Source organism: Thamnophis sirtalis, unplaced genomic scaffold (genome assembly GCF_051295495.1).
Source record: "Thamnophis sirtalis isolate CommonGarterSnake01/CBP01778 unplaced genomic scaffold, rThaSir2_p1.2 scaffold_5, whole genome shotgun sequence".
Lineage (NCBI taxonomy): Eukaryota > Metazoa > Chordata > Lepidosauria > Squamata > Natricidae > Thamnophis > Thamnophis sirtalis.
Window position 1 is genome coordinate 54488957 of NW_028261385.1, and position 72089 is coordinate 54561045.

Below are 72089 nucleotides of genomic sequence, written 5' to 3' on the forward strand. Positions count from 1 at the left end.
TTAAGAGCATAAATTGCTACTAAAAGTATTTTCTTATTATTGCCCATAATTTCCACCATCAAAATTCTTCCATCATCATCTGTGTAGATTTGTTCTGCTGGGATTGTATCTTTGATATACAAAACCACTCCTCTTTTCTTACATCTTGGCAACGCAGTAAATATTTTCCCTAATTTTGGCTGCACCAGTATTTATTGCTTTTTAATATGTACTTCTTGTAGGCAGATTTTGTCCAATTTTAATTTCTCTATGGAATGTTTTCCTTCTTTTAATAGCCAAATTAAGTCCATTTATATTAATTGTAATCAATTTTTTTCTCTTCCATATTTATACTTTATAAGAAGGATTTACTGCTCTAGTAGATCTCGGTTCTTGTTGTTCTCTATGGTCAATGCTGCCTACCGTACCTTCTTCTTTCTGTACTCCTCTTGGAGTACAATTAGTGGTTTTTCTTTTCCTGTCTCCTCATCTTTCCCTCTCAAATGTTCTGCATAGAATAGTTCTGCTTTCACAGTTGAATCTATTCTATATCTTTGTCCTTGCCATACAAACATGAGACCTTCTGATATCAGCCATCTATAATTAACAACTTTTTAAAGTAAAATTTTAGTAACAAATTGGTATTCTATTCTCTTTCACTCTTCTTGGTACTTGTTTCAAAACCGCAATCTCCTTATTTTTTATTCCAGTCTTTTGTCTCTTGCCTTCTCTAATATTTGTGTCTTAATTGCTTTCTTAGTAAATCTTATATGAACTTCTCTTGGGAGATTGTTTCTCACTGCATATCTTATATAGACTCAAAACAACTTGTCTATACCATCCATCATCTTCTCTTTGGTTATCTTCAAGATGTCTGCCAGAATTTCTATCATTATTTCTGCCAGATTTTCTCCCTTTTCTTCTAAATCTGAAATAAAATCTGAAATCTGAGATAAAATTCTGATCCATTGATCTCCCATCCCAGTATTCCACTGTTATCTTTTTCAACCACACTGAATCTGGTATCAATATTTCCAATTTTCTTATCTCTTTGCTCATCTTTTTCTTCAGTTTTTTGAAGTCTGTCCTCATATTTCATCATCATTTGGTGAATATTCTCAATTTTCCCATCTCCATTCCCTGCTTTTTGTTTGATGTTTTCTCTTCTTTGTTCTATATTTTCTATTCTCTTTTCAATGTTAAAAAAATATTCATGTTCTTCTTTGTCTTAATTAAGTTCAGTGAAATAAAATAACAAAATCCAGCAGGAAAAGGGGAAAATATATGTCTATATATGCATCCCCAAAAATAGACAAGAAAAACAGAAAAGAAGCACACACCTTCTTTAAGAAAAAAGGGGGGGAAGCCAAACTTCTTCTGCAGAAGGCCTCAGACCAGCTGACAGTGGTTAAATGAGAAGGAGAGTAGGGGAGTAAAAAGACAGAGGAAAAAAAAAGGGAGAGAGAAACACTGCCACTGTAAAATCCAAGGCTCTTATATTAAGTTCCAAACAAAATTAGCAATTGTCTTTTCAAGTTCACTACAGTCTTCTTTCTTTGAATTCCAAATTTTCTTTCATGCCCAAACTCCATACACTGATAGTATCCAAGAAGAGTACCTGTATAAACAATCCCCCATGCTCATCCCACTATCATTTCATAAACAGGCTTAAAGTTCTTGAAATATAACATCAGGTCTTAACTTTTTTTAACTTTTCTCTAAACACTCATACAAGAAAAAGAAAACAATGTTTCCAGGCCTCTAGATGGCAGTGTTATTTATTCTCTTCCACTTCCCTTATTTTCCTTATACTCAAAAAAGAAAAACAGATTCAAAAAGGAAATACATTTAGAGCCTTGGAAAGAGAAAAAAAGTAGGGAGGAAAAAGTCTTAGACAGCAAAAATTATTATGCAAATATTTAGGAAAGAAAAGACAAAAAAACCCTGTCCAGTTTAAAAAGTAAAAGACATTTGTAAAAACCCAGCCAAATTCCAACAATAAAAAGGAAGGAAAAAAATCACTCAACTTGACTCTGACTTAATCTCGGCGCTTAGCCTCTTCAGTCTTCAATTTTAAATTAACTTTTAGTCTTTTAGAGTGTTCTCCCGAATAATAATGATGAAAAGTCCTCTCACCAGATCAACAAACTTTCTCTTTTTTCTGTACTGGAGCTGTCCCTGAGTTCAGCACCTTTGATGGCTGCCTCACAGCTTCTGGAAAAAAGGCTCCTCCTGGATCAACCAGGGACTTTGAAATGTCCCTGGGATCAGTAGGATATGCCTTTCCCTGTCACCATCTCTACAGGACGGTTTAGGTCAGAGATATCTTTGGAGCTGCAAGATCACCCGTCGTATCGCCGCAACATCATCCCCCTCTCCCATTCTATTTCCATTTCCATTTTATTCTTATTCTATTCTATTATTTCTATTTCTGTCTCTATTATTTCTATTTCTATTTCTATCTCTATTATTACTATTTCTATCTCTATTTCTATTTCTGTTCTGTTCTATTCTATATTTTTTCTATTCTATTGTATTCTATTTTCTTCTATTCTATTCTATTTTTCTATTCTATTTTTCTATTCTATTTCTATGCTATGCTATGCTATGCTAATTCTATTCTATTCTATTCTATTCTATTCTATTCCTTTTCTGTTTCTATTCTTATTCTTATTCTATTTCTATTTCCGTTCATTCTGTTCCATTCCATTCTATTCTTTGTTTCTTGTCCTGCCTTCAGATGCTTTGAAGAATAGCATGACTTCCTCTTCTTTGTGGCAACCCCTGAGATATTGGACCACTATTATCATGTCTCCCCTAGTTCTTCATTAGACTAGAAATACCCAGTTCTTGCAACCGTTCTTCATATGTTTTAGCCTCCAGTCCCCTAATCCTCTTGGTTGCTCTTCCCTGAACTCTTTCTAGAGTCTCCACATCTTTTCTACATCGTGGCAACCAAAACTAGAACTGTGGTGGCTTTTTTGGCTGCTGCATCACATGCTACCTCATATTTAAGTGGCTGTCCAATAATGTCCCTAGATACTTTGAATGTCCTAATTGAACATAATTAACAAAATAACAGAATATCTGCTGTTACCACCATCCACATCTTAATTTGAAATTGAGCATCTCAAAAGCCACATTCGGTGTTAAGGTTGTGGTTAAATAGAAACCAATCAACATTTTCCAAACTCATTGGTAGCCTCACATTGCAATGAAGAACATGCATTCAATTTTGCAGCTACTAAGATTGTTGGCCGAGCATGTACAAAAACAGCCAGGGAAATGTTTGAAGCCTAGAAAACGGGCCCCTTGTCAGTCAACAGCCAATCAGGTACCTATGAGTTACTAATCTCTCTGCCAGGTCCTGTTTCCATGATGTTCCTTTGTGGTCTTTCACAACATAGGAATTATCTTCACGCTTCCTCCCTTTTCCCAAAGACCAGCTGAAAGGGAGATGCCCAGAGAGTCCTTGGTTGCCCCCTCCCCTCTTTGGAAGAGCTTTATAGCTCCTGTTGCCTTAAGAAAGTTCCAAACATCCTTAAAAATCCATCTCCTCCTGGGCACCCATTTTTTGGAACTATTACCATCTGGCAGACGGTACAGGACAATAAAAATAAGGGCAAGTAGACTGAAAAAGAGCTTCCATCCCAGAGCAGTAACTATCTTAAATTCTACTGTAGAGGGCAACACAAATGCAATATTAGGAGTTTCCAATTTCATTGTATAGAATGTACAGTTGTATACAATTGCATAGTGTTATTTTTCATATATAATATACACTGCAGAAGGCACACCTTTGTGGTATGGGGTGCCGAGACAATAAAGTAAAGGATTAAACTATTTAACTATGACAGTTTGGTCACGGAGGTGTTCCGGATGGCATTGGAGAGGAAATGGGTAATAATGTGATCTGGCTTCATCCGATGGCCGCACTGCCAGACGAGTACTTTCATGGACTCAGCTGCAGCCTGAGCCACGGAGGCTTCACAATCCTCTTGCAGATCCTGGAGACCTGGAAGGAATCCAGAAAAGAAATGATTTCCAGGATCCACCTTGAGAACCAACTCTGATCAGCGACAGAGCTTCTGGAGAGAAAGTCTCCGCTTCAAGTGAGGGAACTTTGAAACTCACCCAGGAAAACTTCTTCGATTTGTTTGGAAGTCACCACATTCTGTTTCATGTATTCTGCACAGCAGCCTAGACATATGCAAAGAAAAGGTTGGTGGAGTTGGCAGAAATGGCTAAATCAACTGATTCAAGAAAGAAAATGCAGAATTCTTTTGTTTATATTTGGAAGAGTTGCTTTGGGACTTTATGGGATGGTCCCAGGAATTGGGTCTATCTAGAGATCAGATGGAAAGAATTTCATATGACTCATATTTATGATGGTTGCAGAGTTTTTTTGGGGGGGGGGTTGTCACCTGATCACTTTTTGCAACCTTCGGGCGAGCAAACTCCGGAAGGAAGCCCAATTCACTTAACAACCACGTGACTCACTTAACAACCACAATGATACCCTTAAGAAACGGGGCCGTGTGTGTGTGTGTGTGTGAGAGAGAGAGAGAGAGAGAGAGAGAATGGTCAGCATGTCTGGCCTTAGGAAGCCCGCCTGCCCTGGTTTTTCCTCCCCTCATTCCAGAGTTTGCATTCGGAGTTACCAATTAAGAGGGCAGCTGCCTCTCGGGATGAAGAATTCCGGCTCTTCAGGAATTTCAGCATCTGCTTCAACATTACCGGCAATTTTTCCTTGCATCGATTGATCTGAGGAACACATGGCCACAAACAAGGCAATGAACTCTGTAGCTTCCTCTTTTTTTCTTTCTATAGTTTCTAGTCCTCATGTCCTCAACAACAATGTCTTCCATAACATATTAAATTTTATTATACTGTATCGTATTGTATTGTATTTTAAACTATAAGATTGTTATACTATACTATATTTTATTATACTAAATAATATTATTATACTATATTGGATTTTGTTAGGCATATAATCTAACGGTTGGGTTGTTAATATATGAATCATGTAACAATGCTGTACCTGTTTCTTTAAATAATGGTGTAAATGTGATTGGTTGCTGTTTCCTCAAGCGGCCATAAGATGGAGCCAGAATCACTGTTAGATGCTGATCTGATCTGAGTGTTTGGAAGCTGGCTGTTAGAAGTGTCGTATAGTGATCAGCGTGAGCTATTGTAAGTTTTGCAACTGGGGAGCTTACCTAACAGACTTGACTGGACTGGACTAGACTGGACTATTATACAATGCAATACAATATAATATATATTACATTATATAGTATAGTATATCGTAAGTATTAGTATAATACAGTTTTATATTGTATTATATTATACACACACACAAACACACACACACACACACACACATACACACACAAACACATTTATGTTATTAAAGACAGTTTTATCCAAGTAAAAACCATAAAGGAAAATAAAGAAAAATAGTAGATAGTGAAAAAAGAATAGAAAAAGAAAAGGGAAAGGAAGATGATAAGGAAATGGCTTCTGGTCTTATTAATGCATTTATGTTTTGCCCTCTTTACATCGTAATTTCCCTTTTCCACAAACTACCATTTCTGATCCTCAAACACACAAATCAGTAAGGTTTATAGTCCTCATGGTGGCATGGAACCTCTGGTGTTCCCAAGGGAGAAACAGCCCAAGAAGAATCCCTCTAGCCAGTTTAGTCTAGTGGTTGAGGCATCAGGCAAACAAATCAGGAGCCTGTGAGTTCTAGTCCCACCTTTCTCATGAAAGCCTCCTGGATGACTTGGGGAGTTCTAGTCCTGCCCTTAGGCATGAAAGCTGGCTGGGTGACTTTGGTCCAGTCCCTCTCCCTCAGGGCAGCCCACCTCCCAGGGTTGTTGGGAAGGAAATTAGAGGATGGGGAGAGGGAGGAGAAGCATTAGGGACGTCCACCATCTTGAATGATTTATCTAAAGAAGAAAGGCAGGAGAAAAAGAAAATATATTATACTCTAATCCGGAAGAAAAGGAACCAGCTAGGCTCCTACTTACCACCTCCGAGCAGATGCTGGAATACATGCTCTGGAGACTGGTGTAAATCTCGTAGTCAAACAAAGTCTCTGGAACCTCCTCCCACTTCATAAAGGAGATGCAGGAGATCAGGGTGTTCCTGGAGATCTGGGCCAAGGGAGGAAAGGAGGCATCAGAGGAGCCGGTTCTGAGGTTGTCCATCTTCTGCAGAGAAAGCCCAGCCTCCTCCTTGCTCAGGGGTGGGAAAGGGGATGAGCCACCCCAGGAGGAAGCTATGGCAGGGCAAGGGGGCCCCCGAAGACCAGAGTTCCCCACAATTCAACCCTGATCATATTATATTGGTACCAGGGAAACCATCAAGAAGAAAACAACCCCCTAATCCAAGAATGACCCAACAGAAAACCTACACCCACATCAAAATGATCCAGCATTAAGCAGAGATCAAACCCTCCCCTCCAACCTACTGATGCTGTCACCTAGTTGGGTCCGGAACGGCCTGCTAGAAAACAACCAGGTTCAGAGAGCACCAAGGACCTCACAACTTCAGGTTTGCAGAATTTCTTTGCCTTTTCCAGAGGGTCCACATGATGCAACCACATTGCTCTGAGTGAAGATGGGGGTACAGCGTGGTCTCATGGAGAAGGGAGCATGAAGAGAGCAGGAACTTAGTTGACCCCGCCCTTCAACTCACCTCTCGGGTCCAACTATTAGCCAACTGGATTATGAGAGGAATCAGGTTGTGCAGGATGGATTTGGTCAGATTCCCCTCTGCCCTCTTGACCCCTTTTAAGACCAGGCCAAAAAGGGTGATGGAGGTGTTGCGCAACTCGGTGTCCTCCTACAAGGAAGAGAAATGTGTCAGTCCCTCCAATAGCATTTAGGAAGTGGGAGGTGTTGTGAGAACCTAGAAGAACAAACTGCAGCACACACTTGAGAGACCGCCTCCTGCCAATTACCTCCTCGAGACCTATTAGATCTCATAGATTAGGCCTCCTCCGAGTGCCATCTGCCAGCCAGTGCCGGCTGGCCACTACGCGGAGGAGAGCCTTTTCTGTAGCAGCTCTGACCCTTTGGAACGATCTCCCTGTGGAGATTCGTACCCTCACCACCCTTCAGACCTTCCGCGCAGCCCTCAAGAGCTGGCTATCCCGTCAGGCCTGGGGGTAAAGATTATAATTCGCCCCCACCCGAATGCTGAATGAATGTTGTTTATTCTTTTAATTATGTGTTATGTTATATGTTATTGTATGTATCCCTCCCATATAAGTTGTTAGCCGCCCTGAGTCCCCTCAGGGAAAAGGGCGGCCTATAAATAAACTTATTCTAATTCTAATTCTAACAGTCAGCTGAGCAAAATCTGAGAGCAGAAATTTCAGGCGAGAAAACGTCTCACATTTGATTCTCCTTTGTTTCCTTAAAGAGAAAGGCAGGGAGGGATCCACTAAACCTACAATAAAAGCCTTCGTAACTCCCATCCTCTTCATCTGATCTGCCTCAGTTTCCCACTCACGAGACAAAGCAAGGGGAGTCTGGCAACTGTTTCTCTAGACAAGGCCATGCCAATGGTTGGCCATGGGTGTAAAAGGCTTGCAGGCCAACCTCTATGGTGTGATCGAGGGGTTGTTTTCCCATCTTTGCAGCTTTCAGATGTGAGGACTCCAACTCCAGTATGCTGGCTGGAGAATTCTGGGAATTGAAGTCCTCACCTCTCCAAGTTGCCAAGAGGGAGAAATACTGATGGAGACCAGAGTTTCCCAATCTGAGCAGCTTTCAGATGTGGGGACTTCAACCTTCTCAGGCCAGCAGAGATGAAATCCACACACCTTAAAGTGTCTGAGATCAAGCAACACCAATCGGGATTTTTAATAAATATGGAGGGTGATTGATGGTGGTTTGGTGAAGCTGAAGAGAGTGGCAACCTTCATTCTCTTCCACCTCATCTGGCACTTCTCCAGCTCTCTGGAAGGGCTCAATGATCATCTGCAAGCTCACACACTCTTTTAGATGAGAACAACACAGTTGTTGCTGAACTATTTCTAAGACTTTTTGATAAAATTAGAATTCTTCAGATGGTACCCAGGCGATCTTTGTGGAAGAAAAAGAGAGAAGGGAGGGAGGGTGGGAGAGGAAGAGAGAGAGGGGGTGGTGGATTAGTTTGTTGTGATTTGGTTGACGTACATCAGCAAAATAATTCCCCAGGACCGGAATAAGGTTGACAGCTTTCCATCCATAGGTTTGAGCATTCAGATGCCGGAAAAGGAACTGAAGCGTCCGGAGTGATTCTTTTGCTACAGACTTGTCTGGGTGACAAGCACAGTTGACCACAGGGACTAGCACCGGCTCTAACATCGTATTCTGCAGGAAGGAGGGAAAAGAGGGAACGATTAAACATGGTCACTGGAGTTCTCTGAGTCTAGGAATGACAAACACAGAGAAGCCCACAGAACATAGAATAACAGGGTTGAAAAGGAACTTGGAGGTCATCTAGTCCAACCCCCTGCTCAAGCAGGAGACCCTACACTATTCTGGACAAATGGTTGTCCAGTCTCTTCTTGAAAGCCTCCAGTATTGGAGCACCCACAACTTCTGGAGGCAAGTCGTTCCACTGGTTAATTGTCCTTATTGTCAGGAAATTTCTCCTTAGTTCTAGGTTGCTTCTCTCCTTCATTGGTTTCCATCCATTGCTTCTTGTTCTGCTTTGGATGTCCTCCAAGAGGATCTGTCTCCAAATTGATCCTTCAGATCTTCCAGGGATGCCTCCATCTTTGTAGAAGAGAGGCCACTGTAGCTGAGGGCATCCTCTTTCTGGTGGTTGACTTCTTCTCCTCCTTCTACCCTTCCTAACCTTGTAGAATTCCTAGAGAGTGAGGTCACACCTGCTGCTCCCTTGAAAGTCCCTCCCTTCCTACCCCCCATCTCTTACCTCAAAGGGGTGCTGGAGAAGATACCCCAGACCACGAACAGCAAATATTTGGATGAGGGGATATGGCTCAGCCATCCATTTTTGGAGGACCCTGAGGATGTCCTTCATGATGAACAAGTGTCCAAGCTCCGGGTGAGAGAGAAGCTGGGGAAGAAGAGTGGAGTGATGGATTATTAACCAAGCAAAGGAAGAGAACTTTCCTCAGAGCCTCTATGAAGAGATGCCACATTCAGCCATTATGGGGAGAGGAAAAGAAAAGACAGTCCTCATATAGTGATGGCGGAAAGTCACCATGGCACTGATAAAAGGGACAACTCCATTTTTCAGACTCATGACCATTGATCACAGTCACCTGATCAAAAATTGGGTACTTGACGGTCCGTATTTATGACGGTCACAGTGTTTCTTTTTTTTTCTTTTTTTCTTTTTTTTAATTTTTAAACAAACAAAATAAACATATAACATAAAACCACCCTCCAGTCACATACAGTATGTCAATTGGTCACAAAACTCCTGTGCCTCCTCACCATAGTCTTCACTTACAATTTATATAGAATCTCATATTATCAATCTAATATATATGTATACAATTATTATAATTATTTAACATTTATTTGGCTATAGTTATTATTACTTCTTTATGTGAGATATTCTAAATTTAGAATAGATTTATATTATGACATTTCATTACATCATCCTAAAACCATCCAGTAATATTACATCTTTACATTGTATTCTATATAAAATTATTGATCTGTGGTTACAAAACTTTCATGCATCCTCTCCATAGTCCTCACTTACAATTTATATAGAATTTCATTATTAATCATTTATTTGACTATAACTATTATTCATTTTATGCGTAATATTCTAACTAAATTAGTTTTTATTATAGCACTTCATTACATCATCCTGTATCCTTCCAATAGTTGTGAAATCTTATATCTCTTGCCATTTGTAGTATTTGTGTTCTAATTGCTTTCTTGGTAGATCTTATATGGACTTCTCTTGGCAACTTGTTTTTCATTGCATATCTTGTAAAGACTTGAAACCCCTCGTCTGTTCCTTGCATCAACTTCACTTTGGTTATTACCGATGCTTCTGCCAAAATTTCTAACATTAGAGCTGCCCAATTTTTTTCCTTTTTTTCTTCTATATTTTGGAAATCTGATCTATCAATCTCCCATAACAATATTCCACTCTTGTCTTTTCCAACCTCAATCTCCTGTCAATATCACCAATTTTCTTATCTCTTTGTTCATCTTTTTCTTCAATTCTTCTGTTCTTTGTTCAATATTCTGCATTCTCTTTCTTTTCTTTTTCATGTTGCAACATTCCTCCAGATAGTATACACTGCCACTATATAGAATCCAAGGCTTTTTGATTAAGTTCCAAACAAGTTCACTGCAATTCTTCTATCTTTCAAGGCTTTCTTTTTACTGATAGTACCCCGGAGGAGCACCTGTATAAACAATCCATGCTCATCTGCAGTGACGTGCGGTGAAGGATACCGTTGGTGAGGCAAGAGCGGTGAGTCCCTCCCCAGCCAGCCAGCACTCACCCCCACCCGACCTGTTTCCTGCTTGGCCGGCCGGCTGGCCGGCACAAAGACAAACCGCTCTTCTCATCCCAGCCAGCCAGCCACCCGACCTGCTCCCAAGAATGTCAGCGGGGACGGAGGAGGTGAGGGGCGAGGCGGCAGAGCGCGGTAGCGTCGAGAAGCAAAAATATTTAAAACTCTTTCCTTTCTCTCAGGAGACTGGGGAGGCTCTGCCTCCCTTGCCTCTAGTGACTGCACGTCCCTGCTCATCTGTCTATCATTTTCAATAAACAAGCTCAGAGACCTTGAAATGTAAATCAAATGTGCAAAGAAAAAAAAAGAAAAACAATGTTTCCAAGCCTCCAAGCCTCTAAGTGGCAGTGTAACTTCTTTTCTTCTACTTTTACTCCCCTCTTTATATTCCAAACTTCAGGAGAAAAAGAAAAGTTTTTAAAAAGAATATGCACTAGAGAATTGAAAAAAGAAAAAGAAAGAAAGTAGTAGAAGAAGAAAAAATCCAGTCCAGTTTAAAAAGTAAGAAGCGTTTGAAAAAAATTCCATCAATAAAAAGATTAAAAAACAGAGGGTGTGGGGCTAGCTGCCAGGACGAATGGCTGCTTGAATGGAGAGCTCCATGAAGAGCAGCTGGATCTGGCATCCGGAGGGGTTTCTGGAAAGACTTTTGTAAACCAAAGATTTCCTGTAGGGAAGACTGAAGAGAAGGTTGGTTTGGCACGACCATAGCAGTGGTGGGTTTCAAAAATTGTTCGAACCTACTCTGTGGGTGTGGCCTCCTTTGTGGGAGTGGCTTGCCGCCCATGTGACCAGATGGGAGTGGCTTGCTGCCCATGCGACCGAATATGAAGATGCCGACGACACTTGTCAGAACCACCTTAAATTACCTCACACACAGAACTGGCATGCATAAGAATGTGATGTAAACCTGTTTTTTAAAAGGCATCTTTGGTTTGGGTTAAAAGAACTTCAACACATGCAATAAGCGAGAAGCTGCAGGAGTCGCGAGTGGCTTAACAGATTCCTGATCTTGGAGGAAGGTATTTTTATTCCAAAACAGCTCAAGAGATTAAGATTAAGGAGTAGGGTGGTTGTTTTTTTAAACCCCCCCCTTTATTGTTTTCTTATAATATATGAATCTGTTGATATATAGACTATATCACCCCTTAATACTCCTTAAAATTGATTATTGAGTAGAGGAAGAGGGAAAAGGAGAGGGAAAGTGAGGAGAGGGAGAGGAAGGAAGGAAGGAAGGAAGGAAGGAAGGAAGGAAGGAAGGAAGGAAGGAAGGACTGGAGAAAGTTACGAGGGAGAGAAGAAATCGTATCTTTGTGATGTCAGCTTCACATGCTAACGGTCGCAGTGTTTTGAGGTTACGTGATCCGTTTTGTGACCGCCTGATAAGCCAAGTCAATGGGGAAACCAGATTCACTTAACCGTGTGACTAACTTAACAACGGCAGCAATTCACTTAACAACTGTGGCAAAGGAAGTGGTAAAATGGGACAAAACCTGCTTAGGGACCGAGCAACAGAAATTTGTGGCTCAGTTGTGGTCATAAGTCGCTCAGTTGTGGCTCAGTTGTGGTCATAAGTCAAGGACAACCTGTAGAAGAAAATCACTGAAATATCTGGTTTATCCTAAGTTTATGACTATGGCATTGGCTTGAGGGTTTCTGCGATCACTTAGTGACCAGTGGAGGTTCTATGACGGTCTTATGTCGAAGACTACAGAATGGCAATACAAAACTGTCTATAATGCAAAGAGGAAACGGAATTTGGGGTCATTGAATCTTCCTTCCTCCCTCCCTCCTTCTCTCCAATTCCATCGATTAACAGAGTAAGAGGAGACCTTGGAAGTCTTCTAGTCCAACCCCTTGACCAAGCAGGAGACCATCTACTATGTCAGACAAACAGCTGTCCAGTCTCTTCTTCAAAGCCTCCAGTGATGGAGCCCCCACAACTTCAACTTCCTAATCATAAAGTCCCCCTGAATCCTGCACAACTTTCCTGGAGTTCCACAATGTTGTGGTGCATCCTCACCTCCGAGAAGAACACCATGCCAATTGTCTTCTCCCTTAAGTCGGGATGGTGCAGGTAGGTGTTGGCATGTCTGAACATCATCTTCATCTCCACTTTATTGTATGCAAAGAGTTTCCTAAAGATCAAATAGGGAGAAATCAGATAAGATCTGCTGGTGAGTGAGGAGAAAATCACCAAGCTAGAGAAATGATTATCTGAATTATGGATAAATGAATTACTCAATGAATTAGTCCATTTACAGAATTTCTCACCCTCCCTCTCTTTTTCTGTCTTTCTCTCCCTCCTCCTCCCTCTCCTTCCGTCCCTCCCTCTACATCTCATTCTCTCTCTCCTTTTGTCTCCCTCTGACACTCCCTCTCTTTCTTGGTCTTTTTCTTCTTCCCTCCTCTTCCTCTCTCCCTCTCCTTTCTTTGTCTCCCTCTCTCTCCCCCTCCGCCTCCCTCTCTTTCGCTCTCTCCCTTCCCTTCCTCTCCTCTATCTCCCCTTCCCTCTCTCTATATTTCCTCCCACTCAACCACCCTTTCTTTCTCTTTCTCTCTGTGCCTCTTCTTCGTCCTCTCCTTCTGACCACCCTTCCTCTCTCTTTCACTCTCTTTCTCCCTTCCTCTCTCCTTTTCCTCTATCTAACCCTCCCTCTTCCTCTCTTTCTCTCTCCCTCCCCCTTCCCTCCCTCTTCCCCCTCTCCCTCACTTTCTCTCTCTCTGCCTCTTCTTCCTCTTCTCCCTCAGCCCTCCCCTCCCTCTCTCACCCACTGCCACTCAAGGCCAAGTTCTTTGGACTCTGAAGTTCTTACCGGACCAGGTGGAAAATGGCCTCAAACAGACTATCTGGGCTCAAGAGCATCTTCCAGCATCCCAGCGTCGTCAAATCTTCATACTCCTCATTGTATCCGGCAGACAGGATGAGGTTTTTGATCGCCTCCACTGCCGTGCTAAATCAAAGGAAGGGAGAAGAGTCGGTGCCAATGCTTCAGCTGATGCCCCCTGCAAAGGCCATGCTTCCCCTGACCCCAACCGGCCTCCCGCTGCCCTCAGGAGAGCTCCAGCTTTCACTTGGCGGCTTGTGCAACAACCACAAAACACAATAGCAAATCAGCCTCCCTTTATTTCTTCCCCTTTCAGTTATATCCAGTTGGATCCAGATTGGTCCCAGGAGATTTCCTTACTTCAAGAGGTTGATCTGTTCTGAACGGTCCATGACTCTGCTGGACCTCCCGGATCCACTCTTGCTGGCTCCCAGGAGGAAGTACAGCTGCGTGACCAGGGCGAGGAGCAGGTTGGAGAATTTGTTGGGGAGGAGCTCAGCAGCGTTCGGGAGGGACAGGAGGAAAGAGAGGGCATTGGTGGCCTAGAAATGGAATGAAGGGAGAGTCACCTTGGGCTCCCCAGTTTACTTAGATTCATCACCTTCTTCCTCTTCCCCAGAATCCCTTGCAGGGTGGACTCTGGCCAACTGAACGGAGCTGAGGGTTTACTGGCCAGATGCCCTTTCTGTTGCCAATGAGGAGTTTTGTTTGACAGATACATTCTCATTGAGCCCAGGAAGAGAAACATCTGCCTCCACCTAAAAAGGAGGAGGGGCTTATGCCAAATGACGCTCCAATTTTAGCCCCAGCAGTTTTCCCACTGCCTCCCTCTCCCCTTCCCTTAGGTGTTCCCCACCTCTAGATCCAAGGGAAAGAGAGCCACCAGTGGAGGGCTTACAGCAATGGGCATGAAGGACTTGCTATTCCTCCTTGAGAGGGCATCGGTGCTGGGGTCTTGGTCTTCCAGCCTTTTCATGAGGGGCTTCATGATCTTCAGATTGGCATAAGGGTCTTCAGCCAGCGCCTCCCAAATCTCCCTGGCATTTCTGCGGAGGGGGAGAAACCGATTGGGAGGGAATCAGATCCTTTCCCCATTTCGGAAGAGACGGCCAGCCAGAGAGATGACCCCCCACCCCCAAACAGAAGGAAGGATTGGAAAACCGAAGTCCAAATGAATGGCTCTCATGCCAGAAAAATATATATACACAGGTAGTTCTCGACTTACAACCATTTCTCCAGGAGCCATTCAAAGAAACAACGTCATTGAAAAAAGTGACTTATTCCCAGTTTTCACACTTTCCAGCATCCTTAGGATCATCTGACCAAAATTCAGACTCCTGGACAACTGGTTCAAATTTATGACCATCCCAAAGTCAAGTGATCACATTTTGTGACCTTCTAATAAGCACATTGAATAGTCAGATTCACTTAACGACCATGTTTCCCTCTTGACAACTGCAGTGATTCATTTAACGAATGTGACAAGAAAAGTCATAAAATATCTTTCAAAGTTCATTCCCATCTCGACCCTCATCTGATGTGACCTCCCACAAGAAGACTTCATCTGTGACACACCCATGGCCCATCAAAACATCCATCAAGACCCTTACCTGACACGACCTTTACTGACCTCCCCATCACAAGACCCATTACAAGATCCCCACCTGACACGACCCTCAATCTGAGGTGACCTCCCCATCACAAGACCCTCACTTGATATGATCCACACCTGACATGACCTCTCCATCACAAGACCTTCCCTTGATATGACCCTCACCTGGTCCATCAGAAGACCCATCAGAAGATCCTCACCTGACATGACCCTCAATCTGAGGTGATCTCCCCATCACAAGGCCCTCACTTGATATGACTCTCACCTGACATGACTTCCACATCACAAGACCCATCACAAGATCCCCACCTGACATAACCCTCAATCTCCACATCACAAGACCCTCACTTGATATGACTCTCACCTGGTCCATCAGAAGACCCATCACAAGATCCTCACTTGATATGGTCCACACCTGACATGACCTCCACATCACAAGACCCATCACAAGATCCCCACCTGCATAACCCTCAATTTGTGGTGACCTCCCCATCACAAGACCCTCACTTGATATGACTCTCGCCTGGTCCATCAGAAGACCCATTACAAGTTCCTCACCTGACATAACCCTCAATATGAGGTGATCTCCCCATCACAAGACCCTCACTTGATATGACTCTCACCTGGTCCATCAGAAGACCCATCAGAAGACCCTCACTTGATATGACCCTGACCTGAGACAACCCACACCTGATGTGACCTTTCCATCACAAGACCTACTGACCACACCAAGCCCTTACAGGCAGAAGATCATCAGCACTAGCGTTCCTTAAACTCCATTGAAGATGTTACCTTGCCTGGTAACAAAACATTTGGAAACCAACGCAGAAGCTTAGAGAACCAACTTCCACCCTCTTCCGCCACCTGAGCTCATTTCATTTCATTTCATTTATTAAATTTCTATGCCGCCCAATCCCGAAGGACTCCGGGCGGCTTACAGAAATGAAAAAAATTAAAAAGAATTATTAAAAACAATTGGGCACAACAAGGTTAAAAAGGGAAACTCAACAAACACCCAATCAGGAGGGGGCTGGACCTCAATCATGGGGTCAACAGCCCCAAGCCTGCCGGAAAAGCCAGGTTTTAATGGCTTTGCGAAAGGCCATGAGAGTGGGCAGGGCCCAGATCTCAGGGAGCAGCTCATGCCATAGGGCCGGAGCGGCAACAGAAAAGGCCCTACTCCTAGGCGCCACCAGCTGGCATTGTCCCGCTGACGGCACCCAGAGAAGGTTCACTTGTGCGATCTTATTGGTCTGAGGGAGGTATGTGGCAGAAGACAGTCTCGCAGATACCCGGGTCGTAGGACATATAGGGCTTCAAAGGCAACAGGGATTCACCCCATTGTAAAGGATTGAGAGACTCTGAGGAATCCAAGACAACAGGATGCCCATCTCCTTGAAGTTCTTCTTACCCATCACAGCCAACGGAGGATTCCAGCAATATGTCCACAACTTGGTTGACCCTCTTGGAGGCCAAGTGACATACGGCCTTGAGGGCGAGGGCTTTGGTTGCTGGGTGGGTAATATTCGGGAGACGCTGGTAGATCTCCTTCAAGATCATGGGTAGCTATGGCAAAAGAGAGATTGGAGGATGAGATTCAGTGTTGGTCTCCATTGGAGATGCAGTAGGGATGATAACTTCCACTCATTGGGGAAAATAAATTGGCCCCCACAATGTCAAAGTTTGCCCTACGTTTTTTTAAAAAAAACTCCTGATTTGTCCAGCTGCCTGTGATATTTTATTTATTGGTATATTTTAGGAGATTTATATTGCCGCCTATTCGCACATGACGACTCAAGGCGGCTGACAAAGCCATAAAAACATCTGGCGCCTTCACCACTGCCACATTGGCTCACCAAATGTTATTTTTCATGAAAAAAATGGCTCCTTTGTTTTGCCCTTACCTTCTTCTGGGAGGTTTGGACAACTTTCTCAACAGCCCTAGGATCGCTCAGTGGCCTCCTATCCAGCCTTAGCCTTCTTAAAACCAGAAGAAGTGTCATCACTGAGCCAAAAAGGTCTCAGCCATTCTCATCTTTGTTTTCTACAAAATCTCCTACATCCCTTTTTGCTCCAAACCCTGCAATGTCCTTACTTCCTTCATTTCCTCCTCATCACCAAACTCCAATAGGATGGCGTTGAGGAGCAGCCCCGCAGAGTGTGAGATGTCCACGTGTGTCAAAGCCCCCAGGGTTTCCAAGAGCAGCTGCGTTAGCTGCAATGGGCTGAGATGCTTCCCAAAAGCCTATCGGAGAGAAGGAAAGGAGACCATGCAGAGATGCCTTAGAGCTTTGATGCCCTTCTCTTGAGACTTTGACCCAGATTGGGGGACAGCACATCGTGTAGAGATGCAGCCTTATTCCATGTCCTCCATCAGGTGGGATTCGGATGGAGTCAAAGAAGCCAACATGGCAGCTACCCTTTCTTCCTCCTAGGCATTGGGGGGAGGGGTACCCAAAGCCCAATCTTGGGAGAATGCCATCCCCACTGTGAGATTGACTCCTTTGAGGCTCTCCGGGTCAGGAGGAGGAGGAAAAGGAAGCCAGGCCAAAGGCTGATCCAAAACATACCTTCGCCATTTTGGAGATGTTGTTGTGGAAGATCCCAGAGCCCGAAACAAAGAATTCCTCCCTCTGCAAATGTACAATGTTCTTCTGTTTCTTGTCCATTTCTTTTGCTTGGGAGGGAGGGGAAGAAACCGCAAGGTCAGATTTTGGCCTTCGGAACCTGGGAACTTCCTTCATCTGATGGCCATTTTAATCATAGCAAGAGAAGAGAAGATCTGGAGCTCAGGGTCGACCTGAGGGGTCCCTGGTGCTCTCTGACCTGGGGGGTTTCCTTGCAGGTGTTTCATTGCCCAACTAGGGAACGTCATCAGGGGGGATGACCATCAATACTTATGGAAGCACAGAGAAAAGATCCCTCCCTTCAAGTACTGATGACGTTACCTAGTTGGGTCATGAAATGTCAAGAAGAAAACCACCAAGCTCAGAGAGCACCAAGGACCCCGCTGTCCTTCTCCTCCTCTTCCTCCTCCTCTAACTCTTTTCCCTCTCTCTTCGCTACTTTCTCATTACCTCCTCTTCCCTTCCCTCTTGATTTCCTCCCCCACTCCCTCCTCCTCCTCCCCTTCCTCATCTTCCTCTCCCTCTCTTCCTCTCTCTTCCCTCCCTTCTCATCTCCTCCTCCACTTGCTGCTCCTCTTCCTCCTCCTTCTCCTCCCTGTCTTCCTTTCTCCCTCTCCTCCCCCTCCTTGCTCCCTGCCCCTCTCTTCATCGTTCCTTCTCTCTCCCCCCTCCTCTTCCTCCTCCCTAGCTGACTCACAACGTGAGAATCGCCTTCTTAAAAGGACCCCTGGCCCTGAAAAATGCCAATATCAACTGCCAATTCCAGGCATCTCTGCCAAGCCCAATGACCCAACGTTTCTTGGCTAAGCCACAGACTGTGCCACCCAACGCTCTCCTGGGCAGGGAGCATCCCTGGTCTTCTTGCAGCAAGTCAACCGTTGGAGTCCAAAGTTCTCACCCATTTTGCTCATGAGGAGGTGGTGCAGGTGGTAGGCAACCTCTGCGGATATCCGGCCAATTTCTGGTCTGCTGTCGCCAATGTGCAGGGCCAGCAAAGCCACCAGTTGTCCCAGCAAAGAAAAGTCACCTGTGGTCTAAAGAAAGGAAGGGGAAAGGAGGGGAAAGAGGAGAGAGAAGGGGAGGGGGCTCATGAAGCTTTCAGCTGGCTGAAATCAGGGAATAAGAACCACAGAACCACAGAATCTTAGAGACACAGAATGATAGAATCATAGAATTATCAAATATTTGAATATAAGAATCTTTGAATCACAGAACCTGAGAATTACAGAATCTCAGAATCTTTGAATCACAGAACCTGAGAATTTTAGAATCTCAGAATCTTTGAATCACAGAACCTGAGAATTTCAGAATTTCAGAATCTTTGAATCACAGAACCTGAGAATTACAGAATCTCAGTATCACAGCATGACAGAACCGCAGTGGCTGGAAGGAACCGTGGAGGTCTTCTCCTCCAATCCTCTGCTCAAGCAGGACTCCTTGTATCCTCCTGGTCACATCCCAAAGGTGCTTTTCCCAAAAGGCAGCTGGACTTTCTTGGGGGGTTTCCTTTCTTTGAAAACATTTTGCTTCTCATCCCAAAGGGAGACTTACATCGAAATTGACATTTTCTAAAACGAACTTGAAGAGGTGCTTGATGGTCTTGAGGGCCCTCCATCTCTCGTGGCTCTTGGGAGAATCGATCCAGGGATTTGTGTGCTGCCAGGGGAAACGAAGGAGAGGGAGGAAAGGAGGAATGGGTCATTCCCAGTTGGAAGAGCCACAGACTCCACAGGGGGACAGAAGGGCCAAATCCAGCCTGAACATCTGGCTGACCGGGCGACCCACCCCAAGAAAGATCTCTCTTTACCATCAGGATCTCCTGCAGGGCATCCAAATTGGGAGCTTCAGACAGCAATCCGGTCAGCATGTTGTTGCAGGCAGTGGCTATTTGATGATAGAAATCCTATAAAAAAGGAGAAAATGTCAGAAGGAAGGAGGGGCGTTAAGGAAGGAACGGCTCCTGAAAGAGGCAGAAATCCAGAGGTGATGTCCCCTTTATGACTGGGGCACTGCAGCTCCCAACCTTCCTGAGCCAGCCATGGAATTCTGGGAGTTGAAGTCCAGAGGTCTGCAGTAAATGGAGTGGCTGACCTTGCAGGGCCGTTTTTTCTTCCTTAACAGTTCTGGGAGATTCAAATACAAGCAGTCCTCATCTTACGACCACAATTGAGACCAAAATTTCCATTGCTAAGTGAGACATTAGTGAATTTTGCCCCCATTTTATGAACTTTCTTGCCACAGGGGTTAAATGTATCACTTTGGTTGTTAAGTTGGTCACACAGTTGTTAAGTGAATCCAACTTCCCTATTTACTAGTCAGAAGGTCACAGTAGGGGTGTCATGTGACCCTATAATACTCCGACTATCATAAATCTGATTCGGTTGCTAAGCATGTGAATTCTGAGGGTTATCTGAGACTACCTAGGAATCAGTGGTGGGTTTCAAAAAATTTTCGAACCTACTCTGTGGGTGTGGCCGCCTTTGTGGGAGTGGCTTGCTGGCCATGTGACCTGGTGGAAGTAGCTTGCTGACCAGGTGTTTTCTCTCTCTCTCTCTCTCTCTCTCTCTCTTTCTCTCTCTCCTTCCTTTTGTCTCTCTGTCCCCTTTTCCTTTTTTCTTTCATCTCTCTCACTTTTTCTTTCTTTTTTTTCTTTATTTATTTCTTCCTTTCTTTCTCTTTCTGTGTGTGTGTGTGTGTGTGTGTGTGTGTGTGTGTGTGTGTGTCAGTGTTGGGTTTCAAAATTTTTTGGAACCTCTTCTGTAGGTGTGGCCTGCTTTCTGGGTCCACTGGTGGAACCTCTTCTAAACGTTTCAGTGGATTTGACGAACCAGTTCTACCGAACTGGTGCAAACTGGTAGGAACCCACCTCTGCTAGGAATCATAGCTAGTGCCTGCAGACCATGGTTGCTCTGCCCCACCATGGCCCTTCTTTTGTTGTGGGGCAAAGGGAGGAGATGGGAATTGATCTTGAGAAGATCCTTCAACCAGAAGATAAAAGAGAAGTGGAGGAAGAGAGAAATGATGGGGAGGAAAAACCCCTGGAAATGTTTAGGGCTTCAAAATAGGGACTCCTGGGATCCAGAAACGTAGAACGAGAAGGGGAAGCAGACTTTCAAGACCAAAGAGGAAGGGACAAGCCAAGGGGACCTTTGGCTCGAGGGATGGATCCAGGGCTGTTGAGGAGATCAGGAATCCTGTTCACTGCATCCTTGTTTCCAGGTGGATCCCCTATTGCTTTGCTCCATCTGGACTGCTCACCTGAGAGTGAGATGATGGGGGTTGGCTATCTGTTTTCATTGTGGCTACTTTGAGAGCTGGCAATGAAAACACCTTCCGGATGCTTTGGTTGACCACTTCAGACCTCACCTCAGAGTTCAAGGAGGGCTTCATACGGCTGATTAAAGACAAGAAAAGAGGAGGGAGGTGTGAGGAGATCCTAGACTCAGGGTGCTAAAAGGGACCTTGGATGTCTTCTACTCCAACTCTTGCTTAATGGTCCTTAAACCATCCCAGTCAGATGCTTGTCCTCTCTTTTTCTGAAAACCTCGAGTGATGGAGAGCACACAACATCTGGAAGCAAACCCTTCCACTGATTGATTGTTCTCAGTGTAAAGAATCTTCTATCTATCTATCTATCTATCTATCTATCTATCTATCTATCTATCTATCTATCTATCTATCCATCCATCCATCCATCCATCCATCCATCCATCCATCCATCCCTCTCCATCCATCCATCCATCCATCCATCCTTCCACCCACCCACCCACCACAGCCCTGATGTGTCCTCCTATGGAAAGTTATCACCCCGCCCTCTCCCAGAAAAATGAAATATCCTAGGAAATATTGAAAAGTCAGAATATTTCCCTGGATGTGAAAAGGAAGAGAGAATAGCTCCCTGCAGCTTCCTGCCCCCACCCCCTTTATCAATGGGCCATTAAGATGACCAAGCTACTCCCTTTACATAATAAAGAATCCTCCCCTTCAGCTCCAAGTGATGGGATTAAGGCATGATGATACTGGCCCTTTACCCAATTCACCCAATGGCATCTGAGAACTCAACCAAATCTGGATTCAAAACACAGCCTAGAGAGGTGCCCCTGCATGGCCCCATGGGAGTCTGACAACCAATCAGAATACATTTGTTACACAGGAACAGGAAACAGAGGTGGGACTGAACAGGTTATAAAAAGCCTAGCAAGCCCCTCCCTCAGCCCTTCTCTTCTTCTCCACCAACATTGAAGCACGTGATCACCTTTTCTGTTGAGGACTCAAGCCATGTGCTCCTGTCCACCATTAAAACCATCTTTCCAAGCAGCCTCCATGTCTCCAATGTCTTATTCCTCACTTGGAGCCGAAACCAGAAGGACATTTCTTCCAGCAAATCAATGAAATGGAGTTTGAACTCCTGCTCTCCTGGATCTATCTATCTATCTATCCTTCCCTCCCCCTCCCTCCCTCTCTCTCTCCATCCATCGAACCATCAATCCACCCACCCACCAGAACCCTGATGTGTTCCTCAATGAAATGGAGTTTGACCCACCCCCCATGCTCTAGAGCACGGGGACTTTCCACGGAAATCCCATCACTTGGTGCAACTCCAAGTTCCTCCTCAGCTGGGGGAAAGATGAGGGTGGTGCAGGTACATACCTCATGCAGGTGATGGTGACGATGGCTTGATGGAGAATTGTGACAGACAAGGGTATCAGGGGCTCATCTTCAATGACTTCCTGAAAGGAGAAGGAAAGACGTGTAAGAAAGCTCCTGAGATGTGGCCACCATCCAGCTGGCACTATTCCCATCTCTACGCCTTTCCTGGTTGACATGGGAAGTCCTCAACTTACAACTGGTCACTTAGCCACCATTTAAAATTATGACGGATCTCTGCAGGATCCCTCTTAGAACTAAGGGGAAATTTTCATTTCCAAATAGCCATTTGTCTGAAGTGGTATAGGGTTTCCTGGCTGGACTAGAGGACCTCCAAGGTCTCTTCCAACTTTGTTCTTCTAATTCTAACACCCAAGGACTACTTATGACCCAGATTTGAAGTTCTGAGAGGCTCTTCTTCCTCAGGGATCATAGGATCATATTTTGGTCGCTTGGGAACCAGCCTGCATTGATGGCAGTTTGCAGTGTCTCCTGACCATGGTTTAAGTCAGGGATGTGTAACTAGGGCTTCACTACGACCTGTGAACTTCAACTCTCAGGACCCCTAAAGGCCAGAGAATTCTGGGAATTAAATCCACCGCTCTTAATGTTATACACTTCCACCCTCTGCTATTCTGGACATTGGCTGTGTAGTTTCTTCTAGAAAGTTTCAATGCATTTTTTTTCTTCCCCTAATTTCCCATTTCTATTTTTCATTCTACTTTATATATTAAATATTTGTCTATCTGTCTGTCTCTCTCTCTTTCTCTCTCGCTCACCATCCATATCTATCTATCTATCTATCTATCTATCTATCTATCTATCTATCTATCTATCTATCTATCTATCTATCTATCTATCTGTTGTGACCCAGCAGGAGCCGTTGGAGCTGCCACCAGACTCTGACAGCGAGGGGCCCGATAAGTCGGCTCTGGAGGATGTGGAGGACCCTGGACAGGGTTCCAACTCCAAGCAGGGCATAGAGAAGCTGATTGGCCACCAGGCGCCTGAGCCTTGGACCAGTGAGGAGGAAACAAGGGAGAGTGAGCCTGAGGTCAGCAGTGAGTTGTTCCTGGATGCTTGGCACTGAAGAGCTACTAGGCGCCAGGAACAGTTGCGCAGTTACAGGAGGTAATTGCACTCCTCTCCAGACTATAGGCTCCTCTCCAGACTATAAAAAGGACTGCTTGTACACACGACCCTCTTGCAGAAGTTAACGCATTGATTAAAAGTTGGAGAACTTTTGTAACTAGATTGGCAGGCTGGATTGCTGCCGAGGCTTGTCTGAGTCTGAGTCCTTATCTGTTGTTATGCTTGGCTTTCAGCCACCGAGGTTTTGGTGTCTTGCTAATAAAGTACATTCCATTTAAATTTGTCTTGGCATTCGTTACTGGATGGAGGAGGGGGTCAGAACTCTATCTATCTATCTATCTATCTATCTATCTATCTATCTATCTATCTATCTATCTATCTATCATCATCATCATCATCATCATCATCATCATCATCATCATCATCATCTATTTTTCTGTCAGTCAGTCAGTCAGTCAGTCAGTCTGTCTGTCTGTCTGTCTGTCTATGGATATAAAAATAAATACTAATAATAAAAACAAAGGAGTTGCCAAATTCACTTAACAACCGTGTGACTAATTTAACGGCAGTGATTCAGCTAACAACGGTGGAAAGAGAAGTCATACAATGGGGCAGAATTCACTTAACAGCTGTCCCACTTAGCAACAGAATCGTTTGGGGCCCAATTGATTAGAACTAAATTCAGTTCAAATTCTCTTTCAAACTTAAATGCGCCAGGAGCACCTGCCCCCCGTCCCCACTTACGATGATCTTGGTGACCAATTCCTGTTTCTGGGGCAGATGGAGGTCTTGCCTCCTGCTGAGGGCAGCCGCTTTGGTGACCATGATGATGGACCTCATGAAGGCTTTCTTCAGGCCTTCGTCCTGGAAAACCCAAATGGGAAGAGGGTGAGGTGAGAAGACACCAGAGGGAAGAGGGTGCATCTATTTATTTCAACCTTTACATAGCTGACAGTTTTTTCTTGAACTCCGGGGGGCTCCCAATCAAAATACCCCCTGGACATTCTGGATTCTAGTCCCGCCTTAGGCATGAGAGGCAGCTGAGAGACTTAGGGCCAATCACCAAGAGATGGAGAGTTCTAGTCCCGCCTTAGGCCTGAGAGGCAGCTGAAAGATTTAGGGCCAATCACCAAGAGATGGAGAGTTCTAGTCCCGCCTTAGGCATGAGAGGCAGCTGAAAGACTTTGGGATAATCACCAAGAGATGGAGAGTTCTAGTCCCACTATAGCCATGAAAGTCAACTGTCTGAGCCAGATCTGAATGGGAGGCATAACTGGGAGCTGGAGGTCACTTGTTTTAAACTAGATTCTCCCCAGCAACCTCTAAGAACTGCAGTCAGGTTGTCCTTGTTCACCAAAAGGGGATATTTGTAGCTCAGGGTTGAACTGTGGAGCCCTTGGTGCTCCCTGAGCTTGGTTGGTTTTTACAGACGTTTCTTATATTTTTTCACCATCAACTGCAATCCAGAGAAATTCCAGTGGAAACCAGCCTACCTTGTTCATAGTGGAGTACTGGACAAGCATTTCGGACACGATGGGTTGGATGAAATCACCCAGGTCTTCAGGGGAGGCTCCCTGGGCTGCTTGTCCATAGCAGAGGATTAATGTTGTCCTAATCCTTCTGTCAGACACATATTGTGGGTCCTGCCAGGACAAAAACGAGGGGGTCAAACTCTCTTCCAAAGCACCAGAAGACAAGACAAGAAGCCATGGATGGAAACAGATGGAGATTCTTAGTCATCCAGGTCATGGTTGTCCCAAAGGGGCTTTTTCCAAAGGCAATTGGACTTCTTTTTTTCCTTGAAGAGGTTTCGCTTCTCATCCAAGAGGCTTCTTCAGTTCTGACTTTGGTCAAAACAGAAGAAGCTTCCTGCATGAGAAGCGAAATGTCTTCAAGGACAAACAAAGTCCAAGCCCTTTGAAAAAGCACCTTTGAGTCTACTTGAGACGTTTGTTGGACAATTCATGATCTTCTCTAGACTTATAAAATGGTCCTCCAGGAGATGGAGGTGGAGAATTTCCAGCCCCACCTACAATCTCAGCGCTGGTCTCAGGTCTTTGAGATCTATGACTAGCCTGAAGAGACCAGATCGCCTGGAGCATCCATCCTTCTAAACATCTAGGACTTTCCTTCCCAGAATCCCCCAGCCTTCTTCTCTACTGAGTTTTGGACCTTGGAACCCCATCCCTTGTCTTACCTCATGGGAGTCTTCCAAGAGAGATGGTCTCTTGGGCTGTGCGATGTTACCGACCTCCCTGAGAACCAAGAGAATTTCGGGAAGATGATGGTGTGCAGCTAGGTGGATGCTCTCCGAGATTCCCTAGGCAAAGCAATGCTTGTGAATTAGGATATTTGCATTTTCTTTTTTTAATCATCCTCTTCCTCCTCCTCCTCCTCCTCCTCCTCCTCCTCCTCCTCCTCCTCCTCCTCCTCCTCCTCCTCCTCCTCCTCCTCTTTGCAAGCCCCAGGCCCTTCTACCACTGATGAAATTACCTAACTGGGTAATAAAATGTCTGCAAGAAAGCAATCAAGCACACAGAGCACCAAGGACCCCACAGACTTCTTCCTCCTACTCCAAAAACCCCACAGTTCTCCTCCTCCTCCCCTCCTTCCTTTTCTTCCTCTCCTCCCCTCCTCCTTCCTCCGCCCACTCCTTCTCCTCTCCTATTCTCTTCTCCTCCCTTCACCTCCCCTCTTCAAATCCTGTTCCCTTCTAGAACTGATGAAATGAGTTGGGTCGCAAAAGGTTTACATTTCTTGTAACCAAGCTCAGAGAGCACCAAGGACCCCACAAAGTTGCAGGTCTCAGCCCCCACAGGAAGCCCACTCCCACTCACCTCTCTGTCTGTCTCGTCTTCAAGTGAGATTGCCAGAAGCTTCTTGAGGTGATCTTTTACAAGGTCCTTCTGCTTGGTATTCCTCAATTTGAAGCCATAATATTTGTACAGGTTTATCTGAAGGTTGGAAAAAGAGTTTGTGAGTCTGAGGGAGCTCCACCCATCATCCAGGAAAAGGAAGAACAGGACAAAGGATGATCAGAAAAGGAGCAAGTGTGGTCAAGCACAGGGCCATTTCCAACTAAGCATGGCTTACCCGCCATGGCCCACTCAGTAGGGAACAAGAGTTGCACTAATAGCAGTGTTCCAATATCTCAGGGTGGCTGCAAAGAAGTGGGAGTCAACCTATTCTCCAAGGGACCAGAAGTCAGGACGAGAAGCAACGGATGGAAACTTATCAAAGAGAGAACCAACCTAGAACTAAGTAGAAACTTCTTAGTGGAAGATCTTAGTAGAAGATCTCCGAGGTCCCTTCCAACTCCCTTATTATGTAATTCTGTGACTAATCAAGGAGAACTAAGGAGGAACTTCCTAACAATGAAGACAATTAATGACTGGAACAGTTTGCCTCCAGAAGTTGTGGGTGCTTCTTCACTAGAGATTTTTAAGAAGAGATTGGACAACATTTGCCTTAAAGGGTATAGGGTTTCCTCCTTGAGCAGAAAGTTGGACTAGAAGACCTCCGAGGTCCCTTCCAACTCTCTTATTATGTTAGTCTGTGACTAATCAAGGAGAGAACCAACCTAGAACTAAGGAGGAACTTTCTAACAGTGAGAACAATTAACCAGTAGAACAGTTTGCCTCCAGAGGTTGTAGGTGCTGCATCACTTGAGGCTTTTAAGTTGAGATTGGACAACCATTTGCCTGAAATGGTAAAGGGTTTTCTGCTTGAGCAAGGGGTTGGACTAGAAGATCTCCAAGGCCCCCTTCCAAGTCTGTAATTCTAATATTCATTTGTCTGTCTAATATCGAAGCATCAAAGAAAGGATGCATAAGCATCAAAGAAAGGATGCCAAAGGAGAGACAAAATGAAACGACAAACGTTAAAATGACTTTTAACATTATTGGAAAACATTTGAATTGTTGAATTAACCCACAGCCAGTTGGCCGTGACTAGTGGGCAGTGTAGAGTTGGCTACAGGAATTTGTCCTCTTTTTTTAAACAATTTTTATTTGTTTCTGAACAAGGACAAACAAACACAAAAATAAAAATAAAAAAGCCATCTTCCATTACAAATTGTAGAAAGTGTGTCAGTTGGTTACGGTACTTCCATGCATCTCTTCCATAGTCATCACCTGCTTTTCATATCAAATCACATATTTTAAATTCACCTATATTCATGTATATTGCAATTATTATATCTCAACATTAATTTGACTATAATTGTTTTTACGTCCTTTTGTATATAATATTCAAAATCTAGAATAGGATTATATGATAATATTCCATTAAATCATCCTAAAATCATCCAATCGCAATACATCTTTATAACATATTCTAGATAAAGCTTTTAAACCTCCTCTCATAATCTCCATATATTGTTTATATAAAATATCATATTATCAAACTAATATATCTATAAAGATAATAAATGAACCTGTTTGAAGTTTATTAAAATAGCCTTGAACCCTACAGTGGCAGTATCTGAAAAATTGAAAGAATGGCCCAGCAGAAAAAAAGAAACTGTAATATTGCAAATGATTATGTTTGAAATTCAAAATCTATTAGTTGTGACAGAGAGAATTGAAGAGATTGGAGAATATGGAATACAAAACAGAAAAATCTGATGGAGAAACTGAGGATGTTTAGCAAATGAAGAAAGTGAAGGACAGAATTTGAAAGATGGAAGGACAAAATGAGCAAAGAGATAAGAAAACTGTGGATACTGACAACAAAGTGAGCGGGGTTGGCAATGGCAAGAGCGGAATATGGAAAGGGGAGATGGATGGATTGGAACTCTACCCTAGATTTCAAAGCACAGAAGAGGAAAAGAGATAAAAATTGATGGAGATAAGCAAGTTGTCCTCTTCTGACCTTTGTCTAAGACAACTGGCGCCCTAAAAGGGGAAAAGCTCAGCATATTTACCTTCTCTTTAGACAAGAAGTAGGAAGTGCTTTGTTGCCTTGAAAGCTTCTGGCTGATGGGCTGCCATCCACTCATTTTCCCCCTGGTGACTTTGTGGTCTGCAGGAATCTGCTTTGACAACAACGACAACAAGGACAACAAAAAAGAAGTTGTGAGGAAGTGAAGGAGCAGAGGAAGGAAGAGGTTTTTCTGTGTTTCCAAGGGGAGGGTTGGTCTCCCTTCTGCCTCAGGGTGCATCGGATCATTGATTCGACTTTTCTAGCTGGGACAGACACGAAGCCCCTAAGAAGGACCATCCGGATTGCATCAGCTGGAGCCAAGAGAGCTTTTGAGAGGAACAGAAGGAAAAGCTCTGCCACAAATGGTGAGATGAAGTGTCTGGATTTTTTTCCTCCGATTGGAATGGCCAGGAAGCAACCAGTCTCCAGAGGTTGGTAGTCCTTGATTTATCAACATCTACAACCTGTGAAATTGCTTCGTCGACTGATGACCCACCTTGGGGGAGGGGGAAACAGGGTCAGAGCTAGCACGCAAAAAAGTGAGGTCAGAGTTGGCTCCATTTGGATGGGATGGATATGAAGCTCCTAATAAATAACTGGATTTCTTTTGAAGGTTGGGTTGAGGCTCATGATTAATTCGGGCATCCCTCACATAGGGAACATTGTCAGTAGTACAAGGGAGTACAAGGTTTTCAGAGTGGAGGAGAAGAAGGGTTTTCTTGCAGATATTTCATGGCCCAACTAGAAAACATAATCAGAACTAGAGGGGAGTGAAGTTTGCTCTCTGTTTATACACAGTAGCTTGCCCCAAATAAGCAGGGAGCAAACATCACACTCACCAGCACTGATGATGTAGTTGCGTCATGAAATCTGTGTAACTAAAGAACCAACCAAATGTGCGCATGTGCGGGTTTGGAATGGCGACCGGGCTTTTTCGCTCCATACTAACTTGGCGAAAAAGCACCGGGAAGCCCCCAAACGGACCGCAAAATATTATTGGGAACAGTGCCTGAGAGAGCCCAAGACCTCCGGATCCCATAGGACCTGTTGAAATTCGGAGGCTCGCATTTCCATCAGAACGGCAGGCTCGCATTTCCATCAGAAGGCAGAAGGCAGGCTCGCATTTTCATCAGAAGGCAGCCCGGGCTACCCAGCTGTACGAGGACGACGGCGACGGCGGCGCGCGGCGGTGAGAGCGGCGCGCGGGCGTTCGGAGCCTGTCGGAGCCCCCCCTCACCATCTCTGGCCCCTTTGGTAGCCTTTGAAATTTGGAGGCTCGTATTTCCATCAGAACGGCAGCCCGGGCTACCCAGCTGTACGAGGACGGTGGCGACGGCGGCGCGCGGTGGTGAGAGCGGCGCGCGGGCGTTCGGAGCCTGCTCGGAGCCTCCCCTTACCATCTCTGCCCTTTTTGGTAGCCCCTGGTGCTGTTGGTGAGCCCCCTGGCCAATTACCTACTGGCCCCTGGTCCTAGCATCCATCCCAGAGCAGCGGAACAGCAGCTGCTGAGGTTGGAAGAGAAGCGTGGAGAAAACCATGGAGGAAATGGCGGCGCCAAACAGCTGACTCACAGTACAACTTTTTACATCTTCTTTCCGGCTAGCTTGCTGACTAGGCTGGAGCTGAGTGGCCGTGATTGAGATTGTGAGTCTTGGTGACTAGTGAACTGAGAGGGGTGAATTTTAATTTATTTTACTTCAAAGAAGGGGGCTGTCGGAAGTTGTTGGGGGCTGCACTGAATTTACAGACTGAATGGACGTGCTTACTATTGCCCTAGACGCCCCCCCCCCCCTCGGATCTAACTCTGCTCACTGTACTACCTGTCGCCATTTTACTATTTATCATCTGCTGCTTTGCTGTCTATTGTCGCTGTAGCCCCCTCCGGACTTTGCTCCCTGTCCATTTAACCAGTAGGAGGAGTAGGACTGTGGCCAACTGGCGGGGAGCAATAGAGGATGGCGACTACAGGGATAAGGACTGAGCCCCAAGAATACCAGCATTCCTCCTTCCATTTCCAAGAGCGGTGCAAGTTGGCCTCGAACCCTGGTCTCCAATATTGGGGCCCGCATATATCTTTGGGAAAGAGACCCTCGAATATACAGCCCGCTAATCTCCACCAGCGGGACAAGACTATACGGGTGTCGTCTATGAACTTTGGAGCCTTATATTTAATTTTGTTTGCCTGCAGCCACCTGACATATTACGTACTCTTGATTTGGTGGCGAAGGACATTTTCCCAGGACATAAGAAGGGAGAGGAGCAGACCACCGCTTCCTCCATTGTTCCCATATTATTATTATTATTATATATCATAATTGCGCAATTTTTAAATAGAATGTTGAGTGTATGGGTGCTGGCTGGAATTGAATGAATGGCCCACTTTTAGCAATTGTTACCCTTGTATTTGTGTTTTAAATTATACGTGGGAACTGTTAGAGTGGATAAATGAGTATGTTTGGCTCGGAGGACCTGCTGGGGAAGGCGGGAGGAACCGGGGGGGTTGGGGGGGCTATGGACATGGGAGTGGGTCGGAGCATAGCGGTCGTGACTGGGAGAGGCAGATACGGCGGGGACCTCAGGGCTGGCCATTACCGGGGAAGGAGGGTTCGCTACATTACAGAGATCCCTCCTTCCGGCCCTGGGAGTCCCACTCCAAGACCAGATGGCGCGGGTAGTCAGGACCCTGGTCTCAGGCTGTTGTCGCTAAATGCCAGGTCTGTTGTTCACAAAGCTCCCCTCGTCCGGGACTTAATTGTTGACGAGAGGGCAGACCTGGCATGTATTACTGAAACCTGGCTGGGCACAGAAGGAGGAGTCCCCCTTGTAGAAATGTGCCCAGAGGGATTTCAGGTGCTTCATCAGCCGAGAGCCCAGGGAAGGGGTGGCGGTGTGGCTATTGTAATCCGGGAGTCTCTGGTACCTCGTAGGGTCCCTGCTCCGGAGCTTGTCGGGTGTGAGTCTCTGCTGATAAAGTTGGACCTCAAGGGTCAAGTGGGTTTGCTGCTAACGTACCTGCCTCCCAACTGCGTTGCAGCATCCCTCCCCTCGCTCCTCGAGTCAGTAGCCGAGCTGGCAGTTGAGTTCCCCAGGCTTATAGTTCTGGGGGATTTCAACTTGCCATCGCTCGGTGAACGCTCTGATGGGGCGCAGGAGTTCATGGCTTCCATGACGGCCATGGGCTTGACCCAAGTAATTCGGGGCCCAACCCATGCAGCGGGTCACATGCTCGACCTCGTATTCCTCTCGGAGCAGTGGATGTGTGATCTTGGTCTGAGGGGTAATGAGATCATACCCCTGTCGTGGTCAGACCATTGCCTACTGAGGCTTGACTTCCGGAGGCCAAACCCCCACCATAGGGAGGAGGAACCGACCAAGTGGTTCCGCCCCAGGCGACTTATGGATCCTCTGAGGTTCCAGACGGAGCTTGGGGTTATTCCTGATACCCTCGCCCACAGTTCGGCGGAGACTCTGGCCGCCGCCTGGTACTCGGCGGCGTCGGAGTCTCTCGACCGGATTGCGCCACTACGGCCCCTCCGGGTCAGTGGATCCCGGAGAGTTCCCTGGTTCACCGAGGAACTCCGGGAGAAGAAGCGCCGGAGGAGATGCCTAGAGCACCAGTGGAGGTCCGATAGGTCCGAGGTAAGCCGAGCACTCTTAACCACCTGCACCAAGGACTATGTCCGAGCATTAAGAACCGCGAAAAGATCATATATTTCTTCCTTGGTTGCGTCCGCCGAGTCTCGCCCAGCCGCCCTGTTCAGGATAACCCGCTCCCTCCTTAATAGGAGGGAGGCGGGAAACCCCTTGCAGGGTAGGGCTGAGGATTATGCTCAATTCTTGGCGGACAAAGTAGCTCGGCTTCGATCGGACCTGGACTCCACCGCAGTAGATCCAGCTGAGACGCAGGAGGATCAATTGTTACATCAGCTCTGGGTTGAGTTCCAGGAAGTTGCCTCTGGGGATGTGGACAAGGCCATTCGAGCTGTAAGTGCCTCCACTTGTATTCTGGACCCGTGTCCCTCCTGGCTGGTGGCTAACAGCAGGGAGGTGACACATGGCTGGATCCAGGCGGTTGTCACCGCCTCCCTTCGGGAGGGGCACTTCCCCGCCGTACTTAAAACGGCGGTGGTGAGACCCCTCCTGAAGAAGCCATCGTTAGATCCAGCCATTTTAAATAACTTTCGTCCTGTCTCCAACCTTCCCTTTATTGGGAAGGTTGTTGAGAAGGTGGTGGCCTTTCAGCTCCAACGAGCCTTGGAGGAAGCTAGTTATCTTGACCCCTTCCAGTCCGGCTTCAGGCCTGGTTACAGCACAGAAACCGCTTTGGTCGCATTGACCGATGATCTCTGGAGGGCCAGAGATGGAGGCTATGCGTCCATCCTGGTTCTCCTGGACCTCTCAGCGGCTTTCGATACCATCGACCATGGTATCCTTCTGCGACGTCTCCGGGAGGTGGGAGTGGGAGGCACTGTTTTGCGGTGGTTCTCCTCCTACCTCTCGGACAGGTCGCAGTCGGTGTTGGTTGGGGGGCAGAGATCGTCCCTGAGGCCCCTAACATGTGGGGTACCCCAGGGTTCGGTCCTGTCACCCCTACTATTTAACATATACATGAAACCGCTGGGCGAGATCATTCGGAGGCACGGGATAAAATACCATCAATATGCGGACGATACACAATTGTATTTGTCCGCCCCGTGCCAACTCAATGAAGCGGTGGACGTGATGAACCAGGGTCTGGAGGCCGTTAAGAACTGGATGAGTGCTAACAAACTGGTACTCAACCCGGATAAGACCGAGTGGCTGTTGTGTTTCCCCCCCAATAATTTGGCTGATATACCAACGCTTAGGCTGGGGGGTCAAATTTTATACCCCTCAGATAGGGTCCGCAACTTAGGAGTCCTCCTGGATCCACAGCTGACTTTTGATCACCAGCTGTCGGCTGTGACCAGGGGGGCATTTGCCCAGGTTCGCCTGGTCCGCCAGTTGCGGCCCTACTTAGATAGGGGGGCGCTCACGACAGTCACTCGAGCCCTTGTGATCTCTAGACTGGAATACTGCAATGGGCTCTACATGGGGTTGCCCCTGAGGTGCATCCGGCGACTACAGCTAGTCCAAAATGCAGCCGCGCGAGTGATAGTGGGTGCACCACGGTTCGCCCACGTTACACCTATCCTCCGCGAGCTGCACTGGCTACCTGTTGGTCTCCGGGTGCGCTTCAGGATATTGATGACCATCTTTAAAGCACTCCATGGTAGTGGATCTGGGTACTTGAGAGACCGCCTTCTGCCGATTACCTCCCTAAATCGACCAATTAGATCGCACAGACTGGGCCTCCTCCGAATCCCATCTGCCAGTCAATGTCGACTGGCGACCACGCGGAGGAGGGCCTTTTCTGTTGCTGCCCCGACCCTGTGGAATGAGCTCCCCATGGAGATCCGCACCCTCACCACTATCCAGACCTTCCGCGCAGCCCTCAAGATCTGGCTCTCCCAGCAGGCCTGGGGATAGGTTCCTAATTACCCGCCCGAGTGTTTGATTGTTGAATGAAAGTTGGGTTTTTTACTATTTTTCTGTTGTTCACATATTGTTTGTTTTGACCTTGCACTTCCCCTTCCTTGTGGTTGTAAGCCGCCCTGAGTCCCCTCAGGGAAAAGGGCGGCATATAAATCTCAATAAATACCTAAATACCTAAATACCAAGTCCAGGGAGCACCAAGGGCCCCATCTTCTTCTTCCTAGCGTATTCCCACAGGTGCAGGGTCCAGTTTTGGATCATTGAGGGCCACTTAGCTCCGTCACCTGCATCACCTGGGAGAAGGCCTGCAGCTTCCGTATTTTTGTTGATGGCCTCTTGCCATCCTTATTTTGGATGCCCACAAGGTCACCAGTCACTGACTTCTAGTTGGTTGGCAGCCTTGGCCACAGTGGAAGGTGCTGCTCTCGGGACGTGTCCTTATCAGCAGAGTCAGACTTCTCTCATCTTCTCTGTAATTGGTGCCACACCAAAATGTGGTCAAATGCTGTCATGTGTGATGTGGTCAGAAAGGGAGGTGCCCGATATCCAAGGGATCATTTGCATTTCCATGGCATGGAGAGAGACTTTGCTCCCTCCTGTTGCTGCCCAGCATTCAGGGCCATACAGTGCAACAGGAGGATGGTTCTCTTGTAGATCTTAGATTCAAGACGGGTTGGCATCTGTGTGTCCAGTAACACATCAGTGAGTTCTTGCCAATGCATCCAGACTGCACTCATCCTTGCTTGCACCTTGCCATTAATGTTCCCTTTTGTTGTGGCACTCCAGTGGAGCTGGCAATAGGGTGGGACAATGAGAAGGTTGGAGAAGAATATGGGTCAGTCCTGGGGACTGAGGGAAGCTCAGACAAGGGCTTAGGGATTCAGTTGGTTGGCTGTTTCAAGAGTGGGAAGTTCTGTTTGTGACTATAAGAGACTCCGTGCCAAGTGTTGCCTTGCCCTGTGTTTGGAAACTGATTTTCTGGCAGCTCTCCAAGCGAGATAAGGTTCGTGTAGATAAATATTCCTCTGAAAGACTGTTTGCCAAGCCTGGCTGACTCTCAATGAAAGGAATTCACAGTTGTGACCAAGACTCTACTTCTTGCTTTTTAAGGAAACCTGGGTCAGAAGACCTTTGCCTTGGAGGTGGGATCCCAGATATGCAAAAATCTCCACCTTCTTTGGGTTTTCTCCATGGATTGGGAGCGTTCCAGGGCTGGTGACAGACTCTAAGGATCGCATTGTCCTGATGTTCAGGAGAAGTCTGAAATGGTTGAGGCGATCATTCCATGGTCCTTCCATGCTCCTCCCACCAAGGGCCCCATCGTACAGCCACTTCTCCAGAACCACCTTTGTCTACTTTGGGGGTCAGTTATCTCCATCGTGGCAGCAGTGGCTTCCGCAATCTCTCCACAAAGGACTTCCGGGACCCCAGTGACCCCTGCTTACCTGGAGAGGATGAAGATGTTCCAAGATGGTATCCAAAATTTCTGCCTCCTCCATCGAGTCCAATATTTCTTTCTTCTGTCTGCATTTGAACCACCGCTTTCTTGCCCATAAATATTGGAAATGTTCATCCGAGAGTTCTGGGAAGGAGACACAGGATGAGATCGAGGGGCAATTGGGCAGGAGGAGCCTTCTTGAAGGGAAGAGGTTCAGGTTTAGGTTTAGGTTTATTAGATTTATATGCCGCCCTTCTCCCAAGGACTCAGGGCGGCGTACAACATTAAAAGAAACACATAATACCAAAGTTAAAACAATTTTAAATAGAATATCCCAAACCCAATTAAAATTGACAATGACATTTTTTTAAAAAAAAATTGAATTAAAATTAACAGTGATCAATAATTTATCTTGTTTTGTTCAGGAGAGGTTGGCTTGCTGGAAAAGCCAACTTTTTAGGGCGCGTCAGAAGAACTGGAGGTCGGGGATTATACGAAGCTCCGGGGGCAGCTCATTCCAGAGGAAAGGCGCTCCACAGAGAAGACTCTCCTCCTGGAGGTCACTAGCCGACACTCTGGCTGATGGCACCCTGAGGAGGCCAACTCTGTGGGATCGCAATGGACGGTGGGAGGCTACCGGTGGCAGTAGGTGGTCTCTAGGTATCCTGAGCCTAAGCCATGGAGCGCTTTAAAGGTCATAATTAGTACCTTGAATCGCACCTGTAAGACAAGCGGCAACCAGTGCAGTCTGCCTAAAAGGGGTGTAATATGGGAGCACCTAGGTGCCCCCATGATACTCCGCGGAGCCGCATTCTGGACCAGTTGAAGCTTCCGGGTGCTCTTCAAGGGCAGCCCCATGTAGAGAGCGTTATAGTAGTCCAAGCGAGAAAGGACGAGGGCACGAGTGACTGTGCACAAAGCATCCCGATCCAGGAAGGGGCGCAACTCTCAAGAGCTGAGAGGGTCTCCGCCATTTCTTCCCTGCCTGATGAAGGACAGTGGCAGGATTTGGGTTTCGCTCATGTAGAGGAAAGAAGGGCGGTGTGTGTGTGTGTGTGTGTGTGTGTGTGTGTGTGTGTGTGTGTGTGTGAGAGAGAGAGAGAGAGAGAGAGAGAGAGAGAGAGAGAGAGAGAGAGAGAGAGAGAGAGACATGAGAGGAGTCTTCCAGTATTTGAGCGGCTGGAACAAAGAGGACGGGGTCCACATATTTTCCAAAGCACCTGAAGGCAGAAAAAGGAGCAATGGATGGAAACTAATCAAGGGAGAGAAGAAACTTGGAATTAAGGAGAAACTTCCTAACAGTGAGGACAGCCAACCAGTAGAACAGCCTGCCACCAGAAGTTGTGGGTGCTTCATCACTGGAGGCTTTTGAGAAGAGACTGGACAGTCACTTGTCTGTTATGGTGTAGGGACTCCCGCTTGAGCAGGAGGTTGGACTTGAAGACCTTCAAGGTCCCTTCTGGCTCTGTTCTGATAGATGGATGGATGGATGGATGGATTGATTGATTGATTGGTTGGTTGATAGGGTGGGATGGGCTGATGTGATAGGAGAAGGTTGGTTCCAGAAGTAGCCCAGCCCTGTAGCATAGATACCTGGATATAAAGATAGGATGGCATCTTGGGAGCGTTTTCTCCCCTGGTCAAGGCTGCTGCTCCGACCCTTTTCCCACTCAGGCCCTCTTGGGAGGGAAGGAGGCTCCTTCTGGCCATGCTTGACCTCCATCTGAGCACCCTTCGGAGGGGTCTTCACAGTTCCTTTCTTGGCCAAATCAGGCAGCCCCAGTGATGGAAGCTGCACTTTCTTCCTGGGCTCCTTTGGAGCTGGAGAAGATTTCATCAGCAGAGGCAGGACCTGTGTGGCTCGCTGAGCAGCTGAAGAAGTGGATGGGTGGGAGCCCGAGAATTGGGCTCTCTGGTCCGACCGCTGCGGGTCATTATTAGTGATCTGAGGACGGGCCTTCTGGCTGTCCTTCTTCAGGCAGGGCAACTTGTTCAGCCTGTGAGACATCCTGCCGTAAAGAATGATTGCTAGACCTGGAAACAGATCCTATCAACAAAAGAGAAAGTTTGTAACTCCAAAGTGTTCATTGGTGGTTCTGTCTGTCTATCTGTCTGTCTGTCTGTCTGTATCTATCTATCTATCTATCTATCTATCTATCTATCTATCTATCTATCTATCAATCATCTATCTATCTATCTATCTATCTATCTATCTATCTATCTATCTATCTATCTATCTATCTATCTATCTATCTCCTATCTACCTATCTACATGTTCTTCCCTGGTCAACTCAGAAAGCTCCGACTGCCCAAGGAGCTTCTGATTCTACAGAGGAATTCTTGTCCTTTTTACCTCTACAACTGTCTGTTTTGGCACCGCAACCAAACTAAAACTCCTCTAGAGAGAGAAGACGGAGAGTGAGCGACAGGCAGCAGAGAGAAAGCAGAGCTGCTTAACTCAAGGCTCCAAAGCTCTCCTCTCCTCCCTTGGGCCTTTCCCAGTCTGCCCTCAGGGGCCATGACATCACTGCATCCTTTATGTCTCATGGGGACAGCTGAGGCCATGACTCCAGGGGCCTCCCACTCCCCCAGGTGACAGGGGTGGGATATGGAGGGTCCCCTTGATCACATTGGTCATATCATGTGGAGCAAAGCCAGGAGTCTCCTATGGAATGACCCAATGGGAGGGAGGGAGGGAGGCTCTCCACCTGCTGGATCTCCAAAAACCCCAACCAAGATTATGGCTGATCCACTTTATTCTTACATGGTACATGATATATGATGCAGGATACAGGATTCATGATATATGATATATGACATTATGTGATGTGATGTTACATTATCTTATATGATATTTTGTCGTCTGGCTTATAACAGTTTGTTTCATGACAGTTCAAGTCTACAACGGCACTGAACAAAGTGACTTATGACTGTTTTTCACACTTATGACCGTTACGGCATCTCCACAGTCATATGATCAAAATTCAGATGCTTGGTAACTGACTCACATTTATGACGGTCGCGCTGTCCCAGGAGGGACGTGATCCCATTTTGTGACCTTCTCACCAGCAAAGTCGATGGGGAAGCTGGATTCATTTCACAACCACGTGACTAACTTACAGAACAGAACAGAATAAAGCTGGAAGGGACCTTGGAGGTCCTCTAGTCCAGCCCCTGATCAAGCAGGAGAAGCTACACTATTTCCTGATAAGGGGCTCTCTAGTTTCTTCTTGAAAGCCTCCAGTGATGGAGCTCCCACGATTCCTGAAGGCAGCTATTCCAGGGGTTAATTTTCCTCACTGTCCGGAAGTTTCTCCTTAATTCCACTCTAGGGATTCACTTAACAAAGGTGGCAAGAAAGGTTGTAAAATGGGGCAACACTCACTTAACAATCGTCTCGCTTAGCAACAAAAGTTTTGGACCCGACTGGGGTCGCAGGTCAAAGATTCCCTGTATTTTAGTTTCCTTGCAGACCTTCCAGAATCTCTTCTTTGTGAGATGGACAACTAGTTAACTTAGATGAAGAAAGAAATAAAATTGTTGTGAAGTTTTTTGTCATTCAATGCAGCTTCTGGTTCCAGAGCGGAGTTTGCTTCAGTGGCTTTAGACACCAGCAGCTTTTCCATTTCGGAGTTTCTTGACCTCTTCCGCTTTGAACGACCTTCGTGGCTTCAGATCTCCCTGGAATCAGTTTTGCACCTAACAATTCCTTCTTTCTTATGGGGTTACAGGGCATATCAAGGCATCTGCGGTTTCTCCAGAGATTTGAGCTGCCCTTCACTTGCTGGACGTTTCCTGGATTGGACAAAAACAGTTTCATTACTGAAAAAGACTTTATGCACGAAATAAAAGATAATAAGTCAAACAACAATATGAGATGATGTTACATTCAGAGTCCCAATGTCTGTTAAAGAAATACCTTATTAAAAATGGATATCTTCAATGCTCTCGCTGAACACAGTTATCTGCTGTTATCATGAGTCACAGCTATTGTCTTAATCAGAATAAACTTTGAACTGAACGGAATTCTCCAATTATTTCAAAACAACTGACTTGAAAGGGACTTTGTAGGTCTTCTAGTCCAACCCTTAGCTCAGGCAGGTGACCTTATATCACTTCAGACAAATGGTTGTCCAACCTCTTCTTTAAAACTTCCAGAGTTGGAGCAACCACAAGTTATGAAGACTGGTTGTCCCACTGCTTGATTGTTCTGACTCTCTGGGTATTTCTCCTTAATTGCAGCTTGCTTCTCTCCTTCATTAGTTTCCATCCATTTAAGAAGAGACTAGACAGTCACTTCTCTGAAATGGTACAGCTCCGTGATGGTAAACCTATGGCCCACGTGCCAGAGGTGTCATGCAGAGCCCAAGCTGTCTCCTCAGTTCAGCTCCGGCACCGCTCGCCGCCCGTTGGCCAACTGGTGTTCAGGTCCCTGCCGCACATGTGCAGGAGATGGGGTGCATGGGGGGGGGCACGTATGCAAGCACAGGAAGCGTGCCTCTTGCTGTGGGATCGCATGGACATTGCATTTAGAGGGTTTGGGTGCACATGTGCGCATTCATGCCAATTCACACGCACATTGGGCACTCAGTCCGGAAAAGGTTAGCCATCACTGGTATAGGTCCTCCTGCTTGACCAGGGGGCTGGACTAGAAGACCCCCAAGGTCCTCTTCTCTTCTCTTCCATTTCCATTTCCATCTCCATCTCCATCTCCATCTCCATCTCCATCTCCATCTCCATCTCCATCTCCATCTCCATCTCCATCTCCATCTCCATTCTTATTCTTATTCTTATTCTTATTCTTATTCTTATTCTTATTCTTATTCTTATTCTTATTCTTATTCTTATTCTTATTCTTATTCTTATTCTTATTCTTATTCTTATTCTTATTCTTATTCTTATTCTTATTCTTATTCTTATTATTCTATTCTTATTCTATTCTTTCTATTCTATTCCATTTCTATTTCTATGCTATGTTATGTTATTTCTTTTTCTATTCTCTTCTATTCTATTTGAATTCTATTCTATGCTATTCTATTTCTATTCTATTCTAATTTCTATGTCTATGTCTGTAGGGATTAGGATCCCGAGGCTGAAGATGAAAGAATGTAATCCACCCACGGATAGCTAAACCAACAAAAGTTTATTGAACAAAGCATTCCATAGATAGCAGAATCAACAGCAAAATTATTAATCATGGAACATCATTCTTATAGTGTTTGCAGCTTCTTTAGTTCTACCTACTTTGCGTGTTATATCATTATTGGCTAACAAGTCTCCAAGGCACAACAATTGGTTAGGCCTTACATCATTGGTGTTCGTGAGAATGTGCATGTTGTTGCAGCTGAATGAATCAAGTGTTATCATTCAAATGAATAAAATGTTGCAAGTTATACTTTGTTTCATCATCCCGTGTCCTTCATGCCTGGGAACACGCTGCAAGCAAAGAATAGCTGACAAGCAAATATTTTCTGCAGATTGCCGCACTTTGTACTTACACGTGTAACCTCAGTTCTAAGGACCATCCAGATGATTCACTGTAAAAACCCTACATATGTCTATTCCATTCTATTCCTATTCCTATTCCATGGTATGCTATGCTATGCTGTTCTTTGTTTCTTTTTCCTGCCTTCAGACACTTTGGAGAATAGCTTGACTCCCTTTTCTTTGGGACAGCCCCTGAGATATTGGAAGACTGCTTTCATGTCACCACTGGTCCGTCTTTTCATTAAACTAACATCTTAAAAATCATATTCTGTGTTAAGGTTGTGGGTAAATAGAAAGCCAATCAACATTACCCAAACACACCACTCAACCAATGGGAAGGCACCACATAAGTATGAAGCATAGAATAATCTGAAGCATATATTCTGGTAGAGAGAAGTTCCCTGAAGATGGGCTCCAGCAGGCGTCCTCAGAAGACTGGACTTTCTGGTTTTTTCTTTGAAGACATTTGGCTTCTCATTCAAGAAGTTTCTTCAGTTCTCTTGGAGGTGAAGCGAAACATTTTCAAAGAAAAACCAAGAGAGTCCTGTTGCCTCTTGAAAAAGCACCTTTGGGAAGAAGGCGGGGCTTAGCAGTGAGAAGACGGAGTTTCAGGCCATTCCTGAAATTCCCCTATTCCGGAAGAATTGGACGGGTCGTTTTCGATCCTAGCTGTCCTGGAGGGACAGTGAAGGCTTGGGGAGATCCAGTGACCTCAGAGACGTTTGCAGGTCTCGGGGGCGGGGGGGGGGGGGGGCTCAGAACTTAACCCCTTTTGCCAACCCTTTCTGGATTAGCTGTATGCTAACCGAAACTGCAGGTAGCCCCTAAGAATGGTAGAAGTGATTCCAACTGGTAAACTGATTTTATTACTCAAAGAGAGATGGTCCGCATTAAAATCTAAGCTAATTGAAACCAAAGAACAGAAGAATCTAGCGGCGAATTGGTTTTTTTAATGGATTTATGGCTGGTGGTTACCCTATTTCTTTAATGTTTTGAATGCTGTTTACGTGGATAAAGGAAAGTTTACTTTACTTCAACACTCCCGCAGGCTCTCTCTTTAAGTGGGCTGTAAACCAATTTACTTTAATTTGGCTTCTTATAACTTGACACTTTTACTGCTTGGCTGTGTTGGTCTAAGATCAGATAAGACTGCATAGCTCTCAGCGTGTCTTTACTTGCGAATATTTTCTGCATCACATCATGGCGTCTGTACTTGCTTCAAGTGATTCATTTCAAGTGATTTTTTCCGCTTTTCAAAAGTTGTTTGATACGTATGAAAAATTTTCAGAAAAATCTGAAAAAAAACTGGACTATCTCTTGTCTTTAACATCAAAATATGAAAGAAAGAGTGAGAGCGTTGAATGTTTGAGTGCTCCTGAAATTCAAATGAAGAATGTCAGAAAGGAAGTCTCTCAATTGCTGACACGTCGGGCGTCTGGTCTATTTCGGAGGCAGAAAGGGAAAGAGATACAACGCGTGAAAGAGGGGCGGCTATACAAAAAATTTATCTTAAAAGACAGATTGCAGGAGGAATGAGAAGCATAAAAGAATCAATACTTTATGAAACATTATTTGCAGAATTTTTGATACCACCCTTGAAAATCAAAAACAAATTGAGTGGAACAAGCCAAGGACAACGTTATTACACCAAAGGCACCCTAAGCAAAAAGGTGCGAAGATACTTCTGTTTGGACTTGCTTATAAAAACGTTTGGGGAATTTGTTTTAAGAATGGTGATAGGGCTAAGGAAGTTTTGCTATTGGAGAGACATAGGCTGATAGATTGAAGAATACAATTGAAAATTAGCTAAATCTAATTACTCTTATTTGTAATAGATATAGCTGAATAATAATTGATATTGATAGTAATGTATATAATGTGGAGTTGATATGATAAATAATAATTGGATATGAGAAAGGAAGGTTGGAAATATTTGTGGACTATATACAAAGGTTATTAATCACAATAATTATCACTATTAAAAAATAAAATAAAATATATACAGTTAGATGTTAATTAATATGGGGAAAATGTTATGATATATGATATAACTACATAAAGAAGGGAGAATGATAATAAACTATACTGCATGGAAGATGGACTTTTTGGTACTAAATATTATGGATGTTCAGCTAAAATAAGATACGAGGATTTGATGTTAATCGAGGATTCTACAAGCAAGTAAATGAAATGTCAGCAGGTGTTATGGATTAATTCTTTGGCATAGTTAAGGTTGAAGGATGTTTAAATAACTGTAGTCAACTAAAAGTGGAAGTATGATGATGTTAATATGGTAAACATTTGAGTTAAGATATTTGAATTAATATGAATTAATGGAAGAGATGCACCAAAACATGTTGTAACCAGCTGAAATACTTTTTTATATATAATATATACCTGTGTTCTTTTTTTGTTTTGTTTTTGTTTTTTGTTTTTGTTTTTGTTTTTTCTTCCCTACCTTTTCTTTGTTCTTTTTGTCTTCCCCCCCCCCTCTTTTTTGATTTTTTCTTTTCCCACTGGTGTGGGCATGTATTGTTTAAGATTATTATCTTTATTAATATTTTTAAATAATAATTACAGTCAAATGAAAATGGATATATGATGATGGTGATATGTATGAATATTTGAGTTAAAATGTTCGAGTTGACATGAATTATGTTTGTTGACTGTGGAGGATTATTAGTTTATTTGTGACCGACTGACACACTTTCTATAGCATGTAAAGAAAGATTTTGTACTTGTTTTAAATTAAAAACTAAAAATTTTTCTTAATTAAAAAAAAAAGCACCTTTGGGACAACCAGGACCTGAATGACGGAGAAGCTTCATAGACATTATCCTGGGACTCATATATTTGCCTTCATCCAATCAACGTTAATTTTTTTTATATATATAATTTTTTTATTTTTTATTTTCAAAACAGACACAACACAAAGAATCCTCCTTCTTTACGTCCTCTAGAATGTAGCATTTGCCCCTGGAGGCTGAAGATGAGTGAAAGGAAACCAATCCACGGATAGCAGAATCAACAGCAGTTTATTGAGAATCAACAGCAACTTCATTGAGCATCAGACAGGATTTTTATAGTTTCTTAGTTTCTCAGTTCTTACCTACTTTACGTGTTATTCCATTATTGGTTAACAATTCTCCATGGTACAGTAATTGGTTAGTAATTACATCATTGGTGTTCATGAGAAGATGCATGTTTTCACACACAATGAAAGACTCAAATATTATACATTCAAAGCAGCAAATGTTACAGGTTATACATTGTTTCATCCTGTGTCCTTGTACATGCTTGGGAACACTGCAAGCAAAGAATTGCTGACGCTTGCAATTACGTGTAACCGCAGTTCCAAAAACCATCCAGATGAACATTGTAATAACCCTACAGTAGAAAGTGTATCAGTTGGTTACAAAAGACTTTCGTGCATCTCTTCCACAGTCATCAACCATAATTCATATTAAGTATTTTAACTCAGATATATTTACACATGTTACATCATCATACCTCCATTTTCATTTGACTATAGTTGTTTAAACGTCCTTCATCATAAAATATATCAAGATTTAAAACATAACCACATACTGGGCTTTCATTTCATTTGCTATTTCTAATATCTTCCAATAACACTGAATCCTTATGGCTTATTCTGGCTAAACATCCATAATATTTAATAACAAAAATTTCTAATCCTCCTTTCCAAATCATTGTTTACAATTTACAACCACTTTCCTTATGTTGTACCCATGTATATATGTATATACGTTGTTATCATTATCCCTCCTTTATTTGACTGTGTCCTTTATCATAACATTTGCCCCCTAATAAACAAAACTTAACTAAATTTAACTTAGTTCTTTTTTATTGACCTTAATCTTTCTTTCATAGGTACCATTCAATATTCATATCCAATTATTACTTATAGCAAAACGTATGTCTTGTGTGGCCCAGCAGGAGCCGTTGAAGCTGCCACCAGACTCCGACAGCGAGGGGCCCTATGAGTTGGCTCTGGAGGATGTGGAAGAGCCTGGACAGGGTTCCGACTCTGAGTACGGCGCAGAGAGGCTGGTTGGCCACAGGAGGCGCCTGAGCCTTGGACCAGTGGGGAGTAGACAAGGGAGAGTGAGCCGGATCCCAGTAGTGAGTTGTTCCTGGATGCCTGGCACCGAAGAGCTAATAGGTGTCAGGGACAGTTGCGCAAGTACAGGAGGTAAGTCTGGGTGACTTTTGTGAATCACCAGAAGACCCTGAGTTCTAATCCAGCCTTAGGAATTAAAGTGGAATTTGGACCGATCATTGTGGGATTGGGAGTTCTAGTCCCACCTATGTAAGAAAGTTCATTGGGTAATTTTAGGTCAATCACCAGGATACCACAAATTCTAGTTCCGCCTTAAGTATGAAAGCTAACCTGGCAACTTTGGCTAAACTCTGAGAGACAATGAGTTCTAGTCTCGCCTTAGGAATTAAAGTGGGTTTCGCGACTTTTGAGCTGATCTCCAGTACTTTGTGGGTTCTGCCTTATGTAAGAAAGTCTGCTAGGTGACTTTGGGCCAATCACCAGGAGCTGGTGAGTTCTAGTCCCGCCTTTGGCATGAAAATCAGCTGGATGATAGGGGGCCAATTACCAGGAGATGGAGAGTTCTAGTCCTGCCTTTGGCATGAAAATCAGCTGGGTGATTTGGGGCCAATCATCAGGAGACGGAGAGTTCTAGTCCCGCCTTAGGCATGGAAGCCGGCTGGGTGATTTTGGGCCAATCACCAGGAGACAGAGAGTTCTAGTCCCGCCTTAGGCATGAAAGAAGCTGGGTGACTGGCCAGTCTATCTCCCTCAGTCCAACCCACCTCACATGGTTGTTGTTGAAGAGAAAACAGGAGAAAGAAGAGTTAGGCATCTTTGCCACCTTGAATATGTAATATAGATGCTCCTTGACTTTGGATCACCACTGAGCCCAAGATTTCCATCCTTAAGTGAGTCATTCGTTAAGTGAGTTCTGGCCACAGTTGTTACGTGAATCCCTCAAGTTGTTAAGTGAATCTGGCTTCCCCATTGTACTTTGCTCGTCGCAAAAGGGGATCCCCATGACCCAGCGACTGTCGTAAAGAGGAGTCCGTTGCCCAGCATCCGAATTTTGATCACGTGACCACGGGGATGCCGCAAAGGTCGTAACTGTGGGATGCGTTCCTAAACTATTCAGTGCCATTGTAACTTTGAACGGTCGCTAAATGAACTGTGGTAAGTCGAGGACTGCTTGCAAAGGTGGGATAACTAATCAAATAAATGAAGAATGTTCCATGGACCATTTCTAGATCTGATGCCAAAAATCTAGTTCAGTGTTTTTTTTTCAACTTCAGCCCTTTTAGGAGGGGTGGACTTCAACTCCTAGAATTCCCCAGCCAGCTAGCTAGGCCAAGGTAGAAAAAACACTGACAGATTAACAGCCAGGTTAAAATGATGCACGATTCCACACGGGGAGAAGCCTTAACTCCTTCGTATCTCAGTTTGCCTGGTTGTAAAAGTTAATGTTTTATGGGCAGAGATGCGGCGGAGCTGTGTGTGACCCTTGCAGAGTTGACCTTTGCAATGCTGATTCCCGAAGCAAAGATCAAATGCACACCAGGACTAAAACACGAGACTATTATCGGGCGATGTTTGCAGGTAAGCTTGGAGTTCCTATGTGGAAAGACAAAACACAGGGTCATTCTCAACTTATGACCCTCATGGAGGCTATGGTTGCAAGTTGTGAAGGCCCTAGAGAAGCTTGGCTTTTTGCGGCGGTCGGTAAGTGAACACAGTCGGTAAGTGAAGCAATGGTTTACAACGGGCCAGTTTTGCAGGGAAATGAAAATAAATGCTGGTTTTGGGTATGTGCATCAAAAATATAGAATCAGGTGGAAGAAGGCGGGGCTTAGCAGTGAGAAGACGGAGTTTCAGGCTATTCCTGAAATTCCTCTATTCCGAAGGATTTTTGGACGGGTTCTTTGAACTCTAGCTGTCCCGGAGATGACAGTGAAGGTGAGGAGAGACCCAGGACCTCAGAGACACCCGCAAAGTCTCTGCGGGGGGGGGGGTATTTACTCCTCGTGCCAATTCCTTTCTGGATTAGCTGCGTGCTAACTGAAACTGCAGGTTGCCCCTAAGAATGGCAGAAGTGATGTCATCTGGTAAGCTGATTTTATTATTCAAGAGAAACTGTCCGCGCTAAAAGCCTAAACTAATTGAAACCATAAAATAGAAGAATCTAGCGGCGAATTGGTCTTTTTTTAATGGATTTATGGCTGGTGGCTACTTTATTTCTTAAATGCTTCAAGGAATGCTTCGGCAACCCCCCTCACTGACTCTTTTTAAGTGGATCGTAAAGTCAACTTTCTACTAATTATCCTGTCACGATCTGACATCTTTACTACCTGGCTGTGTTTACGATCAGATAAGATTGCACAGTTTTCAGCGTGTTTATATTTGGAATTTCTAACTGCGACACATCATGGCGTCTGAAGCCTCATTTCAGATTCTTTCTTCCGCATGTCAAGAGCTTTTTGACTCTTTTCAGAAATTGGAAAGAAAATTGGATCATATGATTTTAAAATATGAAGGAAAAACTGAGATTGTTGAATGTTTGAATGTTCCTGAAATACAAATGGAAAATGTGAGAAATGGCGTCTGGTCTATCTCAGAGGAAGAAAGGAGGGGGGGGAGCCATAAGGAAGATTCATTTAAAGAGACAGAGTGCAGGAGAAATGGAAACTCCACCCTGGAGAATTAAAGTCAATCTGAAAAATTTTACAAGCCCGGGACAACATTATTATTTCATCACTGACATTCAGAGCCAAAAGGTGCGAAGATATTTTTGTCTGGACTTGCTTATAAAAACATTTGGTAAATTTATTCAACGAATGGCAACTGGATTAAGAATATTTTGCTGTTGGAGGGACACAGGCTGACAGATGCAAGAATATAATTTAAAATTAGCTAAATCTGATTATTTTAATTTGTAATAGATATAGCTGAATAATAATTGATATTGATGGTAATGTATATAATGTGGAATTGGCTGATAGATTGAAGAAATCTAGCTAATCTAATTGCTCTCTTTGTAACAGATATAGCTGAATAATAATTGATATTGATAGTAATGTATGTAATGTGGAGTCGATATGATAAATAACAATTGGATATGAGAAAACATTTTTGGATTATACATAAAGAGTATTAATTACAATAACTACCACTATTATAAAAACTAAATAAAATACATACAATCAAATGTTAATCAACACTGGGAAAATGTTATGATATATGATATAACTATATATTATGGATGTTCAGCTAAAATAGGATATGAGGATTTGATGTAAATAGAGGACTTTATAAGTAGTAAATGAAATGTCAGCATGTGTTATGGATTAATTTTTTGGTATAGCTAAGGATGAAGGATGTTTAAATAAATATAGGCAATTAAAACTGGAGGTATAATGATGTTAATATGGTAAACATTTGAGTTAAGATATTTGAATTAATATGAATTAATGGAAGAGAAGCACCAAAGCATGTTGTAACCAGCTGATATACTTCTTTTTTTTTAAAATAGATACCTGTGTTTTGTTCTTTTTCCCTGCCTGTCATGTTTGTTTGGGTTTTTTTTGTCCTATTTTTTTTTTTTTGCCTTTTCTTTTTGATTTTTTCTTTTCCCACTGGTGTGGGCAGGTATTGTTCAAGATTATTACTTGTATTAATACTTTTAAATAATAATTACAGTCAAATGAAAATGGATATATAATAATGCTTAAGTTAATATGAGTTATGTTTGTTGACCGTGGAGGATCTGTAATCGATTGATACATTTTCTACAGATGTAAAGAAAGATGCTGTACTAGTTTCAATTAAAATTAAAAAAACATTTATTTAAAAAAAATAGAATCAGGTGACCACGGAACGTTGCAAATGGTCGTAAACCGAAATATGTGGTAAATACTTTTGAGGGGGTCCGTTGTAACTTTGAATGGTCACTCAGCGAGTCAAGCTGTAGGAAGCTGTACAACACTGATGATGTACTTGGGTCATGAAAAGTGTGAAACTAAAGAACCAAGTCCAGGGAGAACCAAGGGCCCCATCTTCTTCTTCCTAGCATATTCCCAGAGGTGCAGGGTCCGGTTTTGGGATCATTGAGGGCCACTTTGCTCCGTCACCTGCATCGCCTAGGAGAAGGCCTGCAACTTCCATATCTTTGTTGATGACCTCTTGCCATCCCTGTTTTGGATGCCCACAAGGTCACCAGTCATTGACTTCTAGTTGGTAGGCAGCCTTGGCCATGGTGGAAGATGCTGCTCTCGGGATGTGTCCTTATCAGCAGAGTCGGACTTCTCTCATCTTCTCTGTAATTGGTGCCACACCAAAATGTGGTCAAATGGTGTCATGTGTGATGTGGTCAGGAAGGGAAGTGCCCTATATTCAATGGAGCCTTCACATTTCCATGGTATGGAGAGAGCTTTTGCTCCCTCCTGTTGCTGCCCAGCATTCAGGGGCCCTACAGTGCAACAGGAGGATGGTTCTCTTGTAGGTCTTAGATTCAAGATGGGTTGGCATCCATCTGTCACATAACACATCAGTGAGGTCTCGCCAACTCATCCAGGCTGCACTCATCCTTGCTCGCGCCTTGTCATTTATGTCCCCTTTTGTTGTGGGGCACCAGTGAAACTGGCAGCAGTCGGACAGTGAGGAGGTTGTGGAAAAACATGGGCCAGTCCTGGGGACTGAGGGAAGTTCACTGAAGCATTGGAGGTAGAGAAGGAGCTAGACAGCAGTGAGGCAGAGGAACAGCTGGAACCTGTTCCCAGTGTGTGCGTGCGCAGAGATGCCAGAAGACAAGAACTACTAAGAAAACAGGGTGAACTTGGGAGTAAAGCCACATCTTGGAGGTGATTGGCAAATATTTTCATGTGTAATTTTCTATAAAATTCATCTTGGTTGTCATTAAGAGCATAAATTGCTACTAAAAGTATTTTCTTATTATTGCCCATAATTTCCACCATCAAAATTCTTCCATCATCATCTGTGTAGATTTGTTCTGCTGGGATTGTATCTTTGATATACAAAACCACTCCTCTTTTCTTACATCTTGGCAACGCAGTAAATATTTTCCCTCATTTTGGCTGCACCAGTATTTGTTCATGTTGCTTTTTAATATGTACTTCTTGTAGGCAGATTTTGTCCAATTTTAATTTCTCTATGGAATGTTTTCCTTCTTTTAATAGCCAAATTAAGTCCATTTATATTAATTGTAATCAATTTTTTCTCTTCCATATTTATACTTTATAAGAAGGATTTACTGCTCTAGTAGATCTCGGTTCTTGTTGTTCTCTAAGGTCAATGCTGCCTACCGCACCTTCTTCTTTCTGTACTCCTCTTGGAGTACAATTAGTGGTTTTTCTTTTTCTGTCTCCTCATCTTTCCCTCTCAAATGTTCTGCATAGAATAGTTCTGCTATCACAGTTGAATCTATTCTATATCTTCGTCCTTGCCATACAAACATGAGACCTTCTGATATCAGCCATCTATAATTAACAACTTTTTAAAGTAAAATTTTAGTCACAAATTGGGGGAGGGGGCCAAGGATAGTTGATGCGCCAAATATAGCCTCTCAACTATCAAACGACAACCCGGCCTTCACGTGGTGCCCCCTGTTCCCACCAATCGGGCTCTGTCGACCCTTGGGACTGGCGTCCCCTTGGGTATATCCAGCCGAAACAGCTTCCATGGATCGCCATAAATTTCCATGGAAGTCGCCTATACCCACGTTGGGTGAAGAGGCGTCGAGTGAGTGAGTGAGTGAGTGAGTCACAAATTGGTATTCTATTCTCTTTCACTCTTCTTGGTACTTGTTTCAAAACCGCAATCTCCTTATTTTTTATTCCAGTCTTTTGTCTCTTGCCTTCTCTAATATTTGTCTTAATTGCTTTCTTAGTAAACCTTATATGAACTTCTCTTGGGAGATTGTTTCTCACTGCATATCTTATATAGACTCAAAACAACTTGTCTATACCATCCATCATCTTCTCTTGGGTTATCTCCAAGATGTCTGCCAGAATTTCTATCATTATTTCTGCCAGATTTTCTCCCTTTTCTTCTAAATCTGAAATAAAATCTGAAATCTGAGATAAAATTCTGATCCATTGATCTCCCATCCCAGTATTCCACTGTTATCTTTTTCAACCACACTGAATCTGGTATCAATATTTCCAATTTTCTTATCTCTTTGCTCATCTTTTTCTTCAGTTTTTTGAAGTCTGTCCTCATATTTCATCATCATTTGGTGAATATTCTCAATTTTCCCATCTCCATTCCCTGCTTTTTGTTTGATGTTTTCTCTTCTTTGTTCTATATTTTCTATTCTCTTTTCAATGTTATCTGTTCTCTTTTCTATCTTCTCTGGTCTTACTTGTATTTTTTGTATTCCTTGCATAATCATCTGCAGTATCACTTCCTTGTCTTTTTCCTGTTGCAACATTGTGTGTATTGATCTTTGTCCTCCGGATGATGAAGAAGAGGAAGTTGGTATTGCAGAGCCAGTGGCCGTTATCTTTTAACTCATTTCAAAACAGTTGATATACTATATGGTAGTTGAAAAATACAAAGTCTTCAGGTTCTTCTATACCTTAATCTACTTATATAGAGGACAGTTATAATCCCAAGTGACCCTAATAAGAAGAGAGAGAAAAAAGGAAGTGTTAAGGTTGTGGTTAAATAGAAACCAATCAACATTTCCCAAACTCATTGGTAGCCTCACATTGCAATGAAGAACATGCATTCAATTTTGCAGCTACTAAGATTGTTGGCCGAGCATGTACAAAAACAGCCAGGGAAATGTTTGAAGCCCAGAAAACGGGCCCCTTGTCAGTCAACAGCCAATCAGGTACCTATGAGTTACTAATCTCTCTGCCAGGTCCTGTTTCCATGATGTTCCTTTGTGGTCTTTCACAACATAGGAATTATCTTCACGCTTCCTCCCTTTTCCCAAAGACCAGCTGAAAGGGAGATGCCCAGAGAGTCCTTGGTTGCCCCCTCCCCTCTTTGGAAGAGCTTTATAGCTCCTGTTGCCTTAAGAAAGTTCCAAACATCCTTAAAAATCCATCTCCTCCTGGGCACCCATTTTTTGGAACTATTACCATCTGGCAGACGGTACAGGACAATAAAAATAAGGGCAAGTAGACTGAAAAAGAGCTTCCATCCCAGAGCAGTAACTATCTTAAATTCTACTGTAGAGGGCAACACAAATGCAATATTAGGAGTTTCCAATTTCATTGTATAGAATGTACAGTTGTATACAATTGCATAGTGTTATTTTTCATATATAATATACACTGCAGAAGGCACACCTTTGTGGTATGGGGTGCCAAGACAATAAAGTAAAGGATTAAACTATTTAACTATGACAGTTTGGTCACGGAGGTGTTCCGGATGGCATTGGAGAGGAAATGGGTAATAATGTGATCTGGCTTCATCCGATGGCCGCACTGCCAGACGAGTACTTTCATGGACTCAGCTGCAGCCTGAGCCACGGAGGCTTCACAATCCTCTTGCAGATCCTGGAGACCTGGAAGGAATCCAGAAAAGAAATGATTTCCAGGATCCAACTTGAGAACCAACTCTGATCAGCGACAGAGCTTCTGGAGAGAAAGTCTCCGCTTCAAGTGAGGGAACTTTGAAACTCACCCAGGAAAACTTCTTCGATTTGTTTGGAAGTCACCACATTCTGTTTCATGTATTCTGCACAGCAGCCTAGACATATGCAAAGAAAAGGTTGGTGGAGTTGGCAGAAATGGCTAAATCAACTGATTCAAGAAAGAAAATGCAGAATTCTTTTGTTTATATTTGGAAGAGTTGCTTTGGGACTTTATGGGATGGTCCCAGGAATTGGGTCTATCTAGAGATCAGATGGAAAGAATTTCATATGACTCATATTTATGATGGTTGCAGAGTTTTTTTTGGGGGGGGTTGTCACCTGATCACTTTTTGCAACCTTCGGGCGAGCAAACTCTGGAAGGAAGCCCAATTCACTTAACAACCACGTGACTCACTTAACAACCACAGTGATACCCTTAAGAAACGGGGCCGTGTGTGTGTGTGTGTGTGAGAGAGAGAGAGAGAATGGTCAGCATGTCTGGCCTTAGGAAGCCCGCCTGCCCTGGTTTTTCCTCCCCTCATTCCAGAGTTTGCATTCGGAGTTACCAATTAAGAGGGCAGCTGCCTCTCGGGATGAAGAATTCCGGCTCTTCAGGAATTTCAGCATCTGCTTCAACATTACCGGCAATTTTTCCTTGCATCAATTGATCTGAGGAACACATGGCCACAAACAAGGCAATGAACTCTGTAGCTTCCTCTTTTTTTCTTTCTACAGTTTCTAGTCCTCATGTCCTCAACAACAATGTCTTCCATAACATATTAAATTTTATTATACTGTATCGTATTGTATTGTATTTTAAACTATAAGATTGTTATACTATACTATATTTTATTATACTAAATAATATTATTATACTATATTGGATTTTGTTAGGCATATAATCTAACGGTTGGGTTGTTAATATATGAATCATGTAACAATGCTGTACCTGTTTCTTTAAATAATGGTGTAAATGTGATTGGTTGCTGTTTCCTCAAGCGGCCATAAGATGGAGCCAGAATCACTGTTAGATGCTGATCTGATCTGAGTGTTTGGAAGCTGGCTGTTAGAAGTGTCGTATAGTGATCAGCGTGAGCTATTGTAAGTTTTGCAACTGGGGAGCTTACCTAACAGACTTGACTGGACTGGACTAGACTGGACTATTATACAATGCAATACAATATAATATATATTACATTATATAGTATAGTATATCGTAAGTATTAGTATAATACAGTTTTATATTGTATTATATTATACACACACACAAACACACACACACACAGACACATACACACACAAACACATTTATGTTATTAAAGACAGTTTTATCCAAGTAAAAACCATAAAGGAAAATAAAGAAAAATAGTAGATAGTGAAAAAAAAATAGAAAAAGAAAAGGGAAAGAAAGATGATAAGGAAATGGCTTCTGATCTTATTAATGCATTTATGTTTTGCCCTCTTTACATCGTAATTTCCCTTTTCCACAAACTACCATTTCTGATCCTCAAACGCACAAATCAGTAAGGTTTATAGTCCTCATGGTGGCATGGAACCTCTGGTGTTCCCAAGGGAGCAACAACCCAAGAAGAATCCCTCTAGCCAGTTTAGTCTAGTGGTTGAGGCATCAGGCAAACAAATCAGGAGCCTGTGAGTTCTAGTCCCACCTTTCTCATGAAAGCCTCCTGGATGACTTGGGGAGTTCTAGTCCTGCCCTTAGGCATGAAAGCTGGCTGGGTGACTTTGGTCCAGTCCCTCTCCCTCAGGGCAGCCCACCTCCCAGGGTTGTTGGGAAGGAAATTAGAGGATGGGGAGGGGGAGGAGAAGCATTAGGGACGTCCACCATCTTGAATGATTTATCTAAAGAAGAAAGGCAGGAGAAAAAGAAAATATATTATACTCTAATCCAGAAGAAAAGGAACCAGCTAGGCTCCTACTTACCACCTCCGAGCAGATGCTGGAATACATGCTCTGGAGACTGGTGTAAATCTCGTAGTCAAACAAAGTCTCTGGAACCTCCTCCCACTTCATAAAGGAGATGCAGGAGATCAGGGTGTTCCTGGAGATCTGGGCCAAGGGAGGAAAGGAGGCGTCAGAGGAGCCGGTTCTGAGGTTGTCCATCTTCTGCAGAGAAAGCCCAGCCTCCTCCTTGCTCAGGGGTGGGAAAGGGGATGAGCCACCCCAGGAGGAAGCTATGGCAGGGCAAGGGGGCCCCCGAGACCAGAGTTCCCCACAATTCAACCCTGATCATATTATATTGGTACCAGGGAAACCATCAAGAAGAAAACAACCCCCTAATCCAAGAATGACCCAACAGAAAACCTACACCCACATCAAAATGATCCAGCATTAAGCAGAGATCAAACCCTCCCCTCCAACCTACTGATGCTGTCACCTAGTTGGGTCCGGAACGGCCTGCTAGAAAACAACCAGGTTCAGAGAGCACCAAGGACCTCACAACTTCAGGTTTGCAGAATTTCTTTGCCTTTTCCAGAGGGTCCACATGATGCAACCACATTGCTCTGAGTGAAGATGGGGGTACAGCGTGGTCTCATGGAGAAGGGAGCATGAAGAGAGCAGGAACTTAGTTGACCCCGCCCTTCAACTCACCTCTCGGGTCCAACTATTAGCCAACTGGATTATGAGAGGAATCAGGTTGTGCAGGATGGATTTGGTCAGATTCCCCTCTGCCCTCTTGACCCCTTTTAAGACCAGGCCAAAAAGGGTGATGGAGGTGTTGCGCAACTCGGTGTCCTCCTACAAGGAAGAGAAATGTGTCAGTCCCTCCAATAGCATTTAGGAAGTGGGAGGTGTTGTGAGAACCTAGAAGAACAAACTGCAACACACACTTGAGAGACTGCCTCCTGCCAATTACCTCCTCGAGACCTATTAGATCTCATAGATTAGGCCTCCTCCGAGTGCCATCTGCCAGCCAGTGCCGGCTGGCCACTACGCGGAGGAGAGCCTTTTCTGTAGCAGCTCTGACCCTTTGGAACGATCTCCCTGTGGAGATTCGTACCCTCACCACCCTTCAGACCTTCCGCGCAGCCCTCAAGAGCTGGCTATCCCGTCAGGCCTGGGGGTAAAGATTATAATTCGCCCCCACCCGAATGCTGAATGAATGTTGTTTATTCTTTTAATTATGTGTTATGTTATATGTTATTGTATGTATCCCTCCCATATAAGTTGTTAGCCGCCCTGAGTCCCCTCAGGGAAAAGGGCGGCCTATAAGTAAACTTATTCTAATTCTAATTCTAACAGTCAGCTGAGCAAAATCTGAGAGCAGAAATTTCAGGCGAGAAAACGTCTCACATTTGATTCTCCTTTGTTTCCTTAAAGAGAAAGGCAGGGAGGGATCCACTAAACCTACAATAAAAGCCTTCGTAACTCCCATCCTCTTCATCTGATCTGCCTCAGTTTCCCACTCACGAGACAAAGCAAGGGGAGTCTGGCAACTGTTTCTCTAGACAAGGCCATGCCAATGGTTGGCCATGGGTGTAAAAGGCTTGCAGACCAACTTCTATGGTGTGATCGAGGGGTTGTTTTCCCATCTTTGCAGCTTTCAGATGTGAGGACTCCAACTCCAGTATGCTGGCTGGAGAATTCTGGGAGTTGAAGTCCTCACCTCTCCAAGTTGCCAAGAGGGAGAAATACTGATGGAGACCAGAGTTTCCCAATCTGAGCAGCTTTCAGATGTGGGGACTTCAACCTTCTCAGGCCAGCAGAGTTGAAATCCACACACCTTAAAGTGTCTGAGATCAAGCAACACCAATCGGGATTTTTAATAAATATGGAGGGTGATTGATGGTGGTTTGGTGAAGCTGAAGAGAGTGGCAACCTTCATTCTCTTCCACCTCATCTGGCACTTCTCCAGCTCTCTGGAAGGGCTCAATGATCATCTGCAAGCTCACACACTCTTTTAGATGAGAACAACACAGTTGTTGCTGAACTATTTCTAAGACTTTTTGATAAAATTAGAATTCTTCAGATGGTACCCAGGCGATCTTTGTGGAAGAAAAAGAGAGAAGGGAGGGAGGGTGGGAGAGGAAGAGAGAGAGGGGGTGGTGGATTAGTTTGTTGTGATTTGGTTGACGTACATCAGCAAAATAATTCCCCAGGACCGGAATAAGGTTGACAGCTTTCCATCCATAGGTTTGAGCATTCAGATGCCGGAAAAGGAACTGAAGCGTCCGGAGTGATTCTTTTGCTACAGACTTGTCTGGGTGACAAGCACAGTTGACCACAGGGACTAGCACCGGCTCTAACATCGTATTCTGCAGGAAGGAGGGAAAAGAGGGAACGATTAAACATGGTCACTGGAGTTCTCTGAGTCTAGGAATGACAAACACAGAGAAGCCCACAGAACATAGAATAACAGGGTTGAAAAGGAACTTGGAGGTCATCTAGTCCAACCCCCTGCTCAAGCAGGAGACCCTACACTATTCTGGACAAATGGTTGTCCAGTCTCTTCTTGAAAGCCTCCAGTATTGGAGCACCCACAACTTCTGGAGGCAAGTCGTTCCACTGGTTAATTGTCCTTATTGTCAGGAAATTTCTCCTTAGTTCTAGGTTGCTTCTCTCCTTCATTGGTTTCCATCCATTGCTTCTTGTTCTGCTTTGGATGTCCTCCAAGAGGATCTGTCTCCAAATTGATCCTTCAGATCTTCCAGGGATGCCTCCATCTTTGTAGAAGAGAGGCCACTGTAGCTGAGGGCATCCTCTTTCTGGTGGTTGTCTTCTTCTCCTCCTTCTACCCTTCCTAACCTTGTAGAATTCCTAGAGAGTGAGGTCACACCTGCTGCTCCCTTGAAAGTCCCTCCCTTCCTACCCCCCATCTCTTACCTCAAAGGGGTGCTGGAGAAGATACCCCAGACCACGAACAGCAAATATTTGGATGAGGGGATATGGCTCAGCCATCCATTTTTGGAGGACCCTGAGGATGTCCTTCATGATGAACAAGTGTCCAAGCTCCGGGTGAGAGAGAAGCTGGGGAAGAAGAGTGGAGTGATGGATTATTAACCAAGCAAAGGAAGAGAACTTTCCTCAGAGCCTCTATGAAGAGATGCCACATTCAGCCATTATGGGGAGAGGAAAAGAAAAGACAGTCCTCATATAGTGATGGCGGAAAATCACCATGGCACTGATAAAAGGGACAACTCCATTTTTCAGACTCATGACCATTGATCACAGTCACCTGATCAAAAATTGGGTACTTGACGGTCCGTATTTATGACGGTCGCAGTGTTTCTTTTTTTTTCTTTTTTTCTTTTTTTTAATTTTTAAACAAACAAAATAAACATATAACATAAAACCACCCTCCAGTCACATACAGTATGTCAATTGGTCACAAAACTCCTGTGCCTCCTCACCATAGTCTTCACTTACAATTTATATAGAATCTCATATTATCAATCTAATATATATGTATACAATTATTATAATTATTTAACATTTATTTGGCTATAGTTATTATTACTTCTTTATGTGAGATATTCTAAATTTAGAATAGATTTATATTATGACATTTCATTACATCATCCTAAAACCATCCAGTAATATTACATCTTTACATTGTATTCTATATAAAATTATTGATCTGTGGTTACAAAACTTTCATGCATCCTCTCCATAGTCCTCACTTACAATTTATATAGAATTTCATTATTAATCATTTATTTGACTATAACTATTATTCATTTTATGCGTAATATTCTAACTAAATTAGTTTTTATTATAGCACTTCATTACATCATCCTGTATCCTTCCAATAGTTGTGAAATCTTATATCTCTTGCCATTTGTAGTATTTGTGTTCTAATTGCTTTCTTGGTAGATCTTATATGGACTTCTCTTGGCAACTTGTTTTTCATTGCATATCTTGTAAAGACTTGAAACCCCTCGTCTGTTCCTTGCATCAACTTCACTTTGGTTATTACCGATGCTTCTGCCAAAATTTCTAACATTAGAGCTGCCCAATTTTTTTCCTTTTTTTCTTCTATATTTTGGAAATCTGATCTATCAATCTCCCATAACAATATTCCACTCTTGTCTTTTCCAACCTCAATCTCCTGTCAATATCACCAATTTTCTTATCTCTTTGTTCATCTTTTTCTTCAATTCTTCTGTTCTTTGTTCAATATTCTGCATTCTCTTTCTTTTCTTTTTCGTGTTGCAACATTCCTCCAGATAGTATACACTGCCACTATATAGAATCCAAGGCTTTTTGATTAAGTTCCAAACAAGTTCACTGCAATTCTTCTCTCTTTCAAGGCTTTCTTTTTACTGATAGTACCCCGGAGGAGCACCTGTATAAACAATCCATGCTCATCTGCAGTGACATGCGGTGAAGGATACCGTTGGTGAGGCAAGAGCGGTGAGTCCCTCCCCAGCCAGCCAGCACTCACCCCCACCCGACCTGCTTCCTGCTTGGCCGGCCGGCTGGCCGGCACAAAGACAAACCGCTCTTCTCATCCCAGCCAGCCAGCCACCCGACCTGCTCCCAAGAATGTCAGCGGGGACGGAGGAGGTGAGGGGCGAGGCGGCAGAGCGCGGCAGCGGCGAGAAGCAAAAATATTTAAAACTCTTTCCTTTCTCTCAGGAGACTGGGGAGGCTCTGCCTCCCTTGCCTCTAGTGACTGCACGTCCCTGCTCATCTGTCTATCATTTTCAATAAACAAGCTCAGAGACCTTGAAATGTAAATCAAATGTGCAAAGAAAAAAAAAGAAAAACAATGTTTCCAAGCCTCCAAGCCTCTAAGTGGCAGTGTAACTTCTTTTCTTCTACTTTTACTCCCCTCTTTATATTCCAAACTTCAGGAGAAAAAGAAAAGTTTTTAAAAAGAATATGCACTAGAGAATTGAAAAAAGAAAAAGAAAGAAAGTAGAAGAAGAAGAAAAAATCCAGTCCAGTTTAAAAAGTAAGAAGCGTTTGAAAAAAATTCCATCAATAAAAAGATTAAAGAACAGAGGATGTGGGGCTAGCTGCCAGGACGAATGGCTGCTTGAATGGAGAGCTCCATGAAGAGCAGCTGGATCTGGCATCCGGAGGGGTTTCTGGAAAGACTTTTGTAAACCGAAGATTTCCTGTAGGGAAGACTGAAGAGAAGGTTGGTTTGGCACGACCATAGCAGTGGTGGGTTTCAAAAATTGTTCGAACCTACTCTGTGGGTGTGGCCTCCTTTGTGGGAGTGGCTTGCCGCCCATGTGACCAGATGGGAGTGGCTTGCTGCCCATGCGACCGAATATGAAGATGCCGACGACACTTGTCAGAACCACCTTAAATTACCTCACACACAGAACTGGCATGCATAAGAATGTGATGTAAACCTGTTTTTTAAAAGGCATCTTTGGTTTGGGTTAAAAGAACTTCAACACATGCAATAAGCGAGAAGCTGCAGGAGTCGCGAGTGGCTTAACAGATTCCTGATCTTGGAGGAAGGTATTTTTATTCCAAAACAGCTCAAGAGATTAAGATTAAGGAGTAGGGTGGTTGTTTTTTTAATCCCCCCCCTTTATTGTTTTCTTATAATATATGAATCTGTTGATATATAGACTATATCAGTGTTTTTCAACCACTGTGCCGTGGCACACTAGTGTGCCATGACATAGTGTAAGGTGTGCCGTGGGAGAATTACTTTATATATAGTCAATATAGGCACAGAGTTAAATTTTTTTAACATTTTCTAGTGGTGGTGTGCCTCGTGATTTTTTTCATGAAAAAAGTGTCCCTTTGCACAAAAAAGGTTGAAAAACACTGGACTATATCACCCCTTAATACTCCTTAAAATTGATTATTGAGTAGAGGAAGAGGGAAAAGGAGAGGGAAAGTGAGGAGAGGGAGAGGAAGGAAGGAAGGAAGGAAGGAAGGAAGGAAGGAAGGAAGGAAGGAAGGACTGGAGAAAGTTACGAGGGAGAGAAGAAATCGTATCGTTGTGATGTCAGCTTCACATGCTAACGGTCGCAGTGTTTTGAGGTTACATGATCCGTTTTGTGACCGCCTGATAAGCCAAGTCAATGGGGAAACCAGATTCACTTAACCGTGTGACTAACTTAACAACGGCAGCAATTCACTTAACAACTGTGGCAAAGGAAGTGGTAAAATGGGACAAAACCTGCTTAGGGACTGAGCAACAGAAATTTGTGGCTCAGTTGTGGTCATACGTCGCTCAGTTGTGGCTCAGTTGTGGTCATAAGTCGAGGACAACCTGTAGAAGAAAATCACTGAAATATCTGGTTTATCCTAAGTTTACAACCACAGCATTGGCTTGAGGGCTTCTGCGATCACTTAGTGACCACTGGAGGTTTTATGACGGACTTATGTCAGAGACTACAGAATGGCAATACAAAACTGTCTATAATGCAAAGAGGAAATGGAATTTGGGGTCATTGAATCTTCCTCCCTCCCTCCCTCCCTCCCTCCCTCCAATTCCATCGATTAACAGAGTAAGAGGAGAACTTGGAGGTCTTCTAGTCCAACCCCTTGACCAAGCAGGAGACCATCTACTATGTCAGACAAACAGCTGTCCAGTCTCTTCTTCAAAGCCTCCAGTGATGGAGCCCCCACAACTTCAACTTCCTAATCATAAAGTCCCCCTGAACCCTGCACAACTTCCCTGGAGCTCCACAATGTTGTGGTGCATCCTCACCTCCGAGAAGAACACCATGCCAATTGTCTTCTCCCTTAAGTCGGGATGGTGCAGGTAGGTGTTGGCATGTCTGAACATCATCTTCAGCTCCACTTGAGAGTAGGCAAAGAGTTTCCTAAAGATCAAATAGGGAGAAATCAGATAAGATCTGCTGGTGAGTGAGGAGAAAATCACCAAGCTAGAGAAATGATTATCTGAATTATGGATAAATGAATTACTCAATGAATTAGTCCATTTACAGAATTTCTCACCCTCCCTCTCTTTTTCTGTCTTTCTCTCCCTCCTCCTCCCTCTCCTTCCGTCCCTCCCTCTACATCTCATTCTCTCTCTCCTTCTGTCTCCCTCTGACACTCCCTCTCTTTCTCTGTCTTTTTCTCCTTCCCTCCTCTTCCTCTCTCCCTCTCCTTTCTTTGTCTCCCTCTCTCTCCCCCTCCGCCTCCCTCTCTTTCAGTCTCTCCCTTCCCTTCCTCTCCTCTATCTCCTCTTCCCTCTCTCTCTCTTTCCTCCCACTCAACCACCCTTTCTTTCTCTTTCTCTCTGTCCCTCTTCTTCTTCCTCTCCTTCCGCCCTCCCTTCCTCTCTCTTTCACTCTCTTTCTCCCTTCCTCTCTCCTTTTCCTCTATCTAACCCTCCCTCTTCCTCTCTTTCTCTCTCCCTCCCCCTTCCCTCCCTCTTCCACCTCTCCCTCACTTTCTCTCTTCTGCCTCTTCTTCCTCTTCTCCCTCAGCCCTCCCCTCCCTCTCTCACCCACTGCCACTCAAGGCCAAGTTCTTTGGACTCTGAAGTTCTTACTGGACCAGGTGGAAAATGGCCTCAAACAGACTATCTGGGCTCAAGAGCATCTTCCAGCATCCCAGCGTCACAAAAATCTTCGTATTCCTCTTCGTATCCGGCAGACAGGATGAGGTTTTTGATCGCCTGCACTGCCGTGCTAAATCAAAGGAAGGGAGAAGAGTCGGTGCCAATGCTTCGGCTGATGCCCCCTGCAAAGGCCATGCTTCCCCTGTCCCCAACTGGCCTCCCGCTGCCCTTCAGGAGAACTCCAGCTTTCACTTGGCGGCTTGTGCAACAACCACAAAACACAATAGCAAATCAGCCTGCCTTTATTTCTTCCCCTTTCAGTTATATCCAGTTGGATCCAGATTGGTCCCAGGAGATTTCCATACTTCAAGAGGTTGATCTGTTCTGAATGGTCCATGACTCTGCTGGACTTCCTGGATCCACTCTTGCTAGCTCCCATGAGGAAGTACAGCTGCGTGACCAGGGCGAGGAGCAGGTTGGAGAATTTGTTGGGGAGGAGCTCAGCAGCGTTCGGGAGGGACAGGAGGAAAGAGAGGGTGTTGGTGGCCTAGAAATGGAATGAAGGGAGAGTCACCTTGCGCTCCCCAGTTTACTTAGATTCATCACCTTCTTCCTCTTCCCCAGAATCTCTTGCGGGGTGGAGTCTGGCCAACTGAACGGAGCTGAGGGTTTATTGGCCAGATGCCCTTCCTGTTGCCAATGAGGAGTTTTGTTCGACAGATACATTCTCATTGAGCCCAGGTAGAGAAACATCTGCCTCCACCTAAAATGGAGGAGGGGCTTATGCCAAATGATGCTCCAATTTTAGCCCCAGCAGTTTTCCCACTGCCTCCCTCTCCCCTTCCCTTAGGTGTTCCCCAACTTTACATCCAAGGGAAAGAGAGCCACCAGTGGAGGGCTTACGGCAATGGGCATGAGGGACTTGCTGTTCCTCCTTGAGAGGGCATCGGTCCTGGGGTCTTGGTCTTCCAGCCTTTTCATGAGGGGCTTCATGATCTTGAGATTGACATAAGGGTCTTCAGCCAGCACCTCCCAAATCTCCCTGGCATTTCTGCAGAGGGGGAGAAACCGATTGGGAGGGAATCAGATCCTTTCCCCATTTCGGAAGAGACGGCCAGTGATATTTTATTGGTATATTTTAGGAGATTTATATTGCCGCCTATTCACACATGACGACTCAAGGCGACTGACAAAGCCATAAAAACATCTGGAGCCTTCACCACTGCCACACTGGCTCACCAAATGTTATTTTTCATGAAAAAAATGGCTCCTTTGTTTTGCTCTTACCTTCTTCTGGGAGGTTTGGACAACTTTCTCAACAGCTCTAGGATCGCTCAGTGGCCTCCTATCCAGCCTTAGCCTTCTTAAAACCAGCAGAAGTGTCATCACTGAGCCAAAAACGTCTCAGCCATTCTCACCTTTCTCATCGATATGATCCACACCTGACATGACCTCTCCATCACAAGACCCTCCCTTAATATGACCCTCACCTGGTCCATCAGAAGACCCATCAGAAGATACTCACCTGGCATGACCCTCAATCTGAGGTGACCTCCACATCACAAGACCCTCACTTGATATGACTCTCGCCTGATATGACTTCCACATCACAAGACCCATCACAAGATCCCCACCTGACATAACCCTCAATCTGAGGTGACCTCCACATCACAAGACCCTCACTTGATATGACTATCGCCTGGTCCATCCGAAGACCCATCACAAGATCCTCACCTGACATGACCCTCAATATGAGGTGATCTCCCCATCACAAGCCCCTCACTTGATATGACTCTCACCTGGTCCATCAGAAGACCCATCACAAGATCCTCACCTGACATGACCCTCAATATGAGGTGATCTCCCCATCACAAGCCCCTCACTTGATATGACTCTCACCTGGTCCATCAGAAGACCCATCAGAAGACCCTCACTTGATATGACCCTCACCTGAGACAACCCACACCTGATGTGACCTTTCCATCATAAGACCTACTGACCACACCAAGCCCTTACAGGCAGAAGATCATCAGCACTAGCGTTCCTTAAACTCCATTGAAGATGTTACCTTGCCTGGTAACAAAACATTTGGAAACCAACGCAGAAGCTTAGAGAACCAACCTCCACCCTCTTCCACCACCTGAGCTCATTTCATTTCATTTCATTTATTAAATTTCTATGCCGCCCAAACCCGAAGGACTCCGGGCGGTTTACAGAAATGAAAATTTTTAAAAAGAATTATTAAAAACAATTGGACACAACAAGGTTAAAAAGGGAAACTCAACAAACACCCAATCAGGAGGGGGCTGGACCTCAATCATGGGGTCAACAGCCCCAAGCCTGCCGGAAAAGCCAGGTTTTAATGGCTTTGCGAAAGGCCATGAGAGTGGGCAGGGCCCAGATCTCAGGGAGCAGCTCATGCCATAGGGCCGGAGCGGCAACAGAAAAGGCACTACACCTAGGCGCCACATTGTCCCGCTGACAGCACCCGGAGAAGGCCCATCCTGTGCGATCTTATTGGTCTGAGGGAGGTATGTGGCGGAAGACAGTCTCGCAGATACCCGGGTCTTAGGACATATAGGGCTTTAAAGGCAACAGGGATTCACCACATTGCAAAGGATTGAGAGACTTGAGGAATCCAAGACAACAGGATGCCCACCTACTTGACGTTCTTCTTACCCATCACAGCGAACGGAGGATTCCAGCAATATGTCCACAACTTGGTTGACCCTCTTGGAGGCCAAGTGACATACGGCCTTGAGGGTGAGGTCTTTTGTTACTGGGTGGGAAATATTTGGGAGACGGTCATAAATCTCTTTCAAGACCATGGGTACCTATGGCAAAAGAGAGATTGGAGGATGAGATTCAGTGTTGGTCTCCATTGGGGATGCAGTAGGGATGATAACTCCCACTCATTGGGGAAAATAAATTGGCCCCCACAATGTCAAAGTTTGCCCTACATTTTTAAAAAAATTCCTGATTTGTACAGCTGCCTGTGATATTTTATTTATTGGTTTATTTTAGGAGATTTATATTGCCGCCTATTCGCACATGACGACTCAAGGCGGCTGACAAAGCCATAAAAACATCTGGAGCCTTCACCACTGCCACACTGGCTCACCAAATGTTATTTTTCATGAAAAAAATGGCTCCTTTGTTTTGCTCTTACCTTCTTCTGGGAGGTTTGGACAATTCTCTCAACAGCCCTAGGATCGCTCAGTGGCCTCCTATCCAGCCTTAGCCTTCTTAAAACCAGCAGAAGTGTCATCACTGAGCCAAAAAGGTCTCAGCCATTCTCATCTTTGTTTTCTACAAAATCTCCTACATCCCTTTTGCTCCAAACCCTGCAATGTCCTTATTTCCTCCATTTCCTCCTCGTTTCCAAACTCCACCAGGATGGCGTTGAGGAGCAGCCCCGCAGAGTGTGAGATGTACGTGTCCACTTGTGTCAAAGCCCCCAGGGTTTCCAAGAGCAGCTGCGTTAGCTGCAATGGGCTGAGATGCTTCCCAAAAGCCTATCGGAGAGAAGGAAAGGAGACCATGCAGAGATGCCTTAGAGCTTTGACGCCCTTCTCTTGAGACTTTGACCCAGATTGGGGGACAGCACATCGTGTAGAGATGCAGCCTTATTCCATGTCCTCCATCAGGTGGGATTCGGATGGGGGTCAAAGAAGCCAACATGGCACCTGCCCTTTCTTCCTCCTAGGCATTGGGGGGAGGGGTACCCAAAGCCCAATCTTGGGAGAATGCCGTCCCCACTGTGAGATTGACTCCTTTGAGGCTCTCCGGGTCAGGAGGAGGAGGAAAAGGAGCCAGGCCAAAGGCTGATCCAAAACATACCTTCGCCATTTTGGAGATGTTGTGGAAGATCCCAGAGCCCGAAACAAAGAATTCCTCCCTCTGCCAATGTACAATGTTCTTCTGTTTCTTGTCCATTTCTTTTGCTTGGGAGGGAGGGGAAGAAACCGCAAGGTCACATTTTGGCCTTTGGAACCTGGCAACTTCCTTCGTCTGACGGCCAGTTTAGTCATAGCAAGAGAAGAGAAGATCTGGAGCTCAGGGTCGACCTGAGGGGTCCCTGGTGCTCTCTGACCTGGGGAGTTTCCTTGCAGGTGTTTCATTGCCCAACTAGGGAACGTCATCAGGGGGGATGACCATCAATACTTATGGAAGCACAGAGAAAAGATCCCTCCCTTCAAGTACTGATGACGTTACCTAGTTGGGTCATGAAATGTCAAGAAGAAAACCACCAAGCTCAGAGAGCACCAAGGACCCTGCTGTCCTTCTCCTTCTCTTCCTCCTCCTCTAACTCTTTTCCCTCTCTCTTCGCTACTTTCTCATTACCTCCTCTTCCCTTCCCTCTTGATTTCCTCCCCCACTCCCTCCTCCTCCTCCCCTTCGTCATCTTCCTCTCCCTCTCTTCCTCTCTCGTCCATCCCTTCTCATCTCCTTCTCCACTTGCTGCTCCTCTTCCTCCTCCTTCTCCTCCCTGTCTTCCTTTCTCCCTCTCCTCCCCCTCCTTGCTCCCTGCCCCTCTCTTCATCGTTTCTTCTCTCTCCCCCCTCCTCTTCCTCCTCCCTAGCTGACTCACAACGTGAGAATCGCCTTCTTAAAAGAACCCCGGAATTACAGAATCTCAGAAACTTTGAATCACAGAATCTGAGAATTTTAGAATCTCAGAAACTTTGAATCACAGATCCTGAGAATTATAGAATCTCAGAATCTTTGAAACACAGAACCTGAGAATTTCAGAATCTCAGAATCTTTGAATCACAGAACCTGAGAATTACAGAATCTCAGAATCTTTGAATCACAGAACCTGAGAATTTCAGAATCTCAGAATCTTTGAATCACAGAACCTGACAATTACAGAATCTCAGAATCTTTGATTCACAGAACATGAGAATTACAGAATCTCAGTATCACAGCATGACATAACCGCAGTGGCTGGAAGGAACCTTGGAGGTCTTCTCCTCCAATCCTCTGCTCAAGCAGGACTCCTTGTATCCTCCTTGTCACATCCCAAAGGTGCTTTTCCTAAAAGGCAGCTGGACTTTCTTGGGGGGTTTCCTTTCTTTGAAAACATTTTGCTTCTCATCACAAAGGGAGACTTACGTCAAAATTGACATTTTCCGAAACAAACTTGAAGAGGTGCTTGATGGTCTTGAGGGCCCTCCATCTCTCGTGGCTCTTGGGAGAATCGACCCAGGGATTTGTGTGCTGCCAGGGGAAACGAAGGAGAAGGAGGAAAGGAGGAATGGTCATTCCCAGTTGGAAGAGCCACAGACTCCACAGGGGGACAGAAGGGCCAAATCCAGCCTGAACATCTGGATGACCGGACGACCCACCCCAAGAAAGGATCTCTCTTTACCGTCAGGATCTCCTGCAGGGCATCCAAATTGGGAGCTTCAGACAGCAATCCGGTCAGCATGTTGTTGCAGGCAGTGGCTATCTGATGATAGAAATCCTTTAAAAAAGGAGAAAATGTCAGAAGGAAGGAGGGGCGTCAAGGAAGGAAGGCTCCTGAAAGAGGCAGAAATCCAGGGGTGGCCCTTTTACGACTGGGGCACTGCAGCTCCCAACCTTCCTGAGCCAGCCATGGAATTCTGGGAGTTGAAGTCCAGAGGTCTGCAGTAAATGGAGTGGCTGACCTTGTAGGGCCGTTTTCTCTTCCTTAACAGTTCTGGAAGATTCAAATATAGGCAGTCCTCATCTTACGACCACAATTGAGACCAAAATTTCCATTGCTAAGTGAGACATTAGTGAATTTTGCCCCCATTTTATGAACTTTCTTGCCACAGTGGTTAAGTGTATCTCTTTGGTTGTTAAGTTGGTCACACAGTTGTTAAGTGAATCCAGCTTCCCTATTTACTAGTCAGAAGGTCACAGTAGGGGGTCATTTGACCCTATAATACTCTGACCATCATGAATCTGATTCGGTTGCTAAGCATGTGAATACTGAGGGTTATCTGAGACTACCTAGGAATCAGTGGTGGGTTTCAAAAAAAATTCGAACCTACTCTGTGGGTGTGGCCTCCTTTGTGGGAGTGGCTTGCTGGCCATGTGACCTGGTGGGAGTAGCTTGCTGGCCATGTGTTTTCTCTCTCTCTCTCTCTCTCTCTCTCTCTCCTTCCTTTTGTCTCTCTGTCCCCTTTTCCTTTTTTTCTTTCATCTCTCACTTTTTCTTCCTTTTTTATTTATTTCTTCCTTTTTTTCTCTTTCTCTCTCTGTCTCTCTCTCTCTTTGTGTGTGTGTGTATGTGTGTCAGTGTTGGGTTTTTAAAATTTTTGGAACCTCTTCTATAGGTGTGGCCTGCTTTCCGGGTTCACTGGTGGAACCTCTTCTAAACGGTTCAGTGGATTTGATGAACCAGTTCTACCGAACTGGTGCAAACTGGTAGGAGCCCACCTCTGCTAGGAATCATAGCTAGTGCCTGCAGACCATGGTTGCTCTGCCCCACCATGGCCCTTCTTTTGTTGGGGGGCAAAGGGAGGAGATGGGAATTGGTCTTGAGAAGATCCTTCAACCAGAAGATAAAAGAGAAGTGGAGGAAGAGAGAAAAGATGGGGAGGAAAACCCCCTGTAAATGTTTAGGGCTTCAAAATAGGGACTCCTGGGATCCAGAAACGTAGAACGAGAAGGGGAAGCAGACTTTCAAGACCAAAGAGGAAGGGACAAGCCAAGGGGTCCTTTGGCTCGAGGGATGGATCCAGGGCTGTTGAGGAGATCAGGAATCCTGTTCACTGCATCCTTGTTTCCAGGTGGATCCCCTATTGCTTTGCTCCATCTGGACTGCTCACCTGAGATGAGATGATGGGGGTTGGCTATCTGTTTTCATTGTGGACACTTTGAGAGCTGGCAACGAAAACACCTTCCGGATGCTTTGGTTGACCACTTCAGACCTCACCTCGGAGTTCAAGGAGGGCTTCATACGGCTGATGAAAGACAAGAAAAGAGGAGGGAGGTGTGAGGAGATCCTAGACTCAGGGTGCTAAAAGGGACCTTGGATGTCTTCTACTCCAACTCTTGCTTAATGGTCCTTAAACCATCCCAGTCAGATGCTTGTCCTCTCTTTTTCTGAAAACCTCGAGTGATGGAGAGCACACAACATCTGGAGGCAAACCCTTCCACTGATTGATTGTTCTCAGTGTAAAGAATTTTCTTTCTTTCTTTCTTTCTTTCTTTCTTTCTTTCTTTCTTTCTTTCTTTCTTTCTTTCTTTCTTTCTATCTATCTATCTATCTATCTATCTCTCCCTCCCTCCCTCTCCATCCATCCATCCTTCCACCCACCCACCACAGCCCTGATGTGTCCTCCTATGGAAAGTTATCACCCCGCCCTCTCCCAGAAAAATGAAATATCCTAGGAAATATTGAAAAGGCAGAATATTTCCCTGGATGTGAAAAGGAAGAGAGAATAGCTCCCTGCAGCTTCCTGCCCCCACCCCCTTTATCAATGGGCCATTAAGATGGCCAAGCCAGTCCCTTTGCATAATAAAGAGTTCTTCCTTTCAGCTCCAGGTGATGGGATTAAGGCATGATGATACTGGCCCTTTACCCAATTCACCCAATGGCATCTGAGAACTCAACCAAACCTGGATTCAAAACGCAGCCTAGAGAGTTGCCCCTTCATGGCCCCATGGGAGTCTGACAACCAATCAGAATACATTTGTTACACAGGAACAGGAAACAGAGGTGGGACTGAACAGGTTATAAAAAGCCTAGCAAGCCCCTCCCTCAGCCCTTCTCTTCTTCTCCACCAATATTGAAGAATGTGATCATCTTTTCCCTTCAGGACTCAAGCCATGTGCTCCTGTCCACCAATAAACCATCTTTCCAAGCAGCCTCCATGTCTCCAGTGTCTTTTTCCCCCGTGGCACGACAACACCCGCCAGGCCAAAGAGCGCCGACAAATACGCATCGACAAGTACGTGTCATCATTATTGCGCCCACATTACCGCGTTGATATCAGCGCGACGATGGCAGCGCAAAAAAGTGAATGCTTTGAATTAACATTTGTTTTAGGGCAGTAAAATGTAAATTGCAGCTTTTGAATGCTATTTAAAGTTAACGTTTGTTTTAACCGCAGTAAACTACAAAATGAGCTTTTGAATGTTTTGAAACAGAAGCTTTTGAATGCTAGGAAAAGTTAACGTTTGTTTTAACCACAGTAAAAATTAACGTTTGCTTTAAATGTAATAATTTCTTGAACACATTGTGGTCTTGGATTGGTGACATCAGGCCTCTTCCGTTTTCGTTGTATAGTACGCTGAGTTGCTGAAAAGGATGGCAAAAGATGGGCTGCTTCTAGTGAGACTCCAGCTGTGCTACTGAGAATAATTTGGCGTGGTTTTTCGACACTGTTTTCTGCTCTTTCACGTATAGTAGCTTTTATTTTCTCACTTTCGATTTTGGCAGTGTCTGGAGCGTGCATGTGTTCAGCAGATGTTTCTAATGTACCATCTGTCTTCATCTTAAGTCTGCCTGCACACTCTTTTTTAATACACCTCCATGAAGAAGACTTATCTAAATTTAATTTGTCCTGTCGGTATCTATAGCCTTCACAGAGTAAGTGAGGTTTGCCTTTTTGTGACTTTATCATCTCCATGCCACTTTAAATTTAAATTAAAGTAATATTGAGAATTAATTTTAGTGGCACAGTGCAGTTAATTATACAGGTTTTGCACACCTTGAGATTGTGTCAGCGTTTTAACGTTTTAAGCAGTTGACACTTGACAGCTTCAGAACAGCAACTTGAGAGCTTTCAGAGCGTTTAGAACTGCAACCTGTACCTGTGAGGGTAGTTGCTCTTTTAACGTTTTCAGCATTTGACAGTTGACAGCTTTGACAGTTGACAGCCGTTTGAATTGCAGCATGTGCGCGTGATGGTTTGACAGTTGAAAGGTTTGACAGTTGCAAAGTACACGCGATGGTTTGCCATTTGACAGCTTTGACAGTTGACAGCCGTTTGAATTGCAGCATGTACGCGCGATGGTTTGACAGTTGAAAGGTTTGACAGTTGCAAAGTGCACGCAATGGTTTGCCATTTGACAGCTTTGACAGTTGCAAGGTGCACACGAGATCGTTTGACAGCACGCAATGGTTTGAATCCTTTGACAGTTGCAACGCGCGCGCGATTCTTTGACAGTTGACAACCTTGACAGCTGCAACATATTACCGCGATTGCGCCTGCGTGAAAATGGTCGCTAAGTGTGAAAAATGGTCATCAGTCACTTTTTTCAATGCCATTGTAACTTTGGTCACTATATCACCTTTCTTGCCACAGTTCTTAAGTGAATGAATGCAGCTGATAAATTAGTAACATAAGTGAATCTGGTTTCCCCATTTGACTTTGTCATATCACTTCAGGACACTGAAACCATCATAAATACTAATCTGTTGCAAAACACCAAAATTTTGATCACAAAACCATGAAGATGCTGCAATGGTCGCTAAGTGTGAAAAATGGTCGCTAAGTGTGAAAAATGGTCATCAGTCACTTTTTTCAATGCCATTGTAACTTTTTGTCACTAAGCCCATTATATCACCTTTCTTGCCACAGTTCTTAAGTGAATAAATGCAGCTGCTAAGTTAGTAACATAAGTGAATCTGGTTTCCCCACTTGACTTTGTCAAAAGGTGATTATATGACCTCAGGACACTGAAACCATCATAAATACGAATCTGTTGTCAAACATCAAAATTTTGATCACGTGACCATGAGGATGCTGCAAAGGTCGCTAAGTGTGAAAATGGTCCCTAAGTGTGAAAAATGGTCATCAGTCACTTTTTTCAATGCCATTGTAACTTTGGTCACTATATCACCTTTCTTGCCACAGTTCTTAAGTGAATAAATGCACCTGATAAATTAGTAACATAAGTGAATCTCGTTTCCCCATTTGACTTTGTCAAAAGGTGATTATATGACCTCAGGACACTGAAACCATCATAAATACGAATCTGTTGCCAAACATCAAAATTTTGATCCCGTGACCATGAGGATGCTGCAACGGTCGCTAAGTGTGAAAATGGTCAAAAGTCACTTTTTTCAATGCCATTGTAACTTTGGTCACTATATCACCTTTCTTGCCACAGTTCTTAAGTGAATAAATGCAGCTGATAAGTTAGTAACATAAGTGAATCTGGTTTCCCCATTTGACTTTATCATATGACTTCAGGACACTGAAACCATCATAAATACGAATCTGTTGCCAAACACCAAAATTTTGATCGCAAAACCATGAGGATGCTGCAATGGTCACTAAGTGTGAAAAATGGTCATCGGTCACTTTTTTCAATACCATTGTAACTTTGGTCACTACATCAC

The 72089-nt window shown here is 44.4% G+C and overlaps 1 protein-coding gene across 1 annotated transcript; it reads right to left on the bottom strand.

Annotated features, from left to right (window-relative positions):
- Positions 1-6189: 6189 nt before the first annotated feature.
- LOC148045371 (maestro heat-like repeat family member 5) lies at positions 6190-35234 on the bottom strand. Its single transcript, XM_087715087.1, has 21 exons — positions 35181-35234; positions 28223-28330; positions 26136-26252; positions 25496-25618; positions 24792-24941; positions 24043-24162; positions 22210-22289; positions 20818-20953; positions 19367-19462; positions 19111-19215; positions 18458-18593; positions 17503-17609; positions 17028-17177; positions 16344-16498; positions 14219-14366; positions 13681-13862; positions 13309-13446; positions 12516-12630; positions 8920-9063; positions 8175-8351; positions 6190-6834 (listed from the first exon to the last, which is right to left on the bottom strand). The coding sequence occupies exons 1-21, from the start codon at positions 35232-35234 to the stop codon at positions 6679-6681; spliced, it is 2697 nt and encodes an 898-aa protein (XP_087571213.1). The 3' UTR covers positions 6190-6678.
- Between the last annotated feature and the right edge of the window lie 36855 nt (positions 35235-72089).

Bases quoted from the DNA above. Each gene is read 5' to 3' on its own strand.
- LOC148045371 (XM_087715087.1), bottom strand. From the start codon at position 35,234: ATGGAGGAGGCAGAAATTTTGGATACCATCTTGGAACATCTTCATCCT. The intron at 28,331-35,180 runs GTAAGCAGGGGT...TTGTCAAAGCAG, and splicing joins AACATCTTCATCCTCTCCAG to ATTCCTGCAGACCACAAAGT. The intron at 24,942-25,495 runs GTAAGACAAGGG...TTGTCCTGGCAG, and splicing joins TCTTGGAAGACTCCCATGAG to GACCCACAATATGTGTCTGA.